This window comes from Dioscorea cayenensis, chromosome 5 (genome assembly GCF_009730915.1).
Source record: "Dioscorea cayenensis subsp. rotundata cultivar TDr96_F1 chromosome 5, TDr96_F1_v2_PseudoChromosome.rev07_lg8_w22 25.fasta, whole genome shotgun sequence".
NCBI lineage: Eukaryota > Viridiplantae > Streptophyta > Magnoliopsida > Dioscoreales > Dioscoreaceae > Dioscorea > Dioscorea cayenensis.
In genome coordinates, this window is record NC_052475.1 from 17,746,759 (window position 1) to 17,809,910 (window position 63,152).

Here is a 63,152-nt window from a genome sequence, read left to right on the forward strand (position 1 = left end):
AATATTTGATGACATTAAACACCCCGTCACAACGATCGTCACCTTTGCACCGTAGCTAAAGATATACTATGACGATATGCACATTGTCGTTACTAAAATGCTAAAATTTACGTGACGACATATACAAATGTCACATTATAGCTATGTTTTTTTGTGACATTTATTTTTTTGTCATAAAACATATTATAAGATGTCACAAAAAAATCATTGATCGTCATAAAATATGAGTTGAATATTCAACTATTAATGACAAAAATTTATCTTGTCACACTAATAGATGACGTATATTTTGTCACCTATTATTAAAATAAACAACGTCGCAAGTTGTCATGAATTGTCACACAATATGAGAAAAATATTCAACAATTCATGACTGAAAAAGATGGTTGTCACCCAAATTAGTGACATAATTTTTTTTGTCACCGATTATTTTAAAATAATGTCACTAGATAACTTATATCGTCAAGAAATACGAGGTAAATGTGCATCTATTTATGACAAAAACATGAACGTCACATGAAATGGTGGTGTAATTTTTTGCCACTGATTTTCAGAAAATAATGTCATAAAATATTCTAAATGTGAAATTGATCGTAACATTAATATATTTGTCACTCAAATAGGTGGCATTTATAGACTCACCAAATATTTATTAATATTTAACATTTCGTGATGTTTGCTAAATGAAAATATGACATAATTATTTTGTGACCCATTTACCATTCGTCATGAATATTTTAATATCATTTTTTCATCAGGTCATTTGTTAAAATATATAATATTTTATATCATAATATAAAAGAACACATAATAAAATGAATTCAATACAATTTCCACACTTAGATTTCAAACATAAAGTATCTAAATGGAAAAAGTGATCCCTGAAAAAAATATAAAAATATCCTTACATCTTGATAAATTTAAATTTTTCAAAAAACCAAGCTAGTTGACATATGTTGCAACTTATTCGCTAGCTTTCAACTGATTCTTCTTATGACAAAGATTCAGCTTGATGAAGAACCCGACTCACTTGAAACCGTAATAAATATTCAATAAAAACAAATAAATAATTGATAAAAAAAGTAAAAAGAAATGTCGTGATAAGTAAATTTAAAAAAATGACATTGCAATGTAAAATAAAACTAAAACATACTATTACCCAAAAATTATGGCATAGGCATGTGTATTTCATAATCAATCATAGCTTGGGTCATTATTTACATTCAAATAACTAATTTAATATAATAATAAAATAAAATTATATATATCCAAACAGAGAATCTTTTAGTCAATTGATTCAATAATAAAATAAAGCAATCGTGATTAAAAAAACAAAAATTAAATTCACCTAAAACATGCAATATATATTTTTTCTAAATCAAAATGATATATTTTATACATACCTTGTCTTCTTTGTGTGAAGAAGCCTAATGGTCGCTCTTAGAAGAAATTTATATATTATTTCTCACTCGGATAGTAAATCAAGAAGATGAACAATGGAGACAAAGGTTTTCTTTTAATGAGTTGTGAGAAGATTTGGTGAAATTTGAAGAGAGAGTGATTGCTCCTAATTGGTACAAATTTTTTTAAAAACTATTTTTTTGACGGGGAGTGAAGAAAATAGTAAAATTAAGTAGAGATTTGAAGAGATTTGGTGAAAGTTGGAGGAGTCAAAAAGGTAAATTTTAATTGATACAAATTTTTTTGATCTTAATTGTACTTAATTTTAGCTACCGTTTTTGGTAAGAAGGGAGAAAATATGTATTTCAATCAATCTTTTGAACATTGGGGTTAACAAATTTATACTTTGCTAAAATTTAAAATTCATAGTTTATATATTATTTGTTCTTGGATCTACAATGTTGGTTATTAGTTTAACATTATTTACCTTAATTTATATATTCTAATAAATAAGTTATATCTAACAAAGTAATTTATACAAGATAATGGGTTAAATGATTTACATAAGTTAGTGAGTTAATTAATTTATCCAAATTGTTTTCATTAGCATCCTATTATATTTATAATTTGTAAGATAAATTATTATATTTTTATAATTGTCATATTAAATGATTTAGATTATTTATAACATTTGATTGTTTTTAAATCAACTATAAATTTTTAATATAAATCTCAAATTAAATTTTTATAACATTATAATAATTTAATCATATTCCACTAAACATACAAATATAAAAACAAAAATAAAAAAATAAATATAATGAGAAAAAAATTTCAAGTATTATTTTTAAGTATTATTTCCCGAGATTTTCAAACTCGGACCAAACTTGTTAGTCTAACCTTGTTGACTCAGTAATTGATTTTAAGACCCGATCTTGTTCGACTAGAAAAACCCTCGATTTGGAATAACCCTAGAGCGAATCGTTGACCTAAGGCTGATATCGGTGAACCAAATGACTTGGTTGAATTTTTAGGGAGACTCAACTATCAACAAATATTTTCCTAAAAAAATATAATTTTTTTAATATTTTATATACTAATTTGCAAAAATATAAATTTTTTTGAGATAATATATGTTTATAAATATTATTTTTTTCTAAAAAAATAAAAATTTTTTTATACTACAAAAAGTAAATTTGCAAAAAGGATGTAATAATATATTTTCCAAAAATATTTTTTTGTTAAAAAAATATAAAAATTTTAAATTATATGCATTAATTTATAAAAAAACATTTAACATTTTCGAAAAATAAATTGAGGGTGTTGTACCTCGGTGAAACTTGACTTTTTAAAAAGGGGGGAAAAAAGAGGGCAAGGGGATGGGGAAAGTGGAACACCCAACTTGTGAGATAATGGGATGCTCAAACACACTCTTGACCCCCTCTTTCCATCTTTTGCCAAAAACCATACAAAAAAATTCACGTGCTCGGTCAATGTGACTTGCATCCACATGTAGAGGGGCAAATTTACTTTTATTCTTTTCTTGAGAAAAAACTGATGCAACAAGCACAAGAGACCTTAAAGCCAAAAATAAATAATACAACCCCAAGAAACTGGTTTGGATTGCTTTTAAATAATAAATAAAAAAAGGGTTAATTTGTACCCACCCTTTAATTTTTCTTCATCGTTCTCCTAAAAATTTTGATTTAGGTCATAATTCAAAAGCAAAGCACAAAAGAAATAATTCAAGGTATCCCAACAATAAATGCTCACATTAGAATAAAAAATGATATCTCATTTGTGAGGAAAAACTTTATGTCATGCACAAATTAAACAAATGTGACATTTTTGTAATTCATTCCATTAATGCTATATATATATATATATATATATAGGTGACACAATGAGACTATCACAAATACTTATATTTTAGTGACATACATACATGTCACGAAATAATTAAAAACATACATGACAAAACCAAATGGTCACAAATAATATACAATGGTATTAGTGACATAATGTCAAAAATTGTTTTAAAAAAATTGTGCTTTATAATCGTCACAAAAAAATTGCAAAAAGATTGATGACAAAATGAGAGCGTTACCAGATATTATTAGTGTCACTAAAAATATTTCCCTCCATCTCCAGTTGAAGGGAAAATTTGGCGCCACACATTGTGTGACGCTTCTATGTGACATTATCAAGCATTGTCATGTACAATATTCAGTTTGTGGAATTAAGTGACGATATTTGATTTTTGTCACATTATATGCTCTTTTAGTGACATATGAAAAATACGTCATATAGAAAATCGCCACTAATCATCAAATTTGTTGTAGGTGCGACATCCATGAAATGGGAAAAAGGAGTGCCTCGGAGTATCTCCCAGTGCCGCTTGTTCATATCCTTCCTCAATACGGAGATCAGTTCTACAATAGGAGCTAGGTAACACCGTGCATTTACAAACGTTGTCACCATCGTTTGTATGGAAATAAAACAAGAAAAAAAAACATCAATATTTTAATCACGAGCGTACTTATTTTACACACGAAGAAGGTATTGTACATAGGAACACCTTATGTTACACGGGAACTCAAATATTACACAATAAGATGCACAAACTAAATGACAATCTGAAGTATATACGCATCATCATGATAATGTCTTATTTCACACACAAACGAAGCAATGTTACAACATCTGAACACCACGCATAGCACTATCATCCACCTACATGAAGGCCCGTTTTCTCACATTTTGGTTGCGATTTCCTTTGAGAAACTTCTTCGGTGGCCTACCGTCAACGGGAGAATAATAGATTTGGAGAATATGAAAGCCGACTCTAGCAAGGAAGAGCATGCTATCGGGAAAAGGGTTCTCCACAGACTTCGCCACGATATATAGAAGATGAGCGATCGCCAAGAATATTGGAGAAAAAGCGGCCGCGAATCGGCCACTCGCAAAATCCAACCGTCCAACCGTGCTGCGGTTACCAAGATATTCAAGGGCATAGTCATTATTTTGGCGCACTGGGAACTTTCTCCATACATGAAGGGCATTATGATAATTTCCATAGCCATTTAACACCTCAATTAACTCCGTTTGGGGAATAAGAGCTGAAAAGAAAAAAATGCCTAGTAAAGGAGGGACTAAAAAGGAAGTGGAAACCTTGCAAGGAGTTAGAGGAAAAGTGAATTTGGGAGGGATGTTTCAATACTTTCCTTTTTACATAGTTCATGTCTCATCACTATTCAGGGCATGGCATAAAAACAAACAACGCAAATAACTATTTTTTCCTCATACTAAGAATTAAGGACCAAAAAAATTTAACTCACTCTCCATATCCAAATATTTTTGGTATAATTTTTATATATATAAATATTATAAGCCACTTTTGGGATGCGCAAAAGTATAACATATCTATACTCTTATTCTTTGTGAGCTAAAAATTGAACCCATCTCTTTGGCACTCTATATATATGGAAATAACTTATGCTAATAAATTAAAAGGTGTTTGGTATTTTGGTATAATTCTAATCAACATGACTGATCAATTAATTAAAATAATTGAGAACCTTTTTGTATATGTATAAAAATAAAAAGACAAACAGTGAAATCACTCATCATAATTCGAAATGTGTATATATATGGGAAAAGGTAATATAGGTATGTTTTTAGATTACTGTTCTCTATGAACCATTAATCACAACTGTTAGATTATCAACTAATGATTATTTGTTTATATGTAGAACGCATTTTGAATGGTTGATGATGATGAGATAGCCATGCGCATATATATATATATATGTGTGTGTGTGTTAGTTCTTGGAGTCAACACACGAGGGAAAAAAAAAGATTATGCTACTGATCAAACCTGTCCTTCGCTCATGAGCCATGGGATTCATGCTTCCTAATGAATTCAATGTGAATGACACACGAGTCTTGTTTAATTAATCACTCAACTAACCTAGGTCTAGAACTTAGACAAAAACTTTGAATATATTATATATATATATATATATATGATCATACAACCTTCAAACTCATTCCTTAAATCATCTCTCCTTCTTCTCCTTCTTCTTCTTCTTCTTCTTAGTTCTTCCTCCATGCACTATTAGCTACATCCATGGCCATGGTCGAACACACTAGTATCATTCACAAATGGACACTGTGTACCTTAGTGAAAGCCTACCTTGACCTCACTCTCTCTTACTTCTTCCTCCATGCATCCACCTTCATCTTCTTTGCCACCACGTTCTTGTCAATCTTTGGCCTTAACTTTCCTTTTGGTCTCCGACCATGTGACGAAGACAGTTGTGTTGTGGCTGGAGAATTGATACATGATAAGAACGATAAGCAGTCATCTTCAGAGATGATAATTGACAAGTTGAGAAAAGCATTGGAGGAGGAGCAGGATGCATGTGCAGCTCTTTATGTTGAGTTAGAGAAGGATAGAAGTGCAGCTGAAATTGCTGCAGATGAAGCCATGAGTATGATTCTGAAGCTTCAAGAAGAGAAAGCTGAGTTAGAGATGGAAGCTAGGCAGTATCAAAGGATAGTGGAAGAGAAGAATTAATGCTTATATTGAACAAGAGATGGAGATGCTCAAAGAGATTATTGTGAAAAGAGAGAAGGAGAAGCTTGTTTTGGAGAAGGAGTTAGAAGTTTACAAGAAATTGTTTATGGTTTCAGATATTGATTATGGCTTGAAGAGTAGTAGTTTTGATATGAATCCTGTGGCAAAGATGATAGTTGATGATGGTGAGGATGTTAAGAAAAAGGTTGAATATTTTACTGATGTTCATGATGTTCATGTTATTGCTGAGGAAATGAAGTCAGGATGAAACTAGTTCTTGACCTCTTGCATGTACATGATGAAACTACAAATTAATTGTTGTTTGCTTCTTAAAGTTGTATATTTGAACATAATTTAATTTCTAAAGTTTTCAAGGATTAGTTTGCAAAGAACCAACAAGATGTAATATGTGGCCTATTTGATTATTCTTCCAGGATTGAAAAGGTCCATCAGAGATGTCCTTAGTTTCAATTAAAAAGAAATTAAGAAGAATTGAAGGATGAAGAGAAGCATTTTAATTCTTTCTTATGATGTACTTGTTGTTTTAATCCTATATTTATTAACTGTTTGTTTTTTCCCAAAAAAAAGAAAAAAAAAGGAATGGATAAAAGTTTTATCTTATCACCATCAATGCTTTTTTTATTTAATAAGAAATTAAAAAGTTTTTCTAATAAAATAAGAATTATTTATTTTATTGACTCTATGTTAAACGTTTGGTATTATTATAGACTATAAAATTTTTTTATTATATTCTACACTTGTTTAACAAAATGTTTGAATATGAAAAAGTGGGAACATTATTATTATTAGGGAAAATTACTGTTCACCCCTCGTAATTTTCAAAACTTCCCAAAAACCCCTCCTACTTTTTGCACACCCGGACGACCTCCGTTATATTTTACATTCCTTTTAACCCCTCACGGTAAGTTGAAGTGGGTCCACGATATGAAATTCCTTTTTGCCCTTGCAAAAGGTGGGAAAAAAATAGGCGCTAATCATAACTTTTTTTATGCATAGTTTTTCAATTTTTTTTTTTGCCTCCTGCTTGCTTTTTCTCAAACAAAGTTTAGAAGGCTCATATCTTGTTCTTCTTGTTCTTGTTCTTGTTCTTCTTCTTCTTTTTCTTCTTCTCATTTGGTGTATTCAATTTTAGCTCTTCCGATTAAATTATGGAGAGTTTTTGTGCTATTGCTAGATACAACGGGGAGGGACGAGTGCTAATGTTCACGGCGCTGACTTCTTGGGAATCAGTGTTAGCTGAAATATGTGAGCGATGGGGTCTCGATATTTCCCGTGTCAGGGTGAAGTTTATCACACTCGATGGACATAAAAGCAGTATGTCTCATATAAAAGCGAGGTTGACTTCAGTAGCATGTGTCACGTGCACTCCATCTTCAAATGTTACGTTGTTGATCTTGTTGTTGAGGGCAGGATGATGTGGCATCGTATCCCTCATCGAAAAGCGAGTTCTTCTCGTTGTAAGTTTCTTCTCGTTTATGTTTATATAGTTGTAGAAGTTAATTATTGTTTATTATCCCTGTCACTGTTTACATTTATCAAGTTTCCATTTAAACACTATTGTCTCCGATTAACTTATTAACTTATTATTTAACTTTTTGTTTTAACGTTTAAGATTTATGTTTATAGTTTAAATATTTTGTGTCTCTGTTTAAATATTGATCGTGTTCGTTTAAACTAAAGTGTTAGCAGGAATTCAGAATCTGGCAGCACTTCTGTTCCACATCATGGCGAGCCTGAGGGTGTGGCATGCCTTCCTTCCTCATCCGATCAAGCTGAAGTGTTGTCGTTGGATATTGGACAATGTTTTGAAGGCGTTGAACATTTCAGAGACGCACTTAGGAATTTTGCAATCAAAAGGAATTTTGACTTCAAATTACTGAAGAACGAGAAACACCGGGTGACTGTGGAAGGAAGCTTCGACTTCAAAAATGGCGTATAAGGAAGCTATATTCCCCATACTGGACAATGACAGGCCGATGGATGAAAATCGCGAACTGCGTTTGCGACCGCCTGTGACGAGAAGGCAACCTGGGTGTCCTAGACGAAAGAGGATCGAGTCGTAAGCGTCCGAGATCCGCAAGTTGCGTTGTAGCCATTGCCGCGTTTCGAGTCACGATCGCGGATCGTGGAATGAATACATTGCAAACTAGGCATTGTGTATATACTTCTTATTATTGTTTAAATATTGAACTTTATATTTAAATATATCTCTTACGTTTTAAATATTTTATTCTACTGTTTAAGCTGTTATTTTTTTATCGTTTAAAAATAAATTTGTATCCGCTTAAAATGTACTAACGGGATGGTGCTAGCGGTTCCCCAGCGTAATTAATACTCGCTCGGTTCCCCAAGCGTTTCCACTCCCGTCGCACATAAAAATTGGAACATTACATTACATTCTATAAGAGATTATTAAGTAATAAGGATATTTTTAAAGCAGAAAAATATTAAGTATATTTTTGTTGTAATTACATTGATATTATTAAATAATAAGGATATTTTTAAAGCAGAAAAATATTAAATTTAAAGCAGAGAAACCTAAACTTAAACAGAGAAAAGCGAAAGTTAAAGGGCAAAAGTTATCATTATACAGTTAAAATGAATGTTGATATTAGCCGATAATGAAAAATGAAAATGAAAGCGAGAACCCTACCCGATAATGTACCTACGGGACTACAATATCATCCAACAAGACAGAACCTCAAAAGCGAAGCAGAATGAATTTAATTGAATTTAGATACATGTACATTTACATTGACAAAAATTTTGTCATGTTCTTCGGAAAAAAATGAATTGAATTTAAAAAGCGGTTTACATTTGAAACTATTACACCTATACAATGACTATGACCCGCTTACGTACACTCCCCTACGGTTCGTTTTACACGATGAAAAGCGGAGTTTAAACAATTACATTGATATTTACACAATGAACTATATACTTAAACACCGAAAGTGTATGTTAAACAATGAATCTGGATTATTAAAGAAAGAATCGTGTATACAAATATAGAAAGAATGACTAAGAACCCGCTTGCGAAGACTCCCTCCTGGGTCGTGATGCTTGCTGCCTCCCTCCCTAAGTATCGCGGAAACATACCTTAATCGCAGATAAGGGGACGTCGGTCTGCTGGTACCCGTAGCTTCTCACCGCGAGTAGCGCTCGATAAACCGCATGACATAGGCCAGCTGCGATCGACACTTCCTTTTTTTACGTCGTGGGGCTTCGATTGTCGTGAACAAGCGGGTACTTTGCGATCGCCGACTCGCCCAACTCCATGTCGATACGGAGGTCGAATAGGTTCCACTGCCGAGATATACAAGTTCATATTAGAATGCCGATTATTTACCGAACACTATTACACAAACACAAATTATTAAAGCACTTACCATTTCTAGTGTGTTTTTATCGTATTCTTCGCTTTGGCATGAAGAATAATGCATGTATTCTTGTTTTTCATTGTCAAGGACGACGACATGGAAGTGGCCACTCATAATTATCGGGAGGATGACAATGTCCACTTCATGCAAGTTGCGTGCGGCATCTCCAATCATAGCCATCGTGGATTCGTATGCGTCGTCGCCACGCTTTGACATGAACAAGGCCGATGGCGGTGTGATGGAGCGCGCCTCTTATAACGATATGGCACTACGCTCATCGTCTTTTGCAAGATACATACGAATGCGTCCATCACATCGATGCGTGACCATCTCCTTCCCCTCGAGCGGTCGAATAGATTGGCCCGTGTGGTCGCGGCGAGTCATTCTTCCACACGACTGGTCTTTGTGGTTGAATGGAACAAAGACATGTAAACAATGTTGTAAGTATAAAATTAAAGCGTTAAAGTATAAACTTTAAATTCTATATTGAATGTTTAAAGCGAGTAACGGTAATATTTAAAGGGTATCACTTATAAGTTAAATGTTATCTGTAAATTTTAAACGTTAACGCTCCTACTTAAATGGTAACTAAAACAGTTTTAAACAATATCATAAAAAACTTCAAACTTACTTGTCCATAGAGGCGGTTGAGGAAGATCCTTATCAACTCCCTCGCTCATACTTATTGAGTAGCGATTAGTCAACGTATTTTTTTTTCTTCGGAATGAAGATTTTCCGAAGTTCTTCTACTTTTTTATTGGCTTCCTTTAATGGGGGCACGACGGCAGCATCAACGGGAGACACTTCCTTACATGCTTCTTGTTCTTGTGGGATTGTGTCTGACCTTCGATGCGGCACGGTCAGCCGTTGGTTCCACCGTGAATTCCACTTCGTTGAGGATAGACTCAACGACCTTCTCAACCGTGAGTTCCACGGCAGCAGCATCAATGGGAGACACAACGTTTGTCTGGTTGTTCTTCTTCATGGATTGTGTCCATCTTTGATGCCGCACTGTCAGGCGCCGGTTCCACCGTATGCATGATGTCGTCAACAACAGAGTCGACGATCTTTTCCACCGCGGCAAACTCAGCGCCATCTTCAATCTCCTCCACCGTGATGGGCATGTCATCAACGTTAACAACATCAGCCGCCGATGGTGCTGCTGCCGATGGTGCTGCTATTATTTCCCCGATCCTGAATTTATTGGTGCGGTTATCGTATCTACCGCGAGAGAGTCAAGAAGGGCCCGCTCTTGGTATACGACTTCCAACTCGATGAATGTCGTGAACGGTGTCCTTCGGATGATCTCCCGATGTCGAGGGATCATATGAACTTTCAATTCACCCACGGTCTCCACTACTGGGTGTCAAGTAGCATCGCCCATTAACTAGATTGACCTCCATAATCACAAGCTCGCGACAATAACGAAAGACATTGTTAAGCGGAAATGTAATTTGTTAAAGCGGTAAACACTCGGTTCTTAAACACCGATATCATTTTTTTAAGCGATGGACGTATACTATTAAAGCAGAGATACAAATAATTAAACGGAGACGAACTAACTTAAACGGTAAAGCTCATTGTTTAAACGGAGACCTCATTTTTTTACAACTCGCAACCATATCAGCGAAAAGGGGTAAACATAGATTATAAACATTACACAAAAGCACAACAATCGGAAAAACCATTTCGATCAGTATACATGATCGAAAATGTAAAAACAAAAACAAAAAAACCCTAGCCGAGACATCTCCTCTGCAGACTAACAAAAACCCCGACCCGATTAATCCCCTCGAAAGCTTCAATGTCTTCCAACAAAAACAAAATCACAAACCAAAACCGAAAAAAATGTCTCTTCGTAATGAATAGTTAACAAAAAACCATAATGAATACCTTAGACTGCAAAGTGACGAAAATGCCGAATACTTGCACGGGACTTCTTCTTCGAGACGCCGGTGGAAAGGGAAGAGTGCCGGTGGGAAGAGAAGAGTCGGAGACGCGAGTTGAGTCGAGTCGCGAGTTGAGAGAAGACAAGCAATTTGTAATGCCTAAGAAAAACCCACCCACTTCCTCTCACACCGCCCGAAATGGGTGCGACCACGACTTCCCGTGCAAGGGCATTTTTCAGTCCATAAAATTTTAAATACACTTCGTTTAATGCATTCACGTACTTTGGGGGTTTTCAAAAATCATGGAGTTGAAAAAGGAAGGGGTTTTTGGGTATTCAAAACTATGGGGGTTTGTTTGGCAATTTGGCAAAGTTGTAGGGTTTTTTTGGCAATTTCCACTTATTATTATTATTATTATTTGATAATAACTAGGTATGAAACATGTGTCCCAACAGCCTTCTTTGTGATTTGTGCCTCTCTTATTTTAGCCTAAGTTTCTAGAAGGGATTATATATAATATATCATAAATAACACGTGCATGCATACTTAACAATTCGAGTCTTATCATGAGATGAAAAAGGGTTCCATAAATGCACATCCCGCACCATTTTAATATTTATCTCAAAAACAATTTGATGCATGTTTTCTCTAATGCTTTTTATTTTATCATGGCTCGCAAGCCCACCTATTATCCGCTTCATGATAATTATCGATGAATTATATTAAATGATTTATTTGCATTTTTTTATATGTTCTAGGTAATTAATTTCGAAAAATAGACTGAAAACAAATAGTTTTATAATTATCAGTGAATTATATTAAATGGTTGTTGTTTGGGATCCGTCTCGTGGCGGCTTCCGGACTATCTCACTGTATCCTCCTTATGCTTTTCTTTTTGCTAGCTTCCTTAACTATCAATTTTTCAGTGGTGTTTTATTTTTATCTTGCTTCTAGTTTCACTTTTGATAGATTTTTTCCGTCGTTTGTTGTTGTGTTGCTTTTGTTGTTGTTGTTGTTGTCATCGTCATTGTTATTGTTATTGTTTTTTTTTCGTATTTTACCCTCCTCTCTTTACTTAATACTGAAAGATTGACTGCAAAAGAGATAGTTGGAAAGCTTATTAACATGAATCAATCAATAATCAATTTGAAAACTATCCTAATTTGGTTAGAGAAAAATCCGCTGGTGAGCTATACAGGTAGTCTATCACCCTCCTTCCCCCGCGCAGTATCAATCGGGAGCATTGCGGACGTTGAGACTAGATCAAAAGTCAAGGAAGAGTGTAGAGGGTAGTCCCTTGGTGAAGATATCCGCATATTGTGATGACGAGGGAACATGTAGCACGCGGACGTCGCCGAAGGCAACCAGATTGTGAACAAAATGAAGATCAATCTCCACATGTTTGGTCCGCTGATGTTAAACCGGATTTGTGGAGAGATAGACGGTAGAGATATTGTCGCAGGAGACAATGGTAGCATTCTGCGGCGGTCTACGGAGCTCAGTGAGAAGTTGACGAAGCCAAAAGAATTCGGCGACAGCATTTGCAACGCCACGGTACTCCGCTTCGGTGCTTGAGCAGGATACCGTAGGTTGTTGTTTTAAAGACCAAGAAACCAGGTTGTTGCCGAGGAAGATGACATAGCCAGAGGTCGACTTACGGGTGTCCAGACACCCGGCCCAGTGGCGTCGGAGTAGGCCACTAGATCAGTACAAGTGGAAGCAGTGAACTGAAGACCAAGAGCAGCGGTGCCCTTGAGGTAATGCAAGATGCGCTTAACAAGGTTGAGATGCGGCTCCCTAGGATCATGCATATGCAAGAAAACCTGCTGGACAGCATGTGTGATGTCGGGACGAGTGAACGTCAGGTACTGGAGAGCACCAGCGAGGCTCCTGTAGAGGGTGGCGTCGGCCATTGGGGTGCCGACACGGGCAGGGAGCTTGACTCGGGTATCCATCAGTGTGGTGCACGGATTACATGAGTCCATGCCTGCTCGGGCTATTATCTCATGTGCATATTTCTCTTGCGAAAGGAAAAAACCATGGGTCAAGCGTTTGATGGAGATGCCGAGAAAGAGGTGAAGGGGACCAAGATTGGTCATAGAGAATTCTCGGTGAAGGAGCTCGATAATAGAGTTCAGTAGGGCCGAAGAGCTTGCTAAGAGAAGGATGTCATCGATGTATTGAAGTAAGTAGGCGGTATCGATGCCGCTGGTGTAGATGAAAAAGGATGGGTCACTCTTCGAAGCAATGAAGCCGATGGAGATGATGTACGTGGCAAATCGGCTGAAGCACGCGCGAGGAACCTGCTTGAGCCCGTATAAAGTTTTGTTGAGGCGGCACATGTGGTCAGGTAAAGCATCATCGATGAAGCCGGGAGGCTGTTGATAGTAGACTGTCTCCTCGAGTGTCCCATGTAGGAAGGCTTTCTTCACGTCGAGTTGATGAATTGGCCAATCGCTGCCAAGAGTGATGGAGAGGATGGTGCGGATCGTGGCCGGTTTTACAACTGGCTAAACATCTCGTCGTAGTCGATATCAGGTTGCTTGGAGAAGCCGCGGAGAACCTAGCGGAGCCTTGTACCGGGTAAGTGATCCATCGGAGTTGAGCTTGTGATGAAAAACCCATTTGCCGGTGACGATATTCGCGTTGGTGGGGCGAAGAACGAGAGTCCATGTCTTGTTGGCGGTAAGAGCATGGCGTTTCACCATTTTGGGTCCTTGAGAGTGCCACGGTAGGTCTTAGAAATCGGTGAGAGCGTGTCGACATGGAGGTTGAGGATGTCTGGAGGAAGGACGCGCAGACCGAACTTGCCTCGAGTCCACATGGTGTGTGCGTTGTTAATCGGGACGATGGGTACGGCGTGCGCGATGGTGGAAGGCGCGATGATTTCCGTGGATGGCCCATGTGGCCCAGCGGAGAGTGCTGGAGGCGAAGGTTCAGTAGGTTCACCTGAGCAGGATGGATCCGTCCTTGTTAGAGCAATAGTGGCACTCACCGGAGCAACTAAAGGGAGAGCCGCACCGCATGGTGTTGATGCACCTGAAAGAGACCATAAAACTGAGTTATCGTGCTCAAGAAAGGTGTCGCTAGCTAGGGTGGATTTGGTGGTTTTGGCAAAGGGAAAGGAGTCCTCGTCAAAGATGACATGACTAGAAATGATGACACGGTTTGTTTGGAGATCAAGGCATTTGTAGCCCTTGTGGTTTGTGGGATAGCCAAGAAAAACACATTCGACGGAGCGAGGAGCGAGCTTGTGGCCTGTTGTGGTAGATAGGTTGGGGTAGCAATGACATCCAAAGACACGAAGATAGTTATAAGAGGGGGTTCTGTTGTGTAAATAGTGGAAGGGAGTGCGATTTTGAAGTGTTTTGGTAGGGTGTAGGTTGAAAAGATAAGTGGCAGTGGATAGGGCTTCAGCCCAATAATGTAGAGGCATAGAGGCTTAGAAAAGAAAGGAGCTGATGATGTTGTTTGTAGAGCGAATCACACGTTCAGCCTTGCCATTATGTTGTGAGGTGTGGGGGCATGAAAAAATAAGTTGGATGCCATGGTCTAAGAAGAAGGATCTGGCATGGAGGTTATCAAACTCGCCTCCATTGTCGCACTGTATGTTTTGTGGGGTGGTATGAAATTGGGTGGAGACAAAAGTGATAAATCATTTGAGGGTGGGGAAGGTATCGGATTTGAAATGCAGTAGAAAAGTCTATAAGAAATGTGTAAAATCATCAAGACAAACAAGATAGTATTTTAGGCCGAAAATACTAGGAATTGGAGATGTTCAAAGATCACAATGTGTAAGTTCAAAAGCCTTAGTAGTGCGAGAAATAGATGAACTAAAAGGCAATCGAATGTGTCGACCGAGTTGACAAGCATGGCAAATGTCATGACTCATACATTTATTACATGAAATAAGAGATGAACGTACTAAATGAGAGAGAACCGGACGGTCGATATGACCAAGTCGGCGATGCCAAAGTTTTTCAGAGAGGACATGAGCAGCAAGGGCATGAGGGCTGATGGTGCTAGAGTGTGTATGGGATAGAGAGCTGTGTGAGCCACCACCGGCTTGGTGTGATACGCCTCATTCATCTGTAAGAGAGTACGTATACGCACCTCCAGAAAGTCGGGGAACGGAGTCTTGGTGGAGATGATGGTGAAGATTGTCTAGAAACGCTCGGTGAGACAACGGAGGATGGTGAGGACGAGAGTCTCGTCGCTGATGGCGTGGTCGAGAGTGCCGAGAGCATCAGCGAGGGACTTCACCTTCTGACAGTACTATAGCACAGGCAAATCCCCTTGTGCGGTGCCGCGGAACTCAGCTTAGAGCGAGGACGCGCATTTTCTTGTTATTGCAGAAGATGCCATCGATGCTTGTCCAAATCATGTGCGTAGTCGCGCCGGGGCTGAGGACAGTACCCAAGATTTCTTCATAGATCGTGCTATACAACCAGGAGACGACAGTGAAGTCATCAAGGTCCCAATCCCCAGAGGCACCGGCCGGCTTGGGGCCATCTAGATGGGTTTTGAGGGAGAAGTGGCTGACAAGAATGAGGAAGAGTTCACGCCATGTGGTGTAGTTGGGGGGAGAGAGGGTGAGGTTGAAGGGGATGTGAATTTTGATATTGAAGGCATGGTGCGCCACCTGAATCCGCTGGTGCTTCTGCTGCTGGTCGCCCATGGCAAAGGTAGGGAGAGATGATGAGCTAGGCAGGAATGATTTTAGGCTGATACCATGAAAGATTGATTGCAAAAGAGAGATAGTTTGAAAACTATCCTAATTTGGTTAGAGAGAAATCCGCTGGTGAGCTGTATAGGTAGTCTATCAAATACATTGTGGTTTATCGATTTTTTTTTTTAAAAAAAGTTTTATATGCCTTAGAAACAAATATGACTATTGTGTTTTTCGGAAGATGAATTACGGAGTATATTTGAAGTTTGGATTTCCTGAAGATGATCTATTCATAATGATTGTTGTGTTAAATCATTACAAATGGAGCCTCAACTTCAAGTCCAATTATGGGGTATTTTAGACATTTTCTAAGGCCATTTACGTATCATCATGAAACAAGACCACAAAAAAGGTCAAAAAGGTAAAGAATGAAATCCCTTTAATTGGAAAGGGGTGATGCATTGGAAATTTTTGCACAGTACAATCAACTAAATTGGTTGCTTGAGAAAAAATAACCATTGCATGAGACTCAAATTTTGAAAGAGTATTCAAGATCCATTGCTATTCAATTTAAACAGTTGGATAGTCAAAAGGATGTTTCTCATTTCAAATGTTTACCTCAAACCACATCTGTTAGGTAGATGACATTTTTTTATTCTTTTCTTCTCTCATGTTATGTCTCTAATTTTTGTGTAGATTATTTTGAAGAGTCAAGATTTCTTTTGATGTTATTTTTTTGAAGTAGTACATGATCTAAGAAGATATGTTAAACCCATTATTTAATTTATTAGATATTTTAGTGAATTGTGGTTCCTTACGCTTTACTCCTCCGTGAGAAAGTTTTCTAACTAAAAATTCTTGACGCACTTCATAAAATATCTTGATGTTTATTTTTGGTTTAATACCAATATTACTATTGCCAATCTGAGAAAATATATTGTATGATTGTTTGGATTTAATAAAAAAAGTAATGCTATATCGAACGAATGGGTTGTCCGAATTCATAACATGACTGATGTGGCAACATGTGTCATCTAACACTATCTCTCCTAGTCAATAGGTCAGGGATTTAAAAAAAATAAAGGTGAAGAAAGACGCTCATTTCTACCTTCTCCTTTCTCCCTTCTCCTTTCTCTCTCATGCCATCACCGAACACCATAGCCCACCGCTAACTCCCGGCTCGGCAAATACCCTCGCCAGCTGCTTATCCCTTCATCCTCACGCCACCACTGAACCTCATCTCCTACCATCGCCGAACCCTATTTTCCACCGCCGACACTGGCAATTACTCTCGCTCGCCGCCAGATAGCCAACCCAATCCACGCTCCATCTCGTCTTTGTATTTATTTGCAAACATGGTCACCGACAAGCAAACAAGCTAATTGTATTTATTTGCCCTTCGATGAACTGAAACCCTAGGATCTGGTTGATGTCTTTATTTCTTTGAGCTTAGGAGTGGTTGATGTCCCTATGATCTCGTCTTTTGAGCTTGGGAAACATTATTATGATTGGTAATGGAATTGGTTTCAATTGGATCTCGTGTTTTATTTGGGATTCTCTTTCCACCTTGTTGAATTTGTATATTCAGAGTTAAAATGTGATTTTCCATGTATTGAGTTTTTATTTAATTATGAATGAATTAATTTTTTACATAAAACATGAGATTTTAAATGTTTTTTTTCACAAAAGCTGAAGGCTGAGCATTGCCTCCGAACATTAATCCTAAAGGCCTTCCACAGAAGCTGAAGGTTGACCAGTATTTGGTTAATTTTGGAATTCCATACACTTTCAAATATATTGATTTTGTAGAGTGGTTATTAACTCTACTATAATGAATTTAGCTACATTAATTTTACCAAAGAAACAAGAGTAACAAATGGTGCCAGGAGGAGGAGGTGGATGTGCTCGAGAGTGAGTGAGAGAGAGAGAAAGGCCGCCATTGGCGTTCTTGGTTCCAAGCTCGAGGTCGAGAGATGGGAATGACAATGGCGGAGGAGCAGCCGTGAGCCGTGGAGTGGGAGAGGAACAATGAGAGGAATTCACTAAAGGTCACGCCAGCATGGCGTCGCCGTGGAAGCGGAGATGATGAGGATTGTAGCCCTTGGTTCCCGTCAGCTAGGGCTTTGGCGGCAGCGACGGCAAGCGGCAGTGGGTGGCAAGATTTAGTCGTAGGGGCCAAGCGAAGACACGAGAAGAGGAAGAATTAGGGCTTCATATTTTTGTTTTTTTGTTTTTTAATCTCTACCCTGCTAACTAGGATAGATAGTATCAGATGACACATGTTGGCACATCGGGTCGTGTTATGAATTTGGACAACCCATTCATTCGATATAGCATTACTCGTAAACTCTTTGGTAATTTGCTTTCCTTACTTTGTATATTAGCAAATTATTTATTCTATCAATTGATCTTTGGATAGATGAAATAGCATTATTTTTTTATATTATATGGAATATTTGATTGCTAGGTAAGTAATTAGATATATTTTTCTTAAAAAAATTGATTTTGTGGTACTCTCAAATTTGGTTTATTTAATGGTAGTATGGATTACCCACGTTTTGGGAAAGGAATGATGTTCTAATTAAATAAAATTATATTTAACTAGGAGATTATTTTTTTTTAAATTACAAAACTCAAACCAAACATCTACGATTATATCACCAATACATATGTTTTTCCACAAAATTTAAATTGATAATATTTATTTTTAAAAATATTAATATTAATAAATATCATCAATTAGAACTATAAATTAATTATAATTGTTTCTTTGTCAAATACAGTGACATTTAAAAAATGATTTTTTTCCCGAAATTTCATTCAAAAGAATTTGGGGGCAGCTCCAAATAGCAACTTGCATCCCTATATTCCTATTTAAACTAATTTTATTTAGAAAAAATTACTGTTTATCTATCGTGAATTTCAAATATTCCTAAACAGCCCCTCCAACTTTGGCAAACCCCCGACAACCCTTCCGTTATTGTTTAAGTTCCCTTTTACCCCCTACCGTTCACTTCAAATGGGTCCATGTTATGAAATTCCATTGTTGCCCTTGAAAATGGTGGGAAAAAACCGCCCAATCACATCATGTCCGACCTTTATACAAACAATTTCACATTTTTTTTTGCCTTTCGTCTTGCTTTTTTGTCAAACAAAGTTTAGAGGGCTCATCACATCTTCTTCTTCTTCTTCTCCTCATTTGGTTTTTAATTCTGTCGATTTCCTGATAAGGTGAGAATTTCTTCGATTGGAGTACTAATGTTCACGGCGCTGACTTCTTGGGAATCGGTGTTAACTGAGATATGTGAGTGATGGGGTCTCGATGTTTCCCGTGTCAGGGTGAAGTTTATCACAGCTGATGGATATAAAACGGTTTGTCTAATAGAAAACGAGGTTGACTTCCAGCGGATGTGTCACATGTACTCCATCTTCAAATGCATTGTAGTCGATCTTGTTGTCGAGACAGACGATGTGCCATTGTCGAATCCTACTGAAAACATGTTTTTGTCATTGTAAGATTCTTTTCTTTTATGTTTATTTAGTTGTATAAGTTCATTATTGTTTAACTATGCCAGTCTCTGTTTAAATATATTGCGTTTACATTTAAACATTATCTTCTTCTTTTAATTTATTGTCTCTGTTTAAATATCTGTGTTAACGTTTACATATTGACTTAACATTTAAGTTTTTAATTTATCATTTAAAAACTTTATGTCTCTGCTTAAAATATTGATATTTTTTGTTTAAACTGAAGTGTTGGCAGGTGGCAGATGACAAGTTTATGGTATCCCGTGCACAAGAATTAATGACGCCATTAAATTTTCAAAATTTAACATAAATATTGGAAGACCCCTTCCTCGTTATCAGTCAAGCTCGGTCCCTCGTGTGTTTCCCTTTTTTTGGGATCTGAAGCGTCAACCGGCTTGTGGACTTCACACCATAAATGAGAAGAAGGAAGACCCCTTCTCCTAGACACCCATCCTCCTCCTCATCCTCATCCTCCTCCTCCTCCTCCTCCTCCTCCTCCTCCTCCTCTGTTTCTTCTTGGATGAGTTTCTTCTTCATGTGTCCAGAATATTCGCTTCAGTCAGACCACATTTTTTAGATCAACTCTATCTTAAAGGATGTGTCATGATCATCCTCTTCTAGAGAATCAATCAGCCGCAATCATGCAGCAAGTTAAACTATATTTTCTTGCCCACGTCGGAATACCCGCGTAATTGCCTGAATGCGGAGGATTCTCCAGTGGAGGATGACGGGCAAGCAATTAAGCGAGCATTTCGACTTGAGCAAGAAAAGAAAGTTTTCACTTATTGCTTGATTACGGAGGATTCTTCAAAGGAGGATGACTATGACACATCCTTTAAGACGGAGTTGATCTTTATCACTTAAGAATTGTTCTTATCTTTTAAAAGCTTTTCTTTACTGTGCAAACATCATTGTCTGCGTTTAACTATCTCGCTCTTCGTTTAAATTCTAATGTTATCATTTAAATATAATATTTTCTATTTAAATATCGTTGTCTTTGTTTAACCTTGTTTAAGTGTTCGTGTTCTACATTGTACAGGTTGAAGTTGATGCTCATGTTATGCAACCGCCGTGAGTAAGCTGAACAAAATGAGAGACCTACTTATGCTCGGACATACATTCGAAGGTAGAGATACTTGTTGAGGAAAGTCGAAATCTTCATGTTGGTCGTTGTGTCGATGATCTTAATAGACAAAAAGAGGATCGAGTCGAAAGTGTCCGAGATCCGAGTAGGCATTGTAAATGTTTAAATATTTTAAATGAAACAAACTTATTTGAGTGTCAACTTTTGATATTTAAGTAGAGACATTCTCTCGTAATGTTTTACTTAAACATTTTGAGAAACAAAAACGGCATTATAAATAAACAAAATGTTAAACAAAAACGCTTATTATTTAAACAGTGACAACGGTATTTAAACTAAAAATAATGATATTTAAACAGTGAGACAATTTTGTTTAAACAGAGACAATATTTTTTAAACAGATAAACTTAGAAATCAAACAATAAAAATGATATTTAAACAACATCAGTTATATTTAAATGAGATACAATGTTATTTACACGGTATCAGTATCGCATTCAATTTAAACAATAACATATATTTTTAAACAGTTAAATGAAAATATTTAAAGGGTTTACATATGTGTTTAAACGATATCCAAAATATTTAAACAGTAAACCGAAAGTTTAAACACTAAATCACATGTTTTATTGCCTCCTTTCCTTTGAGTGATGACAATATGGCTTTTATCGTCCATCAGCCACTTGTGCGTCGCTTACGCTCATACATATCGTCCCATGCATATCGTTCCATCAGTTTGAAAATCTCTTTTTTCTATCATGATCGTCCACATCGGCTCAATACCTCACAATGCAAACTGATGAAATGCCGAATACTTCTTCGAGACAATGGTGGAAAGCGAAGAAGAACTTCGAGACAAGGATGCCCAGCCGAAAAGAAAACCTGAAGAGGAGAAAAGAGAAAAAAAAGTATAACCGGCGCCAATAATGATTGTCTCTAGGGATTACCCTTTGTTGGTCACTTCAAGTGGGTCCATGTTATGAAATTCTTTTTTTGCCCTTGCGATGGAAGGAAAAATACCGCCCAATCACATCATGTTTAACCTTTATACATACAATTGTGCACTTTTTTTGTTTGCCTTTCTGCTTGCTTTTTTGTGAAACAAAGTTTAGAAGGCTCTTTACATCTTCTTCTTCTTCTTCTTTTTCTTCTTCTTCTTCTTCTCATTTGGTTTGTTCGATTTGAATTCTGCCGGTTTCCCGATAAGGTGAGAATTTCTTCGTTGTTGTTGCTCTCATATTAATCATTCTGCGGGAGAGAAGGAGTATAATACAATTTATAAAAATACAGGTTTATTATGGAGAGTTTTTGTGGTATTGCTAGATACAACGGGGAAAGACGAGTGCTAATGTTCACGGCGCTGACTTCTTGGGAATCGGTGTTAGCTGAGATATGTGAGTGGTGGGGCCTCGATGTTTCTCGTGTCAGGGTGAAGTTTATCACACCTGATGGATATAAAATAGTTTGTCCAGTAAAAAACGATGTTGGCTTCAAGCGAATGTGTCATGTGTATTCTATCTTCAAATGCACTGCAGTCGATCTTATTGTCAAGACAGACAATATGCCATTGTCGAATCCTCCTGAAAATGAGTTTTTATCGTTGTAAGATTCTTCTTTTTTATGTTTATCTAGTTATATAAGTTCATTATTGTTTAACTATGCCATTCTCTGTTTAAATATATTACGTTCTCATTTAAACATTATATTTTCCGTTTAATTTATTTTGTCTATATTTAAATATTTGAATTGACGTTTAAATTTTTAATTTATCATTTAAACACTTTATGTCTATGCTTAACATATTGATCGTTGTTGTTTAAACTGAAGTGTTGGCAGGAATTCAAATTCTGCGAGCGCTCCGGTTCCACCCCATGGCGTAGGATGCCTTCCTTCCTCGTTAGATCAATCTGAAGTGTTGTCGTTGGATATCGGACAACGTTTTGAAGGCGTTGAATATTTCAAGGACGCACTTCAAAATTTTGAAATTAAACTGAATTTTAACTTCAAATTCATAAAGAACGAAAAACACTCGGGGTGATCTGTGGAATGCTGCTCAGAGTGGTTGTCAATGGCGCCTTCATGCATCAAAAAGAATATAATAAAAAAATACTTTTCGAATCAAGACAATCAACCCGTCGCACACTTGCGGTAGTGAAATAGGATTGGTGTCACATCCGAAAGCGTCCAAAAAATGGGTAAGTGCACGAGTGATTCAGAAGCTCAAGGACCAACCCTTGCACAAGGCCATCTACATTTAGAAGGATATGTTGCAGGATCATGGTGTCTGTATTCCATACAAGCAGTTGGTTGGGAAAAGAGCATGCCCGGGTGATCCTCGATGGCAGCGACATCTCCAGCTATGATTTGTTGTTTTGGTACGTGGATAAGGTGGTTGAAACGAACCCCGGCAGCATTGTGATTGTCGAAAAAGACTGTGAGCATTTTAAACGTGCATTCTTTTCTTTCAGTGCGTGTATTGTGGGATTCAAGAGAGCTTGTAGGCCGTTGTTGTTTCTCGATGGTACCCACCTCATTGGAAAGTATCGGGGGCACTCTATTGGGTGCCACAGGCAAAGATGGAAACAATGGTTTTTTCCACGTCGCCTTTGGTATTGTCGATAACGAGACCGATGCCAATTGGACTTGGTTCATTTCCAAGTTAGGTGATGCTTTATACGATGAAGGAGATTACATTCGTGGTCGAACAGTGTCTAAGGGCCTTGTGAACGCTTATTGCAGAGTCTTCCCTTCTTCCCCACATGCATACTGTCTTCGACACTTGAGGCAAATTTTATGAAAGCCAACGCCGACTTGGGAAGGCATTGAGGAAGGATTGTTGGTCTATATACTTTCATATTGCGTGGGCATCAAAGGCTAAAAATTTCAATCATACCGTGAATGAACTTCATGCCACATCATCCGAAGCCCATCACTGGTTGATTAATAAATCGGATATGGCACATTGGTCGAATTATCTCTTCAGAGGTAAACGTTGGGGTAAGATGTATTCAAATGTCGTGGAGTCATTCAATGCATGGATCAAAGAAGCTCGGCATTTACTAGTGACGAAAATGATCGACTCCAAAAGGTATTCGAAATTAAATTAATTTCATTATGGTGCAAAAACATTTGTCTGTGTTTAACTTTCTTACTCTTCACTTAAATATTTCTCCTCCTCTTTACTCATAATTATTACTGTTTAAATATTAATGTCTTTGTTTAAATATGTTCGTGTTCTACATTGTACATGTTCAAGTTAATGCGCATATTATGCAACCTGTAAGCAAGCGTAACAAATGGAGACCCTACTTATGCCCGGGACATACATTCGAAGGTAGAGATACTTGTTGAGGACAAACTGAAATCTTAGTGTTGGTCGTTGTGTCGATGATCGTTATGAAGTAATTGACTAGTACAACAACTTTGTAGATCTTGCCAATAGAACTTGTTCATGTCGCAGATGGCAAGTTTATGGTATCCCTCGCAAACACGCTGAGTCTGCAATAATGTAGAGAGACACCAACGTTCATCGATTTATTAGCGGCTAATTCACCGTCGACAATTATAAACTGCCATATAAGGAAGCTATATTTCCCATACCCGACGATGACAAGCCTACGGACGAAAATCATGAACTGCGTTTGACCGCTTTATAGCGAGAAGGCAACTCAGGGCGCCCTAGACGAAAGAGGATCGAGTCGCAAGTGTTTGAGGTCCACGAGTTACATTACAGCCGCTACCACGGCTCCGGTTACAATCGTAGATCTTGCAATAAAATTGTCGCCGACTAGGCATTGAAACTAAACAAATTTTTTTTAAAAAAAAAAACTTAATTGAGTCCCAACTTTTGATATTTAAACAGAGAAACTCTTATTCTTAACAGATACCACATATATTTAAATAGAGACATTGTTTGTTTAAATAGAGACTACTTTATTTTAAACATAAATACTAATATTTAAACAATAAAATTGAAAATTAAAGAAAGAAAGTTACTTACATAAGTATACTGACTAGTAAATTTATATTGAAAAATTTGTCATGTTCATCGAAAACAATGAATTGAATTTAAATTGAAAACAAACAATATCATGTCAATTCTATTTCCCCGCAGTGGAAGATCCCCCTTTCTCAGTGATGCCGGCTGCCCACCCTTCCTTATGTATGAGGGCAACATACTTTAATCTCAGATAAGGGACGTCTGTTTGCGGTAGTCGTAGCTTTTCATTGTTGAGTAATTGTTCGATAAATCGCATGACATAGACGGCGCAGCCGATACTTTCTTTTTTGTCGTGGGGTTTTAATGTCGTGAACTAGTTGATACTTTGCGGTCACTGTCTCGTCGAACTCCATATCAATACAAGTGTTAAATAGTCTCCGCTGTCGAGGTATACATTTGATATTAGAATACTGATTATTTACCAAACACTATTAGTCAAACTCTATTTATCAAAGAACTTACCATTTCTAACGCGTCTTTATCGTACTCCTCACTTTGGCATGAAGAATAATGCATGTATTCTTGTTTGTTATTATCAAGGACCATGGCATGGAAGTGGCCATTTATGATTATCGGGAAGATAACAATGTCAACATCATGCAAATTGTGTGCGGCATCTCCGATCATAGCGAAAGTCATATCAGACGCGTCTTCCTGCTTTGACATAAACAACGCCAGTGGTCATGTGATGGAGATGCGCTTCTTATAAGGATATGGTACTGCGCTCGACTTTTTGTAGTATGTATATGAAAGTGTCCATCACATCGTCTGATTCCATCTCATTCCCGTCAAGCAGCATGAATAGTCTGGACCGTGTGGTCTTTGAGAGAGCCATTCATCCACACGATGCTGTCTAAGTTAAGCAGTAATAGATATAATTAAACGATATTGTAAATATTTAAATAATATCTCAACTATTTAAATGATATTCCAACTAGTTAAACGGTAACTACATAAATTAAAGGTTAACATATAAATGTAAACAACAACATAAAAAAACTTCAAACTTACTTGTCCATAGAGCGTTGAGGAAGATCCTCATCAACTCCCTCGCTCGAATTTGTTGAGTCGTAATTGTCCAAGGTATTTTTTCTTCTTTAGAATAAAGTCTTTCTAAACTTCTTCATATTGTTGGTTGGCAAGGATCACATCTCTCGTTGTTTTTGGTGGCATGCCCTTGCCACTTGTCAATAACTGTTTTGGAATCATCATGCGGCACTGTTGTTGACTGTTGTTGATGTTCAGCACCAGCAATATCTTCCTTCGATGTGAGCACGACGGCAAACGATCAACCGGAGACATATCTTTACATGCTTCTTGTTGTTGTGAGATTGTGTCCGCCTCGATGTGGCAATCGTCACCACTCTGGGTTCCACAGTGGGCATGATTTGGTTGACGATGCGACCCTAACGATCTTCTCGTACCGCCTACGTCAACAGAGCATCAACGGGAGACACACCCTTAGCTGGTTCTTGTTTTTCAAGGATTGTGTCCACCTTTGATGCCGCACTATCGGCCGGCGATTCCACCGTGACGGGGATTTTGTTGACAACAATTAACGATTTTATCAATTGCGGCAATGGCAACATCATCTACGATCTTCTTCACCGTGACGAGCATGTCATCAACGGCGAAAGACTCAATAACAACACAACCGTCGATGGTGGATACAGAGGCATTATTGTTTTCCTCTTTTTTACAAGTCTCTTCAAACGTGGTTGTCTTGGAATGACCATCCCGATGAAGCCGTCGTCGTCAAATTCCGACATCTCGTCCGTCCCGGGTGCTTCATTTGTTTGGAGGGATGGCGCAGTCGATTGTGACTGTCCTTCTAATGCCTCTGTTTATGTAAAAAAATTGCATGTCGTGATTCAAATCGAATAAAAAAAAATTATTACATACAAATCATAATCGAATTAGGACAACATGTGGTTCAAATAAACAAATTTCATTATATTTGGATATATTCAAGATAAGTCTAAAAGACATTTTCGAGATAATCTAAAACATTCAAATCACAAGATCGACCTAGAGCACGGATCTCGAGGGTGATCTAAAAATGTTTAAATCATAAGATCAACCGAGGCCTTGGATCTCGAGGCGATCTAAAATATCCAAATTATAAGATCAGCCTAGAGCACAGATCTCAAGGCGATCTAAAATATCCAAATTATAAGATCAGCCTAGAGCACAGATCTCAAGGTGATCTAAAACATTCAAATCACAAAATTAGCCAAGAGTACAGATCTCGAGGCGATCTAAAATGTTTAAATCACAAGATCAGCCGAGAGCACAGATCTCGAGGCAATCTAAAAACTATTCAAATCATAAGATTAGCCGAGAGCACAGATCTCGAGGCGATCTAAAATATTCAAATCATAAGATCAACTGAGAGCACAGATCTCGAGGCGGTCTAAAATATTTAAATCACAAGATCAGCCGAGAGCACAGATCTCGAGGCGATCTAAAATATTTAAATCGCAAAATCAGCCGAGAGCACAGATCTCGAGGCGATCTAAAATATTTAAATCGCAAAATCAGCCGAGAGCACAGATCTCGATGCGATCTAAAACATTTAAATCGCAAGATCAGCCGAGAGCACATATCTCGAGGCAAAATATAAATTACAAAATTGCCCTTGAGACCATATCTCCAGGCAAAATGCAAATTACAAAATTACCCTTGAGAATTTATCTCGAGGCATAAATACAAATTACGAAAATGTCCTTGAAAATACATATCTCGAGGCAATCTCAAATCTTAGGATAGCCCAAATACACATCCCGAGACAATCCTAAACTTCATGTAGCTTGAGAACAAATCTCAAGGCAACATGAGAAAAATACAAACAGGGGCTCCCAAACACATATCTCGAGGCGATTGAATTTTATTAATTTAATTAAAGTTTGAAAAATAAATTGAAAATTTTTAAATTTTTGATTTTTATCCTCTCTGGAGAATTTATATTAAAATTTTTAAAATTTGATTTTATCCTCTACGGAGAATTTATAAAAATTAAAAATTTTTAAAATTTGATTTTTATCCTCTCTCGAAATTTTATTAATTAAATTTAAAAAAAAAATTCAAAATTTAAATTTTAAATTTAGATTTTTATCCTTTTTCTCTCATTGGTTATGATTATGCGGGGGTTCGGATACTGAGGGATGTTGAAGATAAGAATCGGAAGATTCTTTAAAAAGGAGGAGAGAGAGAAGAAGGAGGAGAAGAGAAGAGAAGAATTCAAGAGGAATAAAAATGAAGGGAAAAAAAGGTTCTCTTGCTTATTTATATAAAATATATATACGTATATATTAAAGAAAAAAGGGAAGAAATCGCCCGCCGTTGCCGTTGTTCACCACCGTGGCATGCTTGAATGGCTGAGATAATGCCGTCAAGCATGCCCCTGCCTTCACGCGTCGCTTTTGCCACTGTTCACCACCGTGGCATGCTTGAATGGCTGAGATAACGCCGTCAAGCATGTCGTTGCCGCTAATCACGCCTGAAGTCATTGTCTGCCATCACCTGTTGTCGCTCGTCGTCATTGCTGCTTGAGTGGCTAAGATAATGCCGCCAAGCAGCTTGACGTCGTCGCTGCTAATGCTCACTGTTTGCATGAGAAGACAGAGGTAAGAAGCTAAAAGCCCCTCGGAGAAGATTTAGAAAAATCGGAAGAGATGAAGATTTAAAAATCGAAAAAAATAAATAAATAAATAGTTGCTCTACTTGGTCGTATCAATATCGATCTCTCCTTTCCTTGGACCTTTCGTAAGACATTGCCTTTGATGGCAAACAATCTATCGAAGCTATAAAAAGAAGATTCTAAGTTGTCATGAGTGAGATGGAAGGGATAACTGAAGAAAGTCTCCTTGGTATACATCCCAACATCTCATGAGTGATGAGCTTGGAATGATACTGAAATCAAATAGATATCGATGTGCTTTTGTTGTCATTGCTATTGCCAAAGAGATATCAAAGCGTAGTCATCAAGCGAGGCTAAAGAGTCACTGAAATATACATGTAAACCACCAATGTCGCTGCTTTTTTCTCGCCAATATATTGAAGCTACCCGTCACCTTTACTGAACAAGGTCAATGTTTCACCCGCATCATGGAGAAAGTTAACAAGTAACGGCTGGGAGAGGTATACGCACTTATTCAAAGACCGAGAAGCTCGATCCGCTTCTTTTCCGCTTCATCGAATTCAAAGCTTTCAACTTTGACATCAATGGCGGGTGGATCGATCCCAAGCATACCGCTCTCAAGGATGAGCTAGATATCGTTATCCCGACCATTAGGAACCTTGACTCCCTTGAGATGTGGAGGGCGTTTCTTCCAGCGTACCACTTCATCATCGTTCAGGATGGAAATCCATCGAGGACCATTAAAATTTCTGAGGGTTTCGACTACGGGCTCCACAACCACGATGATATCAATTGGATCTTGGGGCCTAAAGCATCCCGTATCCGGGTTCAAGGACTCGCTTGTCGGTGCTTTGGGTTTATGATTTCTAAGAAGAAGTATATTCTCACCATTGATGACTGATTGCTTCATAGCAAAGGATCCGCTTTGCAAGGAGATCAATGCACTTGAACAAAGACATAAAAAAACCCCGCCGCGATTTCTCCCCAGATCGGAACTATTGACGAAGGTGGTGGGATTCTCGACTCTAACTCGCTCATCTTCATATCTTGCGCTGTGGCAATGGAGGGGATTACAGTGATCATGCCATCACCGGAAGGCATGAAGCACGCCGGTCCGAGGATGGGGGATATGCTCACCAAGCCCTTCCTTGATAGGTGCAAGCTTGTGCCGCCTGTCACGTAAAAAGATCGGACTTGCAATGGAACTCGTGAAGGTCCGATATAGGGGGTAATATTTCGAGATTGGAAGCCAAATATAATTCGATCCATCAAAGTTTGAGCTCCTCTATAGCATTTTTGGCCTTTGCACATCTCTTATCTTCGTAATTCCTTACTAAAAACACCAAGATACTCAAAACAATGTTTAAATGCCTGCCAAGTCAAGTGATAACCATTCTCAGGAGAGAAGTTATGACAAGGAAATGGCTGTGAAATTCCTTTCGCTTTTATTCATCAAGAAGCACTTGCAGAAAACTTGGTTAAGGTTTGAAGAGATGGATCTTGGAAGAGTGAATGTGTTTCTAGCTTTCGTTGTTATTATTCTGTCCTCATGTGCTCCTTTAAATGCTTAGCTTCAAGTTGGTTTCTATAATGGCGCATGCCCCGTAGCTAAATCCATAGTCAAAGAAGAAGCTATGAAAGCTCTTAATGATGATCCTGGCTTGGGTCAGCCGGCCTCGTTAGAATGCATTTCCATCAAGCAACAAAGATAACTGTAAAAAAAGATTCACCGACAAACAATCCAAGTTTCCGAGGATTTGAAATCATCGATGCAAATGAAATTCGTTCGAGACTCGAATGCAAAGGCATAGTCTTATGCATTTGCAAAAGAAGAGATCGTGGTTCTATTTAGCATGGGAATACCATATGATGTGCCATCGAGCTCACACGAAAAATTCAATGGCAAGGGTTTGTCTCAAGAAGAAATGATCAATCTAACAAGAGCAAGATACACTGGACGTGCTCACCGCACTTCATTCAGAGCACAGACTTTATAACTTCAGCTCAACAGTAAGTCAAGATCCGAGTTTAGATCCAACTTATGCTGAACAACTGAAGAAACAATATCCAAATGGGAGCACCAACCCCAGCATTATGGTGCCAATGGATCCGGATTTTGCTTCTCATAAACATGTTCTCAGGTCCTCCACCAATAGATGTTGCCATACCTTAGAGGCATAAATACTGATTAGCTGAAGCCTTTAACACTTGAGAATAAAAAAAGTGTCAGCTAGTATTATCTTTTAATTTGCATGTATGAACGTGCACATGCACACCTAAAAAGTCTCTTTTGCTACAAGCTTGTAAACATTTTTATCAAAAATATATATATATATATATATACAATAGAAACAAGCAATATGTAGTTAGATGAAAAATGAGAATCATGTTTTGTGTGCATGCATATTCACAAGATGACATTTCAAACGTGTTCATCTCTCACCAAACATATATATGCAAATAAAATAATGAGAAAGCATACATGAAAAAATAATAATAATTATATATATATATATATAAAGCATGCATACGTGCATAAAAATAAGAAAAAGAATAAAATAAAAAAGATGAGAACCATGCATACGTGCATGGCCAGAGAATATAAAAAAATATATATTGAAATGAAAAAGCATGCATACGTGCATGACATAAAAATAAAAAGAATAAAATAATAATAATGATAATACGTGCATAAAATAAGAAAAATAGAATAAAATAAAAAAAATGAGAACCATGCATACGTGCATGGCCAGAGAATATAAAAATATATATAATAAAAAGAATAAAAACAATGATAATAAAAATATGAGAAGCATGTATACCAGCATGACATATTTATTTATCTTGACATGGTGAAAGGACATGCATGCATGTAAGTACCCACCCAATCAAGATGTTTGTGAACATGCATAGCATATAGAGGGAACCACCATTATTCATTCATATATAGAATCTTGAAAGCATGCTGTTGAGTGCAATACACACTTATGTGAACTAAAAATAAAATAATAATAATAATAATAATAATAATACCAAAGGTGGGATGCCATATACAACAACGGAACCGATAGCTCAAGTTTAAATATGTATCAGTTTTCAAATACTGCAACGGGACAACAAACATACTATGACCAGGTTACTCACTTTGTCCAGCAGATAGATGCCCACTTTACTTATCCGCCATCTTATCAGACTTGAGATAGCATGCACATACCACCTTTCTATCAAAGGCATGAAAGAACTACAATAATTACGAGAAGTGCTGAGAAGGAGTTCGAGAGGAATAAGCCTGTTTCAGCAACCAAGGATTTGATAATCACTATTTAGAGGATTGAGATCATAAAGAACAAGTTTCTTATACAAAACACCCTTTAAAACTCATTAATTTGATCAGGAAAATTCTCACAAGTTCAAATTTTCAACACAACTGAAATAAAGCTAGCTGTTTTTTTTTACATCTTACACAAACCTGGGTACCCAAAATGAAACTTAAGCTTAGTCACTATAGCACGCGTCTGCACCGAATCCATTCAACCGCTTAAGACATTCTTCCTCGTACTAACACCAAAACCTGATGATGATCAAATCCCAGCAATCCATTTATTCTTCAAATCAGCTCGCGCTTCAGCTGCCTCGAACTTAAACTATCTTGCTTGATGATGAAATCTGGACCCTTGATCAAACCTTTAAATGATAGGCGATGTTGCTTGATGATGAAATCTCAGCCCTCCAATCCTATCTCTTGATGATTAAATTTAAATTATTCACCATGATGCCTCATAATTTAAATTAATTATATGCTCCTTATATCCACCGTCAATTAATTCTCCTTCTCTAAGTACAAGCTATGCCATCTTGCAAAAACGGACCACATTGAAAACGTTTAATAATGAGATATTTAGACGGCAGTAGGCATGCAATATGGTGACGAGACATATGCAACAAGTTATGCTCAAATATATATGTGATGTGATAAAAAAACATATATATGGATGTATAAAATTCAAACCAAAGCAACCAAGTAAAGATTCAAGATATGAAAAAGAGTCAATATTTGAAAATCAATATAAATCGACAACTGGACTCAGTAGTCTCAAGACATCAAAAAATCGAAGACCCAAAGAGTTCCACAAGTCAGTATTTAAAAAATCTATATAAACCGACAATTGAACTCAACGGTCTCAAGACATCAGAAGTCAAAGACCCAAACAGTTCACAAGTCAATATTTGAAAATCTATATAAATCGACAATTGAGCTCAGTGGTCTCAGGACATCGAAAGTCGAAGACCCAAAGAGTTTCACAAGTCAATATTCAAAAATCCGTATAAATCGACAATTGAACTCAATGGTCTCAAGGCATCAAAAGTCGAAGACACAAAGAGTTTCACAAGTCAATATTTGAAAATCTATATAAATCGACAATTAAACACAGTAGTCTCTAGACATCAGAGGTCAAAGACTCAAAGAGTTTCACAAGTCAAGAAGGAAGCTTCACAAGTATAAAAGCCGAAGCTTATGAAAAGTCAAAATCAAGTCTATGGTTCATCAACATTGAAAAGTCATAACTTGAACTTCAAATCAAATTCAAGATGCAAATCAAATCCAAAATGCAAACGTCCAAGACACAAGTTCAGATACAAGTCAATAAGTCAAGATGATTGTCAAGATGTTTTTCATATTTCTTGTATTCCATGAATTCATATTTATCGAAATAAAAGAAATTGATTGTCACAACTATTTCCTTTTCACACTTATTTCTTAATCGGAGGTTCCTGCGACAATGCCCAGGGTAATTAACATTAAGGGCTTGCCCCTAATGGAAGTCATGAACCCATAATCCCTTGAAGTCATAAAAAATTAAAAGTTGATTTGTGATCCATGCTTTTTAACCGGTCATATCCCAATTAAAGGCCGGGTGGAAAGAAAAGATCCCACAAATTCTGGCACGCCCGGTGGGACTAGATTTCTCCTCCCATCTTTGAAATTAAGTGTGAAAATATGTTGATAAAGAATGTTAATGCTTCATGTCTCATTGTTACCTTATTGGCATGGGGGCACGAAGTGAAGTCACTTTATGACTCTATCTATAAAGGTTCATTAAAAAAAAAATAACAAAATCGAAATCAAAAATCAAAAATCAAAATCAAAATCAAAATCAAAAGATGTTGATAAAGAATGTTAATGCTTCATGTCTTATCGTTACCTTATTAGAATGGGGGACATGAAGTAATGTAAACACTCTATGACTCTATTTATAAAGGGTCAAAAATCAAAAATCAAAATCAAAATCAAAATCAAAAGAAGTTGATAATTCAAAATCAAAATCAAAATATGTTGATAAAAAAAAAGTATCAATGCTTCATGTCTCATTGCCACTTTATTGGAATGAGGGCATGAAGTAGAGTTACTGATGACTATATCCATAACAGGCCATTAAAAATCAAAAATCAAAATCAAAAATCAAATTTTTGATGATGCGACTTTTATCGATATGTCATCGAGTCTGCACGTTATCACCTGCAAGCTCACATATGAACTTGTCGAAATATATATATATATATATATCAAAATCAAAAATTAAAAGATGTTAATGCTTCATGATTCATCGATTACCTAATTGGAATACTGAGCACAGTAAAAGTCGCTTTATGACTCTATCTATAAAGGGCCATTTATCAAAATCAAAAATCAAAATTTGATGATGTCGGGAGCTTTATCAACGACATGTTGAGTGCGCTATCGTCATTTGCCAAGCTCATATATGAACTTGTTATCGATGATTTGTGAGATTCGGTTCTAGTCAATAATTAGATTAAAGGGGCAAGTCACCAAGTCTCATTGAAATTGAAGACTAAAATATGACAACACACACATAAAAATATAATATAAAAGAGGTTTGTATTTGGTGGAAAGAAAAGATCCCACGACCTCGACCCGAGGTGACAAGCCGAGGAAACTCGGTCATCAACTATATGGAGCACGCTGAAGAGTTGCAGTGACATCTTCAGCTAGTGCCGTCGGGAGGGACGCGCACGATCGGTCGGGGGGACTGTCCTTGTTGTGATGGGGGGTGTTACAATCCAGCGGGGTAGGGGAGGGCCTCTCCGGCGTCGAGGAATGCGTGCACGCGTTGTCCTGGAAGTTGGCCAGAATAAATATATCTTCATCAGCATTCGTCGGGACCAGTTCAGGAAACTAATATATGTAAACCAAACAATCTCAACGAAATCATTCTGTTTAAACAATAACAAATATATTTAACCATTTAACTTATATATTTAAACGGTATCGAATGGTTTAAAACATAAACAAAATGTTTAAACTCTAAAAAAATACTTTTAAACAGAAAATAAATACTGTTAAATGCTTAATACTATATTTAAACATTAACTACTGATATTAAAACATTGTTCATGATTTATTACCTTTTTTCCTTCAAGAGATGACAAACTGGTTTCCATCGTCGCTTGCTTCCGATAACTATTTTCACCATAGCACAACATCCTTGGAGTCTTGCTGAAACGGACTTTCTTTCCGGTTCCAGTCAGCTCGTAAAACAAGATGTTTAGTGATGATAAAAATATAAGGTTTTAAATGTAACCTCTCAATTCTTAAACAGAGATATCACTTATTAAACAAAGACAACAATATTTAAACGGAGGCATACATTTTTAAAATAAAACTCATTTCTTAAACGGAAAACTCATTTGTAAACCTGCAACCATATCAAATGAAATGGGAAAAGTACGTTATAAACATTACACAAATCTGAATACCTGAACCTTTGGATCCTATTGGAAAATATATTCGGGTATTACTCTGATTCATGATGAAGAATTTTTCTCTGAGTAACCTTGTGGAGAAACCCTAAGTGGAAAGAACAAGGGACCTAAGTGTGAAAGTTTATAAAAGATTTTTGATTTAAAGAGTAATAGAAAAAGATTGATATAAAATGTTTCGAAAACCAAGGACTGAAAAGGTAAGGCGGTGGGGACCTTTTTGAAATATTGTGTTATACTTCAAGGACCATTGGATAATTTGAAAGGATCTTTTGAAAATACTATTTTATAATTTCAGGGACCATTTGTGAGTTTTTCAGGGACTGTTTTGTAAGAAATTATGTTTTTGAGGGACTAAAATGTAAATTTCGGCTGAATCATAAGATTGGAGAAAAAATCTAGAGCTTGAGTGTTGTTCATCTTCTTCTCCACCATTTGCTTACAAGATGGAGAGTTTTTAAAAAAGAGAGTGAGAGATTTGAGAGAAATTGGAAGAGATAAAGTTTGGTATTTGGAGGAGAATGGATGAAGTATTATTTGGTAAAGTATTTTGATGATTTATTTATTTATATACTTGAATGTATGTGTGTGTGTATTTGGTGGATTTAATGAAGAAAAATGATGGATTTGAGTAGAAAAACTTGGTATGTTGTTGTAGATGATGAGATGATAAATTGTTTTGAAAAACCTTGTATTTGGGATGAAATTGCTTTGAAAATGGAGATGAGATTTTCGGTTTCATCGTAGCGATCTTTAGAAGACCAGAGATTAAAAATTAGTTTAGTTAATTAAATTGATGATTATGATGATTAGGAGGTTAATGATAATGGTTAGATTGAAATGGCTGAAGTTAGCCAAGTTGAACGTTTGGCTGGATCAAACCAAGTTGGATGAATTGATTGAGTTGAATTAATTTGCTGAGTTGGGAGCTTGATCAAATCAAGTTGAGATAGTTTAGGTTTGGTTCAGTTGATTTGGGTTGAGGGTTTTGGGACTCGAACCAAGTTGGTTCAAAATGATTTTGAATAAGTGAATTGAGTTGGTTCAAGCTGGTTCAGTTTGATTGAGTTTGGTTCGTCTGCAATTAAGCTGGTTCAGTCGATTGAGCTTTGGTTCAATGGAATTGAGATTGGTTCAGATTGGTTTAACGTGTTTAGTCTAAATTGAGTTGGTTTAAGTGCAATTGAAAAGCCATTGGATTATGCAAGGGTCGGATTTTTAACTCGATCGGGAAGATGAGTCCCAATAGAGATTGATTATTATTTTTGTATTTTCTTTGAGTTTAAATATATTATTTATTTTTATTATATTATTCTCATAGGGTGTTGTTCGGGCCTCGAGGAGTGCAGGCTCAGTGAGCTTGAACCCAAAGGACACCCAGTGAGTTGGTAGTGGCTATTATTTTTAAATAATTGATTAATTATTATTATTTTGAAATAATTATTTAATGGCTAGTATTTTAAAATAATTATTTAAGTATTTCTTTTTATCATGTTTAATTAGCGTATAATGTTGAGGGTATACGATATATTTATTTGCCATTGATGTTCCCCGACAATCGTATTGATACATCAATTTTTGTATATTATACATATTTATAAATAGTATAAATATCATGTATATGTGATTTAATTATTCGGCTCATGAATTTATTTTTGGATGGTTATATATGCTTTGATTTGGAATGATTTGTGAAATCATGCGTGTATTAAAATGTTTTACCGACAATATTTGTGGGATCGGTTTTCATTCCCTGGACAGGAATGGTATTTTAGTATTTGGACTTTCTTTCGGTATTATGCATGTATCGTCTCGCTGAATGTCCCGGATAAGGATCATGATGATATGATTTATACGGTCTAGTACTATTACCGTGCTCTACATGTCGGCTTTTGGATGGGCGACGGGCTGAGGCCCGACCATCTGCGAGTAGTGGGTCCCCACCGGGCCAGCCCTTAGAGGTGGCGTGGTGGACTCGAGTGTTGATTGGTCCGGATCAGGTGGAGCGTGAGGCCCTGATTGGATGATACATCGATCCCGGGGTCACCACACGGACCGGCTGTGCCAACGCTCAGGTTATGAGGACCTTGACGGCTCCCCAACCTCAGTCAGCGACGGGCTAAGTCGGGGAGAGTTTTTCAGTGCTATGGATTTGAGAATGGTTTTATATTATCCGTTATTTTGACATTGATTTATGATGAATTTATGTTTTCAAAGAGTTATTTAAAGATGTATTTTGCTAGAATTCTTGTATTTGAGGGAAAATTGGGAAAAATTATTTGAGAAGTTGAGTATTTATATCTTTATATATCTGATGTATTTTAGTATTTGAAATTATTAAGCCACCACCGACCATCGAATGTCTTTATGTGCTTGCGGAGGCAGGCCCTAGATCACTGATCGAGTATAGAGCTAGTCAGGATTGAGTCCAGGACTGCAGTGGGTCCTCTTTCTTTCTTTCTTGTTATTGGTGTCATGATCTTGGCAGTATGCAAACGTAAATTGGGAGTGATTATATTTATTGTGATTTATGTTGAACATGTACTTGGTGAAAAATTGTAAATTGTGATTTATGAGAGTACGATTTTGTTTTAAAAACATGGTGTCGGGTCTTCGGGTTAAAAGGGAATTTTAACCGATGGGTCTACATTTACCCCATTGAAAGAGGGTGGGTGTGACATAAATCATAACAATCGAAAAAAACTATTTCGATCATGTACACGATCGATAATGTAAAAACAAAACAAAAACCCTAGCGAGAAATCTCCCTGCAGACTAACAAAACCTCAACCGAGAAATCCCCCTGCAGACTTCAATATCTTCCAATAAAAACAAAACCACAAAACAAAACAAAAAAATCTTTCTTTAGAATGTAATAGTTAACATAAAACCATAATCACAATTTCTTCAATACCCAAGATCGCAAACCGATGAAATCGCCGAATCACTTACATGGACTTCTCCTTTGAGATACCGCGTGGAAAGAGAAAAGTCTAAAATTACGGAGGATGTGCAGTAGAGACAACTTTGGAAAGGGAAAAGTCAAGACACGAGTCGAGAAAAACAAATATACGACTCCAAAGAAAGTCGCTCTCGATTACCCTAAGAACCCCCACCCTCCCTCCCCCACTTCTTCTCAAAACCATTGAAATGATTGCAGGCCATAACTTCCCATACAAGGGCAATTTCGTCCATAAAATTTAAAAATAACTCCGCTAACCACTGCTATACATGGTTTGAGGGTTTGAAAACATTGAGTTTAAAAAGAATAGGTTTTTAGGGATTGCCAAATTAAGGAGGTGTTTTTGACAATATTACAAACTTAGGGGTTTTTTTGGTAATTTCGGGTTTTATTTATTATATATATATATATATTTTAATCTTGAAAAGATATATATTTCTAAATCAAGTATATAAATAAATAAATGAATATACAACCATTGTTTTTTTTTATTGAAAAATACTTTTAAAAAAATCCATATAATAATTGGGCCCATACCCGAAACCCACACCCCCAATCCCCCAAAAAGCAGCCCAACAAATCATAATAATAATAATAATAAAAACATTGGAAAAATTTGAACACGTGGAGCGCACGTGCGAGAGTGGTGAGGGCGTTCCCGTATTATCCATCTTCTTTCACTGATGGGATCTTCATAAACCCTCGAGTTCTCTCTCCGGCGAAGAAGACGATGGAAACCTTCGCTTTGGCTTCCCCCAAAATCCCCTTCTTTGCTACTTCTCCGGCCTCGCCGCCGCCCATCGTATGACGTTCCTGGGAGGGAATCTTCCGAAGCGGAGGCACGAGGAGGACCGGCCTTGTGCTCGCCTCGCTTAATCGGGGAACCGGCGATGAAACCTCTCAGAGGATCTTCAGAATTGGTATCAGTGACCTCGTATATTAATTGTTTTTTTGAATTTGAGTTTTGCGTAATTTGATTCGGGAATGATGCGGGAGCTGAGAACTCGTTGGAATTCATTAGGACTGGGTGGTGATGATCTCTGAGCTTATGGGCTAAGGAATTTACTTGGGTGTTAGAAAAAGCTGAAAAAGATCCAAGAAAGAGAGAAATTAGGTTATTTATTTATTTATTATAATTAGCTTTTGGCGTAGGTTTAAAAAGCTGGTTTCTGATTTTTTTGGCTGCATAGGTTTTGATTTAGAGGATTTTTTTATTTTTTTATTTATTTATTTATTTATTTATTTTTTTGGTTTTTTGGCGCAGAAAATGCTGATTGAGTTTTAAATAATTATTGTATCAATATCAAAATGTGGTCTTTGTGTTTGTGGATGTATGTAATGGCACGATTGATATGCTATTGCCATAAATAGTTCTTATTAGGACATTGCCATGCCCCCTGTCAATGCCTGCTTTTTATCATTTCTGATTGCATAGGTTCAGAACTTACTTATGGCGTGTTGTTTGTGTGAATTTTATTAACTGATCATGATAATTTAAACACTATGGAGCCTTTTGCTGTATGAATTTTTTTATTATCTATACAATGATCAGTCCTTGTGCTATGCTTTGTTCATTACTTAATGATGTTTGTTCTTCTTTGCAACAAAGACCAAATTGCTACATTCTTAATAGCTTTCAGCTATCTATTGTCTTTTCCTTTGTCACTTTGCAATTGATTTATGATTTATCAAATTAATTCAAGCAGAACTTCTTAGAGTGCCATGTCAGATCAAGTTAACCTAATATCATGCCAGAGAGAAAGTTAAAGATTATTTTTCACATCTGATCTCAGCTTTTCATTGAGCCTTTTGTTCTATGTAGCAAGTTTCATGATTTTGTTATATTTTTTATAATAAGTATATTGACCAGATGGCGTATTCATGAAGTTTCGGTGTATCTAGTTCTGTCTGACTTCTGTGATTTGATCTGTATTTTTAGTCTAGATCATCCATTATAAATATATACTGCACACTGTGACTTTTGTGTGAGCAGTTGTCTAAAAATTCTAACTAACAATCTCCTTTTGCTTTTTGGATGTATTTTTTTCAAAGCCTGAATTTGGCCCAAAATGTGACTAGTTTTTCTCAATCCATTTAGGGTTTGCTAGCATTTCATCTCCAACTGACAATTCTACGACAACAACCACCACCACCAGCGGAACTCCTCAAATCACTATTCCTCAGACTTCATCAAGCTTGTAATTTTCATATATTCACTGATTTCTTCTGCTTTTCTTTCAGGCAGGCCAATCATTGTAGTTTCTATGGACTGTTCAGGCTCTGGATGTTTTTATGCTTTCTATTGGCTGCATATTATTTTAATATGTTTATATATTCATCTGGATGAGATTTTGCAGAGGATCACCTCTTTTTTGGATAGGAGTTGGTGTTGGATTGACAGTTTTATTCACCACGGTGAGATGCATTTATTTCTCATTTGGCTTGCTAGTTATTTTTGCTATGATTTTAGCTTTACTTTGCTTTTGTCACTGCTAACTATCCATTTAATTGTATGCAGGTCTCGTCAAAGTTAAAGGTGAGCTTTGTTCATCATTGTTTATGCTTTCAAGGTAGATTGTACACTTGAAATGTTAAATCTTACAAAGCAAATTGGATGCATGTTATTTTCGAAGAAATTGAGATGCAAATAGAATTGTCTTGCTAAATGGTTAACATGTTTTTATGTCTTATTTATTTGTGTAAAGGTTAAATCATCACTGTTAAAGTTTCATTATCAATTGTCATTGCTAACTTGGCTTGTTGACTTTTACTTAGATCTTTGAAATAATTAGCTATTTAATTATATTTAGCCTGCAGTATGATGGATCCTTGCTCTGCCAAACTATTTCTAGAAAATGCAAACACACTCACAAATGTTATAAACCAGCCTCTGAACACAGAAAAGTCAGCAAACCAAAGTGGGAAAACTGGAATTTTTAGTATTGAAATAATTCTAACTTAGTAGAAAATTAGAAGGAAAATTAAACGTCTAGAACCTTTGAGACTCCTGGAATTGCCCCAATAGCCAATCCTTTTCCTCTCCTCCTTGCATCCCCATCATCTCTGATATATTTCTCTGCCCATAACTGCATCCCCACTAATTTCCACTGAAAGCAAACCACGTGTACAGCTTCTCTCTGTGTCTTGCCAAACAAAATAGTTATGCTGGGGGCCCATTATCCGCTGTGGGAATGCATAGCCCACCCAACGTACACCTGCTTAATTGGGGGTCTGTCACACTATTTGCTAAGATCTATTCCATATGAAGTTTTGGTATAAGTGGCATCATTGTAGATCTGATGTAGTAATATAGTTTAGGGTGGTGTAAATGTACTTGGACAGGCATCCAATATTTCAATTCTCTATAATATGTAAGCGCATGCTTTTATAACCATTCATAAATGTGAACATGCTGTTGCACATGTACAGTTTTCTTCTTTTGGAATGATCTTTTCTTTATGCATTCTATAACAGCCAATGCTACATCTCGAGTACCTTTTCATGGATCTGAAACTGAACACGCACTACATGAGATGAGGAGATATCTATATATTAGTATATGGTGATAATGTGGACCCTTGCATGCTGTTAACCAGATGGCATGTTGTTTTGGGGAAATTCAAGCTTGACCTTTGTTCATTTTTTTATCACTCTACCTTTGGTTTAGTTTGTGGTAAATATGGATGCTCACGTACTGTATCTTCCAAATTAATATGGGATTTGACAAAATCTGATCTTGACACCGTTCTTCTGAGATATTCTTCAGTTAGGTTTTGGAGGGTTGTGTGATAAAGTTGAAAAGTTCACTTTCATGTATATGTATGTATATATATTTTTATATAGAGCCTTAAAGATAAAACATCTTGACCTAGTAGTCAGAATATTGAAATATAATCACTTGAATGCTAAATAGAGGAGAAAGAACTGGAAATTTGGAATGATTAAAGTATTAAACATTCTCCATTTAGTGCCACGAAAATGTCTCGACTTCTATACGCCCTCTATTTTTGACGCTGGTTGTTGAACAGCTTTTAGAAGAATCTTGTACTAACCTAAATGATTAGCATATAAGAATTAGATCAATATTGAATGTAAATCATTTCTTACTGTTTCAAGTGTCATGTTATAGGACCGCAGTGCGGTAGCACATGTATTCAATTAATGTACAACAAACTGTAATTAATCATAATATGAGGCATGTTAAACTGCACTTCTGTGACAGGGAGTTCAATTAACTACAACCAGGCGTTATTTATTTTTCAATGTAGCATAAGTTATTTTATTTCAAGAAATAAGCAAGAATTAATTGACGGAGCAAGGTTTTATGGTATTGATGGCATCAGCTTGGCATTTCCTTAGATTGCTCACTGCTGTATTTATGTTGATGTTTTATGTCTGGTTAACAGCCTAACATGCAAGCTGTTGTCACAGAGATATGCAATGCAACAAGTTGTTAAGACTATGATTGGTCAAACAGCAACAAGTAATGGTGGGTTAAGTAATGCTCCTGGGTTTCCAGGCACTCAATTTCCATTTCCTCCCATAGCACCATCAGCTCCACGGGCCACTTCATCAACACTCAGTTGCTTCACAATCGGTGAGTTACTGTGGATGTCCCACCAACGAAGTGATTCGATTCCATCAGTCAATGATGAGATTGAGAGAGACACAGGAACCAAAAATATGAGTATATTAGCAGATGCAAAGCAGCAATTGTACCTGCTGCTTCATGAATTCTGCGGTTTTCTATATGGCTATGAAATTAGTTGTTAGTATATTTACCTTTCTTTCTTTTTTTTTTAAATTTAATTGTTTACTATCTAGTAATGCAAATATGATATTAGTTGTAGACCAGGAAAACCTCTTGTGCATCTTCTGTTTCATGTTTTTTGATTGCCTCTTTATGTCCAGCAATTAGTTTGTCATATTTACTTGTCATTTTTAGGTACTGTTTTTCTTCCAAATAAGGAACATAAAGAGTCATTGCATTTGCTTTACTTATTCTAGTTTTATCAGGTTATGTTGTGAGTTGATGATAAATCTGATTGCAGAATAACTCCTGCTAAAACTCGCTTTTTCATGTCTCATTTTCTTCATGTAAAATGTAGAATACAAAACCAAGCATTCCACAAGCAGTACATTGAGTGCTAGTGACTTAAATAATTTAGTGGCTAGAATTTAGGTGTTTTCTTGATTTCTCCTATTACAGAGCTTATGCTGAATCAATCAATTGTCTTCCTTTTATTAGAAAAGCATAGAACACAACCATACTTGATACATAGATTTGCGGAGTAAACACTGGAACTCTGTTGACTCCCAAGATGATTGAGCACTGCTTGTTTCTGGGTCACAATCTATGTACCCTGTTTTAGTTGGCAAACTCGTGAGATCACGAGCTCCTTAAGCTGGCTTTTTGGAATCCAATTTGCTTGTTTCTTCTTCCATTTTTGCATGGAGATGGAACTTGCTAGACTCTAGTTGGGGAATGATGGACGCAGATAATATGCAGATTAGTGAGACATTGAAACAGGGCTGTCCTATATGACCATCAGCATAGCTGCTGGTATTTTCTTTCCCGCTCTGGAAGAATAGGTTTAGATAACCAAATGGAGAAGTTGAGTGGTTAGACAACTGGGCAGAGAACCACATTTGAGGGCAGTGTAAACCCAAGGATCACTCAGTGGAAATTCTTGAATCACTTGTGTTCATAGAGATATCTGAATTCTTGTATAACCCTTGGTTTCAGTTTCTTGCTCTCCGTTATAAGGTCTGTGAGCCTATTTAGTAAACTTTTTTAGTATGTAATTGGCTGGACTGCCATAAGCTCATCTAAAAGCTAGATTTTGATGATTGGGATATCTCAAACTATTAAAGAAGTGCTTTTATAGTTGTTACTATTTTATTGTTCAATAACCATTCAATAGTTTGTTTGTTTTATTTTGTTTTTGCTTTTTCTCCCATTTGATCAACTCATGTGTTCTTCCTTTCTGTGAGTCTCTGGAGTTTTGAAAATGTTAAAGTCGTTTATTGGTATTTATTCCATAATGGTTTCACTGATTAGATAGATTACCTCTTGCAGCTTTTGTTGATGTTTCCCAGAAGAGCAGAAGGAATCATTGAAAGCTATAAAGCAACAACTATGATGCAGCCACAGTGGAAGTAAGTTTGTGTCATTTTTATAAAAGCTTGCAGGTACAATTGCTTTATATTAGGCATGTTGTTGAACCATGATTCTTGGGGTTTCACCAAATGGTGCTGCTTGTCAAAGCGGGTAAAGCGGTCTAATCATCAGTCTAGTAAGCAATCAGCTTATTACTTGCCATTCATCCATGTTCAATTTCTTTTTATCCTGTCATTGTCATCATTTATTGTGTTTGAAGCTGCTTGCATATTTCTTTAGGTAGCCTTCACTGGTTTCGTATACTGTGGGGAATTTTGTTTTGCAAATTTTGGTTTAATAACCATGGAATGGAAATGGCTTACACTTGGCTATTAATTCCATGACTTTTTTTTTTTCTATTTTCTTTACAAGGTTTCAGCATATTATGTTGGATTGTAACTTCATATAATACCTTAGTGTCTGGAAATCTTTTCCTTGTGTAAATTATGTACAAGCTAGCCAATTACTTGACTAGGTCAACCTGCATCTGATTATCAGTTGAAGCATTGAGGAAAATATGGAAGACCCAACTGTGCAGCAGATGGTTTATCCGTGAAGTTGATTGATATATTTTTTCATTCTACAGTATACTTGTTGATCAGTGCTCATATAGATGAAAACAAGTATCTCAGCAACTACTAGAACCAGGTGAATATTTGTTTATTCTGGACATATTTCTGCTAGCATTTCACAGTTCATTTTCTGGTTTCAGGCTAATTGTTTTAGTTCAATATTCATGACAACAAATCTGATTGCATTATGAGTTGATCTAATTCCCCAAGGAAAGGCCTTATTTGACTGTTGTGAATGTGTGTTATGTTATAGGCTTTCAAAGCATGTCAGCATCAAACGGCACTTTTTGTCGATAAATCACTAACTTGCTAACTTCAGTCAACATTGAGTAATTAGGTTTCAAGACTTGTATACACATTAAAGCTTGGTATGGGCTATTGAATAGATAGTCGAAGGAAGGTATATGATGGAATATTTTTGTGTTTTGACGTTGTTGTTGCCATTTCTATTGCTTCTAACTTCTTAGCTCAGTTCTAATTTATGTTGTGTGCTCACAACTTAGAGTTCACCGTGTAATAAAAACTTTCTCAAGAATTCTGTATCAAATTATTTATGAATTTGAATTAGTTGTTAGTTTCATTATTTGCATCAAAGCTCCTAAGGTTTTAAACTTAAATGCATTTTTCAACATCTTATTTTTATAAAATTCTGGATTTTCATACTTAAAATTCCAATAAAGTAATTCTGAACTCAGAATATGTTAAAAATTCTTAAGTCCTTATTTATCACAAATGCTGAACTCATGTTCAGGAACTGATTTAGTTGATATATAACTTTCCTGAATTATTTGTCTTGCTGTTGTGCCAACTAGCTTAATGAAGCTTCTGTCATCATTTTACCGCTGCTAACTAGTTGCGCTTTTTTTCCATTTAATTTGCTTTTAAATGTGTAATCATCTTATTGCTAGTAACTATTTAGCTTTGGCTGAAGCACAACTGTGATATGTATTCTGTGCACTTTATGTTATACTATATTGTACCTCTCCTTTGTTGTTTTGTTTTTTGTTTTTCCTGTCTGTATTAATCACTTTCCCTGTTTTGAATTTCTTCAGCTACCTACCGAGGAGATGAGGAACCCAACTACTTTTTAAGGTACTGTTCACCCTTTACTTGCATGATTATCAAATCTTCCTTTTTTTCATTTTATTATGCTGAGAGCTATGTTCTCTCACTTCTATGCAAGCTGGTCTTCACCTTTGCTGATATAATGGCAACAATGTATTTTTTTTTCCAGGGATGCTACAGAATCCATACACCGCCAGCAACGAGATATGCTGTAAGACATTTCTGATTTCTGTTCTTGTTTAAGCACATACTCATAACATGATGGATGGGTGGTTTTCACAATGGTGATTTCTAAGTTTCTAATTGTTATCTTGTTTGTTGATCTCATTTACCATTTGATCATTACCTACTTTCTAACCATTAGCCATTTCTCTGTTGCCAAGTTCATGATCTGTATAGTTGAGTTTCTAATTGCGACGTTCATTGATCTTATACCCATTTAGTTGTTGGTTTTCTTGTTAATTTATGTTGCATAATCAGTAATCATTCTTGTCCTGACAATTTTTGATGGTTTATAGAATCTGATTGTTAAATTTTAATTGTAAACTGTCCATTTATCTATCATCCAGTAACCATTCTTTACTTGTTTAGCTATGTTGTATAAACATCATTTGCTTTTCTGCCAAACTTGATGGATGCCACAATTGAATATGAATTTTATTTTTTTATTAATATTATATTTGTCTATTAGCTGTGTTGTTATTAGAAATCTTCATGGTGAGTCCTCTATTCAACTGTCTGTAATTATAAATGAAGTTGTATAACACTGAAATAGATTGATCTTGTCATTCTAACCAGTAATCATCTCTTGTGCTCCTTGATAATAGAGAAAAAAATAATGTATGTATGCTTTCTTATTGAGTGTGAATTATAGATTAAAATGTTATTCAAATATATATGTTAATCTTTGAATATCAGTTGTTATCTAAATTTTTTTTTCTTCTTAGCAATAATATGGGTGGAGGCAGTGAATGGGACAACATACGATGGAATCCATGAAAATTTGATCTTAGCAGCCCTGAGGTGAAGCTAAACAATTTGGTGAGTCAGAAGAATTGGTGTTGCGGTAACTAGTGTTTTTAACATATTAGGCTGAAGTCTAGTCTGTTGTCACAATATTTGAGTCTCGGTGGATCGACAAGCTTCCAAGATTTAGAATAGGCCCCATGACCAGTCTAAAGCACATTAGGTCAGATCAAAAAGTCTCAGCCATACATCATCTCTTGCACAAAATAGATAACCTCACCAAATATAATGTTAGTAGCCTTCAAGAACACTGTACATAGTAATGTTATCATTGCATAATGCTCTGGGAGTGAGTGCTCAGATCTCTGTAAAAGATGATAAGGAAAGCAATCACAACTCATTATGCTTAACTACTCTATTAATTTCTGTTTCTGATTGATTGTGCACCTGGACCTTGCTGTATAAAATATTGTGCCTGCATTGCATTAGGGCAATTAGTTGCTAGTGCTAACATATTTACAAATTGTAATGTTGATGAATATTAGTTATTGCTGGTATGTTCTTCTGGGATCATACAAAATTAAGATTTGTCCTCTCATGCAGAACAAATAGGGCTTTCTCCAGAAGAAGTTATTTCTAAGATTATGGCCAATCCTGATATCGCTATGGCATTTCAAAATCCAAAAGTGCAGGCTGCCATCATGGAAGTACGGCTCAATTGGCAATACTATTTTTTGCCTTCTGTCATCTCTTTGCCTTTGGTATTAACATCATCTTCATTGTCATTGCGTAGTGTTCATGCAGAATCCACTTAGTATAACTAAAGTATCAAAATGATAAGGAGGTAGATTTGAATTAGTAATTTTCATGACTTCTCAATATCTCTTGTTCGTGATTATATCCATCAGATACACACCTGAAAGTTCCCGGTCTTCATTTGTATCAGAATGGTTTTTAGGAATTTTTGATAAATGAATAAGTAACAAGAGAAAAGTTCATCTCTTTTTTCAAAGTCAAACTTGTAAATTATGAAATGAAAATCTGAAATTTGGTTTCTGTGCTATACTGATTACTTGTACATTTTTCGTGCCGGCTATATATATATATATATTCCTTTATTTTCCTTTCATGAGGTTTCCCATAAGAAATCAATTTTATCTTCTTTACATCATCCAGACACAGACTTCAAATGTTCTTGTTATGCTTATTAGGTTATGGATGTATTCAACAAGATATCGGAGCTCTTCCCCGGGATGACCGGTTCTTGAAATCCTTCAGATGGTCTGACTCGCAGTTTTGCTTGCTTAATGTGATAAATTTGTCAGCCTGTGCCTGCATAATTGAGGAATGACAAATGTATACTCCCCAGAAGATCATGTTGCTGTTCGAGGAATGTTTGCTGCCTTCGTGTTCCATCTACCAAACATGTAGATTTATCATGTCAATATGGTCAGTTCCTGACATCTCCTTTCTTGAAAACAAAATTTAATCTTCAGGGCCTTTTTTGTTACATTTTAGCTAAAAAGCTTTGTAATGGATAAAAAATAAATGGTATTCTACGGACCATGGATAACTAGGAAGAACTTGATGTATCATTTCAGATCAAGCATTGCTTGTTTTGTGTTTGTTTTTTTTTTAAATTATTATTATTATTATTATTTATGGTGAAAAACAGCTTGGTCATCATATACAACCATTGAGCTAAAGAGATGATTTTGTCTGTCTTTCATTTGTCTCCAATCTGATTAGAATAAAGCATCACATCAGTTGAGACAGAGGATGACAGCAAAACCCTAACAAATCTTTGATGATTTGTATTTGTTTTAAGACTTGTTCAATGTTTTTGTGAGAAGTTGAAGGTATATGTCCAAGTTCTACTGATGTCATATTATTTTGGCCTGCACTGATTTTGTGATTTCACAATAAAGTATCATTTCATGTCAATTGGCATCTATATATATATATATTCGCTTCGCATTCAATCTTTTTATTTTTATTATATTTTTATGCTTTAATACTCATGTACTGCTTTGGGATTTGAGTATGGAGCTTGATTGTGTCTAAGAGTTCCCATTGTAAAACAGACTGATACACAGAGCTGACTCACATATGGATTGAATCTTATGGACCAGTTGTGGTTATTAATTTGTTTTCAATTGTTCATTTGCCCATAAACTTTCACTTTCTATTTCAGTATTGCCAGCTTTTTGGTTTGTATCCACAGAGAAATAATGCATGCTAAAGAACAAAATTTTAACCTATAATAATATTAAGAGAAAATTTCCTTTTCTTATTGTTTATATAGACATACATGCTTGGTGTGCGGCCAAAGTATAATTAATAATATAATATATATATATATATTTGGAGCTAAATCTTTTGGTTGGTTCTTGTTTGTCTATAATATCTGTAGTCTCTTTCAGTTCAAACAAATGGCATATTTTTGCACACAAAGAACAACAAGTTCCTTAATTCATTTATGCACTTCAAGTCTTCAACACACTCACCATCTCAAAGTGATTCATTCCAAGACTTCCAGACCATGCAAAACTCTCTGTTTTCCTCCCACTTACTCATCATGAAAACAACCAAATTGCTGCTCCTCTTCTCACTTCTAATGATCAGAAACTCAAACTCTCAACAACTTGAAGTTGAAGCTCTTCTCCAACTCAAACAAAACTTAAATGACCCTCAAAACCATCTCATAAACTGGAAAACCTCCCCCTCTCCATGCCATTTCTCAGGCATCACTTGTAACTCCACTTCCGGTCAAGTAACTTCACTTTCACTTCCCAACATGAAACTCTCTGGTAAGCTCTCACCATACATTGCTACTCTTCAAAGCCTCACTGTTCTAAACTTTGGAGAAAACTCCATTTCTGGTCCTCTTCCTTCTGAGCTAATGAACTGCATTAATCTTCAACTTCTCAATCTATCTTCAAATGGTTTTAATGGCCACTTACCAGACTTTTCATCCTTGAAAAACTTGCAAGTTCTTGATCTTTCATCCAATGCATTTTCTGGTGGTTTTCCTCCATGGCTTGGCAACCTGACAGCACTTGTTTATCTTGGGCTTGCTTCCAATAAGTTTGATGAAAGTGAGATTCCAGAAATTATTGGGAAGTTGAAGTATCTGAAAGTGCTTTTCTTGGCACAATGTAATCTTGTTGGACAAATCCCTGTTTCCATTTTTGAGCTCACTGAACTTGAAACATTGGATTTGTCCCAGAACCAACTCACTGGTGACTTCCCTGTATCCATTTCCAATTTGCTTAATCTTCATAAGCTTGAGCTTTACCAGAATAAACTCACTGGAAGTATCCCTTCTGAGCTTGCTAATCTCGTCCAATTGCACGAATTCGATGTTTCGCAGAATCAAATGAGTGGCAAGCTCCCTGTTGAGCTTGCTAATCTGAAGAACTTAACTGTTTTTCAGTTATTCAGAAACAATTTCTCTGGTGAGCTACCTGCTGGTTTTGGAGATTTCCAGCATCTCATTGGCTTATCTTTATACGAAAACAGTTTCTCCGGTGAGCTACCAAAGAATTTAGGCCGGTTCTCTCCGCTTATCAGTATAGATATATCGGAAAACAACTTCTCTGGTAGGTTCCCGCCGTTCTTGTGCGAAAGCAACAAGCTTCAGTATCTTTTGGCTTTGCAAAACAATTTCTCCGGTCAATTCCCGGGTACTTATTCTACTTGCAAATCTTTGGTGAGGTTCAGGATTAGTCAGAATCAATTCGAGGGAATGATACCAAATAGTCTTTGGGGGCTTCCTTTTGCTGCTATAATCGATGTCGCTGATAATGGCTTCTCCGGTGACATACATGCAGACATAGGAATTTCGACAAGCCTTATTCAGTTGTATGTGAATAACAACAAGCTCTCAGGTGAGCTTCCGATGGAGATTGGAATGCTTTCTCAGTTGCAGAAGTTATATGCTTCTAACAACTCATTTTCAGGTCGAATACCCCGTCAAATCGGGAACCTCAGTAGTTTGATATCTTTGCATTTGGAACAGAATGAGTTCTCAGGGCCAATACCATCAGAGCTTGGATACTGCACTAAATTGGCAGAGATAAACATAGCAAGGAATTTACTGAATGGTGGAATTCCGGAAACATTTTCATTGTTAAATTCCCTCAATTCGCTTAATGTATCGCGAAACTTTTTAACCGGAACCATTCCAGAGAGCTTGCAAACATTGAAGCTTACCTCAATTGATTTTTCAGATAACAAATTATCAGGAATGGTCCCTCCGGGATTACTGATGATTGCTGGAGAAGAGGCATTTTCCGGGAATGCAGAACTATGTTTTTCAGAAACTTCAGGGAGTTGCAATACTAGTCACAGACACAAGAGCAAGATGTCGAAAGCTCTAATGCTTCTATTGATCATGTTAGCAGCCATGGTGCTATTCTCAGTGCTAGTGTTCAGGACTTTCAAAAGTTTCATGTTTGAAACCCGAAGCAAAGAAAAGGATCAAGAGAAAATCACAGAGAAAGATCAAGTATGGAAGATGGAGTCATTTAACACGGAAGATATTAAAGCCGAAGAGATTTTCTTTTTGGATGATAAGAATTTGATTGGAAGTGGAAGAACAGGTAAAGTCTACAGATCGGAACTGAAGAACAAAGGGAATGTTGCAGTGAAGCAGTTATTTAATGGAACACAAATCTCTACGCCAGAACTAGACATGCTAAAGAATATCAAGCACAAAAACATACTGAAACTCTATGCTTGTTTGACGAAAGGAGGGTCGAATTTCCTCGTATTCGAGTACATTCCTAGAGGGAATTTACATCAAGCTCTACGGCGAAAAACAAAAACTGGCCAACCAGAGCTGGACTGGAGCATAAGGTATAAGATCGCCCTCAGTGCGGCGAAAGCAATCATGTATCTTCACCATGATTGTTCACCAGCCATTCTGCATAAAAATATAAAATCTAGCAACATTTTGCTTGATGACCAATATGAAGCAAAGATTGCAGTGAAGTTGGAATTGAGTGATTTTTCCGGCACTAATTGTTACATGGCTCCTGGTATGTTCCTTATAACACACTCTACTCAATGATACTAAACCTTTATGTGCATTTTATTATGAATTTCTGATTATGTGCAGAGCTTGCATATTCGATAAAGCCGAGCGAAAAGAGCGATGTATACAGTTTCGGTGTCGTCCTGCTCGAGTTGATCACAGGTTATAGTCCAGTTGAACCAAAATTTGGCAAAGGTAAGGACATTGTATATTGGGTTTCAACTCAAATTAACAGTGAAAATGTTGCAGAAATTCTGGACTCTAGTTTGTCAGAAAATGCAATTGAGGACATGATCAAGGTGTTGAAGGTTGCCATGTTATGCACAACCAAATTGCCGGCGGTTCGGCCTTTGATGACAGGTGTAGTTAGAATGCTGATAGATGCTGAACCTTGTTGCATGCTTTGGAATTAAGATTTAAGATTGCAAGTATTTTGTGGATTTTTAGAATTCAGATAACTTTCTTCAAACGTTGCTATGTTTTGCTGCTTTATATATATACATATATAGTTTAAAGTTTCAGTTATTATTTATTTATTTATTTATTTATTTGAATGATATGAGAAAATAAATTTATAGTAATTGGGCCGGACAATATTGATATGATAGACCAAATATTAAAAAAAAGAAAAAAAAATTATGTGTTCTTTTAAAAGGATAAATTATAATTTTTTCAAAAATATAACGTTGATAAGTTACTGTGTACATCATAATCATGCATTTGAAGAGAATTGAGTACTCTCGATTTTTTATATCGGATAAATCATAATTTTCATTACCATTGTGAATAAAAAAAATATGTAAATTGATATATATATATATATATATGTGTGTGTGTAAATTAGAGGTCATTAGAAGAAAGAAATCAGTCAATGGTTTGTCAAATGGTACTGTGGCAGCCAATGGTTTCATTACCTTTGTGGCAGTACTGTACAGGCACATGTTCTATTTATAAAAATCGAGATTGATCACTGTAACTGATGTATTTACATACTTAATTACTCTTTGACAACATTTGTCTGTTTAAGAAAAAAGAATTTGATGATTTTGTAGGTGTAACGTAGACATACATCTCGAAATGTGCTTATAAATTTCCAAAGAATCACAATTATAGAATACCATTATTAAATTTAGTTAAACTAATTCCAATACCAAGAAATATAGATTAAAAAAATTATATATATATATATAATGAAGGTCTATTTCAAATAATGTTCTTAATTCAATTTTCCCTAAATGAGTATAAAAAACTGAAGAGGATTTTAACCACAAATAACTTTAAAAAATTGTGCCACATAAAAATAGGGCCTTTTGCTTGCATACCACTTCAAAACATAAAATTTGTTATATACACCTACAAAAATATTTTTTGTTTATGTAACTCTGTACATTATTCTTAATTGTAAAATAATTAAACAAATTTTATGAAAAAAAAAAGTAAATTTTGCTCTCTTTCATTTATTCTTTTTGAAAAAAATATATATATATATATATATATATTAATATAGTTTTTAAATTGATTTTCAACTATAAAATGTACATGTGAATGAAAATGTTTTGCAGGAATATATAAGTAAAAATGAATTTTATAAGGGTGTATTAGTAATTAGATTTACAATCATATACAGGAAATTCCCTATATACTTATGTGTATATATATATGTAATAGACAAAATTCTAGATATTTACCTTCTTTCATTACACATATGCTTTTGTTATAACTATCTAGCTAGTCACCACATAGTTTTCATGTAATTCGTCTACTTTTTTATTTTTTACTTTGAAAGAACCATATGATTTACACACGCCTCTTAAAAAAACATTCCCATAAAATAATATTAAATTCTAAATTAAAGAATCAATGAGCGAATTAAGCATATGGGCGTCTAATTACTAATTATAAGTTGGCCTTCTCTTATTAACACTTGTGGATATATGTGTATATATATTATAAGTCTACCAATCCATTCCTTTATCATGTTCTCACAAAAAAAAAGGATAGTTTTATTGATTTAAACTTTAGATAATTACACAGAAATAACACAAAACACTGGCTAAGATTAGATGGCAAAGCATGTCCTTCATTATTTTATTCAAAATAAGTTAACAAGTTCAAAGAGGCTACTTAATTAATTTCTTAAGAACAAAGGCAATTAGATCAAAAGCGACAAATAATGAGGCTGCTAATTAAGTCTTAACTAACTAATTAAGTCTGTAATGATGATATGAGTCAATGAGTAGTGGTTGGAGTTAGATTGCAAAGTTTGTTACGCCACTGAAAGGCTAGCTAGTCATGTCATCAGAATGCAGCCCTTACCCAACTCTTACCTTCCCTTAAAATTTTCTTTTATCTCTATCTCTAATTATATATATATATATAAATTATTTTAGTGTTTTAATTAAATTTCATGTTGGACATATGATAAGTCCCATCCATGCACGTTGCAAGAAGATGGATGCCTATCAGTCTATGTCAACATGGAAAAATTAAGGACGTAAGACAATATCACTTTTAGCTTTTGAGTTATTAGTTGGTGACAGAGACAGACAAGTTTTAGCAATGATCCATGAATTAATCATCCCATTGTTAATTATATCATGCATTGATCATTCATTTCGGTCTACTAATTAATTTTTAGTTTTTTCAGTCTGTTTTCTAAAATTTTATTTAGGATAAGTATCAATTTTAATAAAACTTTACAAATTAATAGACTGTCAAATATTACTTGAAGTTTACTTATATGATTTAATATGATTGTCAATGTGACACATGCAGTATCATTGAATTACAATATCAAATAACATATTATGACGTTTTTGAGAAGCAATCAAATTAACCCTATACAAACGGACAAAAACTGTCAAAACTAACACGATCTACGTACGAATGTGTTGATCTATGTCATGATCTTTTTTAACAAAGTTGTCAAATTAAAATTAACCCCTAGCTATATTGATGGTCAAAACTAACATGAAAGACATGAAACACCTGAATAGTTTAATGTAATCTTTTAAAAAGTCTTTAAGTATTATTTAATATAGTTTGGCTTTTCAACGTAACCTTCATTTTGAATATATATATGATAAGTACCAGCCTTGCACGGTGCAAACATGTATATGCATTCATGCATGACAAGAAATTAACAAGGGAAAATTATCACTTTTAGATTTTGAACATGAGAGACGAATTTTCTTTAACTACTATCTAAAGTTTCACCTTTGTAGTGAAATCAACCATATATAAATTAATCCTATATATTGTTAATTATATTAAGAATTAAATTTATTTCCTACCTATCCTAAACTTTAATTTTGTCATTTTGCATTTGAAATTTGATTTGATTGTTATTTTTTACAAAATAGTCAAATTAACTAAAAACTAATGATCAAAGCTAATATAATAAGCCTAAACGATTTGATGTTATAAAAAACTAGTGATATTGTATAACATTATCATATTAGCGAAAATACCATTTTAGATTCACCACAATATTTCAAATTTTGACCTTTAATTATGATTGATTTGTTAACTTTAAAAAAATAGGTGAAATTTTAGAGGTTAAAATAATTTAAATAAAACTTACAAGACTAAATTGACACCTACTCAAAAATACAAAAGTGCAAATGTAAAATTAGATTTATATTTAAGAAAAAACACATCCTCTCTACCCATTGAACGAAGTTGATGATATACAAATTTGAAATATTAAACAGTTGAAAATACTAAGGCTTTATCAGACAATTAATTAAGAATTTAGGATATAATAACTATACAAACATTCTAGCTAGCTAGTTGTGAAAAAAAGCTGAAAGAGCCACATTACCAACCTTGTAAATGTCCATGCTCCCTTTCTTGTCAATTTTACTTTATTTTAGATAGAATCAGTACTTCATATCTAAATCATATGCATGGATGCATGCATGATTAGAAACAAGGAAATAAGGTGACTCCTCTTGATAAGGTTCATGCATATATGTCTCTAGTAGCCTTCAAGTTTGAATGGTTATAATGAACCATGGACCTCCTTTTTTTTTTCTTCATATTATTATATTTTTGTTAAACTAATTAAACTAATTGTTTTTAAAATTAAAATCAGATATATATGCATGCATGAAAAAGGAAACAAGGGAACAAGGGGACAAGGTAGCGGCGTTCAAATAAGAGACTAGTAGAATATTCATGTTTGAAGAGGATGCAAGAAGCGTCTCTTGTTCATTATCAATTTAAATTTGGTGATAATAACTAATTATGAATATTCAAATTTTATAGTTGAAGCTTGGGGAAATAAAACATGAATGATTGAATCCCAATGACACATTTAGATTTAGTTTGAAGTATGGTTATTATAGATGACATAAGAAATGAGGCCATGGAATAAAGTGGTTTAGACGTCGATTCAAGACATAGTAGATTAACCGCACACTTTTGGGAATTATGGACATAAATTAAATTTCCCATCACTTAAGTTTTTAATAAAACCGAATTTGTTTTCTGTCGGATAAAATTCTTGCAAGTGAATAGAAGTGTCATTTAAAAAAAAATTGCATAAATTTATTATCCAAATATTTTTATTATTATTCATAATGAAATTATTTAAATAAAGTCAATGGTCTCTTAATTTATTGTCATGGGCCTCAGATGCGTAAAAGGTGTTCATTTCAGGAAGGACCCGTGATCTAACTCTAAAGCTCATGTAAGATGATGGCAAATATGTGTTGAGAGTGATAACTTCTACACCTCAGATATCCCTGACTTCCTTTAAATTGGATGTGTTTATCATATTTCCAAAAATATATATATATATATATATTTAAATAAAAATTAAAAATTTGAAAATAAGTTTTTAATTTGTTAAAAGACTATTTTTAATCTATGTGAATTTATTAAAAAAATTTAAAGCATATAATATTGATTTGTAATGTTTATGCATGCTAGTTTTTACCGACAGTTATGTATTTTTCCTTTTTTACTTTAATTTCTATTATAGTTACTTTTTACATTCAAAGTTATCAAAGAATATAAATACACCAATTATATTGTTAGGGCATTTGAGAAATTTTTATTATTTGATTCTGTTCCCATCTTGCCTAAAATTATCTTTTTTCCATCTTTATTTGTTTTGAATATTTCGATAATTAATACTAAAAAAAATCAATAGCTTATTTATTAAATAATTTTCACACTTACTCATTTTTTATCTCCACTAACCCAAATAAAAACATGCACTTGGATTTGGTTTGAAATTGTTGTCTTAGGTTGGAGTTTCATTACCATGGATGACAACATATTATTATTATTATTATTATTATTCAAGGCAGGATGGCATCTTTTCTTGTTATGTAACAACTGGTTTGTTGTCATTATGTTTTTTTATTTAATTTATTTCGGAGATGGTGTAGCACTGGATTATAATTAATAATGAGACTATGAATACTTGATTATTATAAAATATATCACTTCATTATTGTATGTATTGTAGGAACCTTGCTGCATTTTTTTTAATAAGAAATAAAAAAACTAATTATTATTGGAAGAAATAAAATATTTGTTGTCTCAAATGATTTTAGAAATAAACATAATAAAAGACAAGAATTATTTAGTATAAATTTGGTGAAATTTTGGTATATAAGAATTACTCTCTGAATAAAATATTAGAATATAATTTATTATTTGATGGGAGAAAGCAATAATTTAATTAATTTGGTATATAACAATTTACTTAAGTTATTTTTGATTGTATCTTAATACTAGTTTTTAAACTACGAGGGGAAAAAACATACGCCCTCACTTTTGATATATTCTCATTTAAAAATTTCCAAATTATTTTTTAAAAATATTATAAAATATAAATTATGGAAATAATTATGTAAGTTAAGTAAAAAGAGGGTTAAGGAGAATTAAGGTAAATCTTTCTTTTATTTAGATAATTTTTTTTATTAATGAAGGGAATGAAAATGTTAATTCTGACCCTATAACAATCTTTGAAATCCCATTTTTTTGTTTTTTTTCATCCTAATTTGGGAGCTAGCAAGGACAAAACTTTTAATTTTTTTTTATAATTTTTAAAAAAGTTATAATGCCCTCAAAATTTTTAATTATTTACAAAACCTTATTTTATATTAATGGTATAATTAGTAAATCACTTTGTTTCCCTTCCTAGTCAAAAAAACCAATGCTTATCAAATAACCCTTTCTTTTCTTTCCATACTAAAATTTGATTATCCAAATAAAAATTGAACTCTTCATTTCCTTTACTTTCTCTTCCATTCCTCTTGATGAGTGCAAATTTATACATAATCTCTTTATTATATTTTTAACATTCAATATACATTTTTATCCATATCCCATTATGTTTTGAGATTTAATTGTTTGTTTTGTGAATCCCGGAACCATGAACCATGTTTGGAGTGAAAGAAGTGAATGGGCGGCAAATTTTAACCCATGCCCCTTGGGTATAAGCATGCGTACATCAATCCTCCAATAGATAAGACACCTGGAAACCACCCCAAATCAACCAACACCCTTACCCATGGCCATGGGTGTTGACCAATGCTTTGCTCCAAGGCTCGTACTATAGCTCGTTACCGTAGTAACTTCAAAAAAATCCACAGGGAAATCCCCAAGTAGTCAAAACCGGACTGTACCATTAAATTGGACAGAGGTAAGGTTCAAGGGTCGAGAGGTTTGACAATGGTTGAACCGGCTTGAACTGGAATTTATAAAATAAAAATATCAAACATCAAATATCAAATTATAAAATTAATTTTTAAATCAAATGCATATAAGACATCAAACAAAACAACTTTTATCTCATATTTAAATTTAAAATCTCATAAGATATAAACTAATTCCATGAATCATATCAAATAAACATCATAAAGAAGTTCTTCAAACATTAAAAATTATATACACATCACACAAAAGAAAGTCTCAAGAAAAATATCTTGAGAGAGTTCAATGAAGGAAATCCAACGAGTCATAGTAAGCTCCAATGAATGTCTAATTTAAGGGTTCCGTTTCATAGTTTTTAGTATAGAAGCCCTTTATTTTAATTTGTTGATCTATCTTTATGGCTCTCCTTGGTCTCACATAAAATTTGATTTCAAGTTTAGCCTTTCATTTTCAGTTAAAAAAAAAGGTGTAGAACTAGGCATCCAATGAGGCTGGTTTAACCTTGTGAACCGGGCCTTGTTCATCCGGTTCTCTGTTCAACTGCCTGGTTCTCACTATTGAGCACTGGTTTTTATCATGCCGATTTTTTTAGGGGAAACCGGACTGCTTATACTTCAAGTCCGGTTCAACCAGGTTGAACCACCTGGTTGAACCCAATTTTACATAGGGGAATCCACGGGGATATGGGTAGGCCTTGGATTAACTTGATTTTCATTATAAAACCTTGATGCTAGGGTTTTAAGGTTGAACTTTTTTGGTTTCTCCTTTGGGGAGGCTAGCAAGACTTCTTGCTAATATTCTCCTCCAACCTAAGAGAATTTCCAATGAGGTTTAGAGAAGTTTTGGAGAAGATTACGCCGAAGATAGCTAATCAAAATGAGCATTCAAGAGATCGAAAAGGTATCTATTTCATCCTTTGTGCTACATCGGCAGAGTCTTGGGGAACTCAAGAGAAGGGGGTCCTCACCACTATTATTGAAGCATTAGGGAACTTTTACTATGGAGTTTATTTGATGTTTTCCTTATTTCTATATATTGAGGACATCCTTAAGATGATAGCTTAAGCGTCATTCATTATTCTGGCTTGGATGAATCCCAAGGTGAACTTGTAGTTGGATACCTTTTTATATTGATTCATGTTGCTTTGATTGAGATTTACTTGTGTTGTTTTAATTGTTTGGATTGATTGTAGTGAGATCTCGAATCTTATCTTGTCTATGTGTTGAGATTGAGAAATCTACACATAGAGACTTAACACAAGTATAGTGCCTAGAGATAGGGTACGGGGATCTTCCGTCTAGGGCTTGAGAGAGTTATCACCCTAATTTGGAGAGATTCACTGAGAGTTAATTCAATTATATGAAACCAAGGTTGGAAAGAAATTTCACCCGGGTTTAGTGAGATATTAGTTGTCAATTGACTCAGATAGAGCTATTAGCATGATATAGGAATTTCTCTGGTCTAATCAACCCAACCTCTATTTCAATATTAAAATTTAATTAAAAGTGTAGTATTAGGAGAATCCTTTATCTAGATACCTTCTTTATCGATCCCTAAGCAGGGTCGGCCTTGGAGAAAATGGGCCCTAGGCAAAATAATAATAAATAGTTTTTAATTATTTTTATTAAATAATAAATTATATATAAAAAAAATATTACCATAAATCAATTAAATAAATCAAATAAGATAAATTTTAGAGTTTAAAAAATAATTAAAAATTTTTAAAATTATAATTATATAGATCGAATCATACGATAGTAAATAAAAAGTATAAATATAATTTAAAAAAAAAAAAGAAAAATTGAATTGTGAGGCCCAATTATAAGTGATAGGGATGCAAGTGTGCATGTCGATCGTGTAATAAAGTACTCAAAAGAGGGGTATCGATCCACATGGAGATTGAGACACGAAAATTAGCCTAATTAAAGTTGTGATGTGGTGCAAAAGAACTAGAAAGCAAAAGCAAGAAATATAAAATAAGAGGAATAGAGAAATCAGGAGAAAAAGCGATGTCCGGGTGTAGCATCCCTCTAGTGTTTTGTTAAGATCGAGACAAAGGTTGTCTAATCATGCAATCCCTGAACCGAGGGATTTCCTAAAGTATACTAAACCCTTCTTACAAAGGTGAATAGTAACTGATTCAGTACAGTGTTGATATAGTCATTCCACAATCGCTTTGTACTATGTGAATCTCATTGTGATTTAACAAGAATTTCTAAATAGATAATTCTTCTTGCGAAGATATTACCCCAACCCCATACAGAATAAAAATACAACTTCTCCTAAAATCTATTCCTTGTGATTGCAAAGAGCTCGGAAACAACTTGTTAATCCACTTGGAAGGATTGAGGGAGAAAAATTCTCCAAAGTGAACCATTGCGAGGCTTACTTACAATCCTCTCTAATTATGGCATGTCTATGCTAGGTGGGAATTTCTACTCGTCACAAAGCACATCAAATATGATAACTAGGGATTTCGCTACAATAACAATCAACGCATACAAACACGCAATTAGATTCAAATAATATGGATTGCAATTAAAAAACAAGTAATTTAACAAAATCCACAACCAATGTCAAATAGGATAAAACCCTAGAGTTTAACTATGCTCAAACATCTACAAAAAAATTAGCTCTCCATTAATGGAGGGCAAGCATTCAACTAACAAGACACGAAAAAGAATGCCAATAGACATAAAAAAATCCTATTCTCAATCGTGCCCGGGAGGATAGTCGCCGTGAACGCCCAAGGGCTTTCCACGGACATTGACAAGCTAATCTTGATGGCTACAATCCTTCATCTCCAAGATGATTGGGTTGAATCTTCCTCCAAAAATCACCTCAAAAAGCATCGAGATTCACCCTTCTTCTTCCCTTTACCTTGCCTCCAAAAATAGAACAAAAAGATGCCCTATAAACCCTCTTTAGAAATATTTATATAGTGTCGCTTACGGGCTTCTTACGGGAGGGACATGGCCGTAAGAAGTCGAGGGATAATGGGTCGCGAGCCTTACGAAAACACTTTCGGCCGTAAGTCCGATCCGTAGGGTCTTCTGTCGGGTGTTACGGTCTCGCATGCGGCCGTAGGTGCTGGAATGTAAACTTCTCTGTGCAGTTCTTATGACCACCCTTACGGGCACAAGTTGTGCTCGTAAACTCTTCTAGATGGTCCTTACGGTCTACCTTACCGGGCGTAAGTCCCCGCCTCGTAAAGTCGTCACTGCTTCTTGTCCTTCTTCGATTAGCACTGAGAGAAGTCCAACTTCATTTTTTTGGCTCTAAAATGCTTCTTTTGGCTTATTCTCATATTTAAGAACGACTTGAGCCCCGAGAATACAAAAACACACCATGTTTAACGTTGAATTTTAAAAATATAACTCTAATTCAACCTTAATGAGTGTACAAAAATAATGTAAAAATAATGAGCAGATCATACACTCATTAATAAGTGTTATAGTTAAAAAAAATTAAAAATTTCTAGATAATTATATGGATTTGTCTGTTAATAATAAATAAAAATTTTAAAAATAAAAATTTAGAATGAATTGTGAAACCATGAAAAAATGAGGGGCCCTATTATAAACTAAATTTGTTGCGCATTGATATTATATTAAATTAAGCATTATTTTTTAAAAATTAAAATTTTCAAGATAATTATATGAATAAGATTATAGAATGATAGTAAATAAAAAAATTTAAAAATATAATTTAAAAATGAATTGTGAGGGTTTGAAATTTGTGAGGCCATACTATAAGGCAAAATTTATTATATATTTTATAGTTGAAAAAAAGGTAAAATCTTGAAAATGATAATTATATGGATAGGAATACTAAATAAAAATGTTAAATATATAATATATATATATATATATATATATATATATATATATATATATATATATATGAATTATGGGGCTCTGAAAATAGTGGGGCCCTAGGCATAAGCCTTGATCGTCTATGCTTAGGGTCGGCCCTGTTCTCAAGTTTGTGGTTGTTTATTGCTTTCTTAGGCTTTAGTTTCATGCCTAATTCTAGTTTATTAAATAATAGAAAAATTAGTTAATACTAGTACTTCTAATCTGTTAAAATACAATAACCCTGTTTTTCACTTTATTATTTGTGTTAACCATACATTTGCAGGCACAGCCACATGGTCCAAGCGCATCACCTCTCTTTTCTTTTCCCTTATTTTCTCTCTCGCTTTTGGATTCAAACGATATGTAAGATGCATTTTTTACGCTTTTTATTATATAATTTATTTTTATTTAATATATATATATATATATATATATGAGGCTGATGTTAACAGTGCCCATGATTTTTATAATGCGAAAAAAATTTTGCATTTGTCCACTCAATATTGAAATCTGTATAAAAAGAAATTTCTGAAATGCAAAAATTTCAGAAACATAATTAGCAATTGAATATATTGAAAAAAATTCAGTCCATTTGCTTGATAAATAGGTTTATTAACATTTAATAAGATAATGCATATATATACTAGTAATAGGTTTAAATACATTTTTATGCGTAATTTGAGTATATAGTAAGATAATATGTAATTCAAAATATTATCATTTTTCTATTAAAAACACTATCATATATGAAAGATCTAATTTTCATAAGCATATGCCCACATAAACCAAATTAAATTGATAAATTAAAATGAATTAACACAATTGGCTTATAATTCTTCGGTTACATGCATACATATATATTGAAAGTTTTATTTTTATAATTAAATAA

At 35.2% G+C, this 63,152-nt stretch overlaps 2 protein-coding genes across 4 annotated transcripts; both read left to right on the forward strand.

The window, feature by feature from the left end:
* The first annotated feature begins 25,095 nt into the window (after positions 1-25,095).
* Positions 25,096-45,945, forward strand: LOC120260056 (protein TIC 40, chloroplastic-like). Its single transcript, XM_039267501.1, has 8 exons — positions 25,096-25,236; positions 38,754-38,853; positions 40,032-40,131; positions 40,291-40,348; positions 40,452-40,469; positions 42,365-42,530; positions 45,718-45,757; positions 45,900-45,945. Exons 1-8 carry the CDS (start codon positions 25,096-25,098, stop codon positions 45,943-45,945), a joined length of 669 nt encoding a protein of 222 aa, XP_039123435.1.
* Positions 45,946-49,186: 3,241 nt separating this feature from the next.
* Positions 49,187-52,249, forward strand: LOC120260672 (receptor protein-tyrosine kinase CEPR2-like). 3 transcript variants are annotated; one of them, XM_039268209.1, is made up of 3 exons: positions 49,187-51,738; positions 51,819-51,896; positions 51,984-52,249. In XM_039268209.1, the coding sequence occupies exons 1-3, from the start codon at positions 49,239-49,241 to the stop codon at positions 52,145-52,147; spliced, it is 2,742 nt and encodes a 913-aa protein (XP_039124143.1). In that variant the 5' UTR covers positions 49,187-49,238; the 3' UTR covers positions 52,148-52,249. The 3 variants fall into 3 exon arrangements, with proteins under 3 accessions (XP_039124143.1, XP_039124141.1, XP_039124140.1); XM_039268207.1 differs by having other exon boundaries at positions 49,187-50,586; positions 50,659-51,738; positions 51,819-52,249; XM_039268206.1 differs by having other exon boundaries at positions 51,819-52,249.
* Positions 52,250-63,152: the final 10,903 nt, after the last annotated feature.

Excerpts from the sequence above, each read along its gene's own strand:
- LOC120260056 (XM_039267501.1), top strand. The coding sequence starts at position 25,096 with ATGGCATGGAAGTGGCCATTTATGATTATCGGGAAGATAACAATGTCA. Across the intron at positions 38,854-40,031 it reads TCAGAGGATCTTCAGAATTG|GGTTTGCTAGCATTTCATCT; the intron begins GTATCAGTGACC and ends CAATCCATTTAG. Across the intron at positions 45,758-45,899 it reads GAACCCAACTACTTTTTAAG|GGATGCTACAGAATCCATAC; the intron begins GTACTGTTCACC and ends TTTTTTTTCCAG.
- LOC120260672 (XM_039268206.1), top strand. The coding sequence starts at position 49,239 with ATGCAAAACTCTCTGTTTTCCTCCCACTTACTCATCATGAAAACAACC. Across the intron at positions 51,739-51,818 it reads TAATTGTTACATGGCTCCTG|AGCTTGCATATTCGATAAAG; the intron begins GTATGTTCCTTA and ends GATTATGTGCAG.